We start from the raw sequence: 70,704 nt of genomic DNA, 5'->3' as shown, positions 1-70,704 counted from the left end.
TCTTTCAGGACTGAAACAGTGGTGGAGAAGCTGTTGACCAACTGGATGTCCATCTGTCTGTACGCATTTGTAAGGGTGAGGCATCCACCTAACCATTCAGGGCAAAGGAGGTCAAGATGGAATCTCATGTCCTGCCTGAACATAACAAGACAGCTCTTTGCTCAGGCTACTGATATAACCTAAGGAACACTCTAATGCAGTGGTTCCCAAATTTATCTGGGTCACGGCTCCCCACAGCCTCTTTTTCCCAGCTCAGATGAGCACTGCTATCTTGGACGTTGCAAAATCTCATGAGATCCAAGATGGCAGCACCCAAATCTCACAATCATTTTGCCATCATTTTAGATCTCACAAGATGTCATGAGATCTGAGATGACAACACCTGGAGGAACAGCTAGGAGGGGGCACCGGGGGCATCCTATGGCACCCTTGTGAGTGTGCTGCAACATCCTAAGGTGCTGCAACACACACTGTGGGAATCCCTGCTCTAATGTCTGACCTTGGAGGGTGGGGACAGAACCCTTATTAGAGAAGTATGTGAGGCACAGCATGATTTTCAGCAATCCAGGGTACTCTGTTGAGATAAAGAGATTGAACAGAAGCCCATGGACCCAGTCTGCTAATAAGTGAATCAGTGGATATGGGATCCGCAGATACAGGGAGCCCCGTGTACTGAATTAGGAGATGATTTCTCTCCTTACACCTGCAGGTCAATTGCCAGTTAAATCAGCTGCTGCTCAGTGGTGGCTCAAGGAGCTAAGCCCTGAATAACTTCAGCACTGAACTTGCCTTGGTTAGATTCCTTTTACCCCAACCCACTTCTGTGCAAACAGCTGGGGTGGCCCAAAATGGCAGGTAGAAGCCCCATAGCTATCTCTTCCGTGTGATGCCCAATGAGACTGTCTCTATTTCTCCACTAGGACTCTGTTGGGGAGCCACTCTATATGCTCTTTCGAGGTATCAAGCACCAGGTGGACAAGGGGCCAGTTGACTGGGTGACAGGCAAAGCCAAGTACACCCTGAATGATAACCGTCTTCTCCGGGAGGACCTGGAATATCGCACACTGGTGAGAGCTGCTGAAATTTTGGTAGGAAGAGGTACTGCTAGATCTGGTCTCAGGCTTCTGATATTCCTCCAGACACCTATAAAATCCAGGCCACATCTTCCAGCTCTCCATTTTGCCCCCAATAATGTTTCTGTCCCAGAGCAAAATGGTCTATTTCGAGTTAGAGCCAGATAGCCTGAGACTCATAAAGGTGTTCAAGGCTCCATGGATTCATCAACCATTCTTTATAGCTGGCCATGTCTACTTCAAACAGTGGAAAGCAGCAGTGAGAGTCTTTGGGCCTTGGGTGGAACAATGGGACCTTATCTCAGAAAAGGTGTATTCCCGATCCCATGTTTATCAAGATGAAGGGAATATGGAGGGGGGGCATTGTCGCAAACTTGGGGGGTTGGGGTGTTCAGAGTTCTTGGTTCTCGAACCCTGAAGCCCTCAAGGCCCCGCTGTCCAGTAGTACTGCCACCACCCTGTATATGCCAGTGCCTCAGTCCAGGGACACTGAGACCCTGTAGGCTTAACTATCCCTTGCAGGCACTGAGCTCTTTCCCCAATTAAGGCTTCAGTACTCAAGTTACTAGACCTCAATGAGCACTTGGTAGCTTGCTGAATGGCTAGGCAGGATTCTGAACCTTTGTCCCCAACAGGCAATGAAACAACTTGGTAGAGGAGATTTTAGTTTATTAAGTACATAAGGTTACATAAGGCAGCAAATGCTAGAGGCATAAACATCTGGGAAACATATCAGCAATAAAATAATGAAGCTAGCTGGCTGTCTCTGTTAATACCTATCTCTCACCTGGGTCAGTTGCTCTTGTAGATCTTTTAGCTCCAGGCAACCTGTGAGGCCAGATGCCCATGGTGGACAATGGAGCTCAATGCGTGCAAGATGTTGCACCCCAAAACTCTGCTCAAGAAGAACCGGACACACCCCTTGGGGCACTCATTATTATACTTCTTATGCTAATAGTACTGAGGTGACTTCATACTTATTTAGACTGTCCAATCAGAAACTTTTGAAGACAGAACCTTCTCAGAGTGGGTCTGGTTGCTAGTCCTCCTAGTTCTTACCCCTCCCAAGTGGAGATCCACAGCTACACTTCATCAGCTTGGTAAGGCACCTTTCTGTCTGCAGAGGTGCTAACATTCCAATGGGTTGTAATTCTTGTTGTCTGTCCTTTCTGGCCAGCAAAGGAGAGACAACAATCTTTTTGTTTGTTTACTCACATTCTTACAGCTAGGAACTGCTAGCCACTTCTCCGTTACTGACTTAGTTTGGTTCAGGCTTCACATGCTAACCAAGGCCTAACATGTACATATCCATGACAGGCATCAATGGGAGGGAGAAGTGCTTAAAAACCCAATCACATCCATTGATTCTTTATTGCACCCCAAGTCATTCTCCCCCCCCCCCCCAAGCTGGACTCACTTCTGCATTTAGAGCCTAGTTTGAAAAAACAACCTTTCACGGTAACCAGGGGACAATTCCAGGGGAGAATTGATGGGCAGAGGATGGGTTAACTACAACTCCTGTAAATTTATAGGCGTCCTAAGCATTCAGTGAGGGGTGCTCAAAAAAGTGAACATGGGGCCTCCTCCCTGGCAGAAATGACACAAATAGCATCTATTTCCATGGAGGCCTGGGACTGGTATGTCAAGTCCCTGGCTGGAGAGGTGCTCTGCCAGGATTTTGGGAGTGTCTGCCACTACCTTTCCCTTCCCTAGTGTCCAAAGTAAGTGGCTTCTGGATCAGGCTTCTGGATCAGGGGGCAAGAGCAGAGGAGAGGGGGGCATCTGTCAAGAAACATTTTAGTCTTTGTAGAGTAGTTAGATCTGTTGGTCACAAAATACTCCAGGTTATGTTGGGATTGAATTGGATGGAAAGTGTTTAAGAGCTTCTCCCCCTGGGAGCACCAGGATGCTTGTGCATCCCTACAGCAAGAGTGTTACCAGCTCCTGCCTTAGTGTTGTAAGAGAACCATGGTGTTGGGGATCCTGTTTAGCTCCACTCTTAGGTTCTTTGCACCAGCTATAGTCTTTGTGCCACAGTAGAATTAAGCCTCCCCTTTATGTCACTTAGTTTGGGGCTTCAAGGAGCTGTTTGGGCAGGCAGAGGGCAGCTGAATCAGCTTGGTTTGGCTTTTTTGTTCTGGTAGACATTAACTGCCTTGGCTCAAGCTGGGAACACCATGGGAGGGACAGATGGTGCCCAGGGTGTATTGGTGAAAGTGCTGGACTGTGACACCATCACTCAAGTGAAGGAGAAGATCCTGGACCAGATCTACAAAGGGACACCTTACTGCCACCGACCCGACCCAGACTCTCTTGACTTGGGTGAGTGGAACCAGGCTAGTGCACTGTAGAGGGCAGCTATTGCAGTGGGGCAGTAGGATACTTGTAAATGCCCATCTACCTCTGTCTCTCATTTTTGGGGGGTTCGCTGTCATCCCCTCACCTGTGCCTATATTCAAGCCATTTTCTCCCAGCCTTGTGCGTGGTTGCTAGGCAACGGCAAACCAGGCTCCCCATCCACTTCCAGTTCAACCTGGGGAAGACAGCAGGATACTGCTGTGAGGAGACAGCAACAGCAGGAGGGGTCAGACAGGCTGTTGGGAACACGTTAATGATGCACAAGGAAAGTGTTCCACTGACCTTTTCCTGTGGTGTTCTTAAATCTGTTTTTTTCCCCCCCTTCCTGAACTTGGTGGTGCTAGAGTGGAGATCAGGGCTAGCAGGGCACCTGATCCTCTCTGACGAGGATGTGACATCTGTCATCCAAGGCACCTGGAAAAGGCTTAACACACTGCAGCACTACAAGGTGAGGACAAGATGTTTTGGGGGAGTTGTGTGCATTTTGCGTTCCCTTGCAGCATGTGGCTTGGCTCACTGAATTAGTTGCCACAAGTTCTTTGCTCCAGAAGCATCTTTTCTGCAGCACGATGCATCTGGCTGTCAAGATGCAGCACGCCTGGAGGCCTCTTGCATAGGTTCAGCTTATGGGGTCCAGTGAACGGAAGAGCCAGCTTTGTGGCAGGTGGCTGGACTTGGCAATTCTATCAAAAAGGTGCCCAGCTCTTATGGCATTTAGGTAAGAAGTAACTCTACATGCATCTGGGGTGCAGCATATGAACATTATTTTCAAAATCAAGGGGCGAAAAATGAATGGAAAACAAATGTCAGCATGAGTTTTCTCATCTTCAGAGAAAGACTACTTTCGCCTTTGTGAGTGCCTACAGTCTGTTCCTCTTCCTCCTACCTGTTAACAGTATGCAGGTCTAGCTTTTGAGAGTGTGTGTTCAGTATCCCTCATTTTGTACATGGGCAAGTATTTTTATACTGTGCAAGCAGATGGATTGGGGTGCCTTTAGGCTGGCTCTTAGCATAGCAAAAGGGCTATTTGGGATTTTGATTCATTTGGTGTTTGAAGTGGTTTGGATTTGGGCAGCGCAAAACACATGCATGCAGGGTCTTCTAGTCACATGCAACAGAATGCAGCATTCTGAGAAGATTCAGATTTGCTGTCTAACCCACGATTTTCATGCTCAGGTGCCTGATGGAGCGACCGTCGCTCTGGTTCCTCGTATGACCAAGCACCTTCCCAGGGAGAATCAGGATTACATTGCTGGAGAAAGTGAGTCCACTGCAGCTGTTGTCTTAAGCTGGGGGTGAACTGAATATCAGAGAAACACATATAAGCTGGGGGGGAAAATCAAGCAGCAAACTTTGCTCATTGCAGAACATAAAACTTTGCATGAGAGAGATGGTGAAGATGGTCAGAAGGAGGTCTGGAATTCAGCTGCAGGCCCTGTGTGGTGCTGCAAATAGCATGCTGCCCTAGAACTGGAGATACATGTTCAAATCCTGCTCAGTGTGTCTCGTGTGTGTCTACTTGTGTGTCCATGGATGAACTGCCGTCTCTCAACCTCACCCATCTCACAGGATTGTTGTGAGGTTAAAGGAAGGAGAACCATACATACCACCCTGCACTTCTTGTTGGACAGGCAGGATAAAAATGTTAGGGAAGAAAATGTTGATTCAGAAATCTGTCTAAGACTCTAAATCAGTGGTTTCCTATCTTTTTAGCACTGGGACCCACTTTTAAAAATGACATTCTTATTGGGACCCATGTAGCTTTATGAGATTTTTCAAAAAGGCGATCTAGAAAGAAGTAATATTTCTATCTGCAAGAGGGATCTGAAGGCCTTAGGAGTGGACCTCAATAGATGGGAAACCTTGGCCTCTGTCCCACTTGGAGGCAGGCTGTGCAGCATGGCCTTTCCCAATTTGAAGAGACACTTGGCCAACAGTCTGAGGCTAAGAGGCAAAGAAGGAAGGCCCACAGCCAGGGAGACAGACCAGGGACAGACTGCACTTGCTCCCAGTGTGGAAGGGATTGTCACTCCCAAATCGGCCTTTTCAGCCACACTAGACGCTGTTCCAGAACCACCTTTCAGAGTGCGATACCATAGTCTTTCGAGACTGAAGGTTGCCAACAAAAACGAGGAATAATATTTTTGTTTATTTTCTGAAAACTTGATCCATTTCTCATAATGAAGCAACCCAAATGAACTTTAATTAACTTTTTCCTTTCTTTCCAGCATTTTTCCCCCTGAATTTTTTTTTTTAAAAAAGAACCACATAAAACCTTCTGATTTTTTTGGAATATTTTATTAGGGGGAATCAGCTAAAACACATGTATCTCCCTATATTTACACATGCTTACAAAGAAGCTCAGCTCCTTGCAAACCCCAGAAGCTGGGCTGTTTGCAGGGTAATTAGCAGCTATCTGAATTTTGAATAGCCTTAGGACTTAGTTTTTCTGAACTTGTCGCTACTTGTATTTACATTGGAGGCTCTGCCCAGCCCTTCACGACCCACCAAAAATTGGGTCGTGACCCACAAGTGGGTCGTGACCCATAGTTTGGGAACCACTGATCTAAACATTTTTATTATGTAATTAATAAAGACATGATCATAACAAATATCAACAAAGATCAACATACATGCGTATCAAAGACCAATTCTTCCAATGGACAAAATGTCTGCTTTTAGACCAGGATAATTACAAGAAGTGTTCCCATATGTGACAAGCATCTGCTGGAACAAATGGTTTTCTGTACTGTAGAGACACCAATGCTGGAGGATGCAGATGAGGGTGGGATGAAGCTCTGGCACCTGGTGAAGCCGACCGACGAGCCTGAGCTTCCGAAACATCGACGAGGGAGCCTGCGGGAGCGGGAGAGAGCCAAGGCCATTCCTGAGATCTATCTAACCCGCCTCCTCTCCATGAAGGTAAGAAGAGCCCAGCGGCACCAAGTGTTAAAACAGAATACTTGTTTCCCAAATACAGTGAACCCCTTGATATCCACGGATCCGGCATCTGCAGATTTGACTCACCATGGATACCAGGGGGAAGCCACTGCCAGTTTTCTCGTTAGACTGGAAATAGCTTCGTGAGCCCTCTTGGAGGCCTCAGAAAGCGGCCTGCACGTATCTGCGGATTCACATATCTGCAGGGAGTCCTTGGACAGATTCCCCACGGATAAAAAGGGCAGACTGTAACAAATGTTACAGAGTTATCTTAACAGTGTTTTTTTTTTTAATGCACTTGGTCCATGATTGTGTTTCAGGATGCCATGCTGCATCCTCATTCGAGTTATGGGAAAGGGGAAGCTCACAGGAGTCATACTGGGTGACCTTGGGCCAGTCACTTTCTCTCAGCCCCACCTACCTCACAGGGTTGTTGTGAGGACAAAAGGAGGGGAGCGGCTGTGTACACCGCCCTGAGCTCTTTGGAGAAAGGGTGGCATAAAAAATGTGAAAAATAAATACTGGGGATGGGGGTGGGAGAGAGAGTGGAAATGGGTTCCCTTTGTAAGGCATTTGCCTGATTGTAACTGTGGATCCTGATGTTGATTATAACAGAGAGTGAATGAGAGGGCATGTGCGATGCTAAAATCAACAGAAAGGAGGGGCTGGAAAAAAGCTCACAAATGTAATTTAATTGGATATGATTTGGAAACCTTCCTGGATAATAGTTAGAGGTGTGGTTTTTCAGTTTTATTTTTTCACTGATTTTTTTTTTTACAAAAGAGAAGTGCAGAAAGGGGTGTTGCATCTTTTTCTTCCAAGGGCATATTTTATACATTATAATTATAAACTATTACTGCTTCAAAAGTGTACTAGGTAGGTGATGTGAGTCTTCCGAGACTGAAGGATACCAGTGATGATGATGAGTGTCAGCAGATGCAGCCACAGTCATTATCCATGCATCCCCCCCGTCCAGTCCAACCAGTTTACAGGACCAATATGTAGAGGTGTTAGAAAATGGTTTTATTTTTTTTGCAATTTTTTTTTTAATACAAAAATGAGAAGTGCCAAATGTGGTGTTATGTGAAAAACACATAACACCACTTTCTGCACTTCTCATTTTCATTATCACCGAAAAAAATCACACCTCTAATAATAGCAGAATGTTTGATATCCACCGGTTTTTCTCCCCCACCGCTCGGCCAGAATTCTGATAACATCTTAGCTGTTCCTGGCTTTGTTTTCCCTAATAATTTTGGGGGTTTTTTTCCCCCGAATGGGAGGGGAAAATTTACAGTGCAGCTGCTGAAGCCACAATTTGAAGTAGGAGACTGGCATTAGGTTCGGGGGGGGGGGGGGGGAGAGATTTCTTTGTCATCATTGCATTTTTCTAATGAAAATCCCCCCTGACCCAACTGCTTTTATTCCTGCTTCAGAAAAGATACAGGCATTTGTATCTTTTATCTCAGTTGGGCTAAAAGCAGCTGGGGGGCAGATTTTCATTAGTAAAAATTAAGTTGAAATGAAAATGAAATTAAGTCAAAGAATTAATAATAACAACAACAACAACTAGGTATTTATATACCACCTTTCTGATCATCGGATTACTCCTCTGACTTTATTCAAGGCGGTTTACATAGGCAGGTGTTTCTAAATCCGTCAAGGGGATTTTTACAATCATAGAGGTTCTCTCTTTCAAGAACCAACCACATTTCAGAATGGATCTTCCTGGTTTGGTCTCACTTCTGGCCTCTAGTTCTCCCACGCAAGCTGACAAGCATCTCCATCTCTCACATGGAGGGCAGCCAAGATGCTTCTTGCTCACACCAAGAGAAGGTGGAATCACTCAGCTTGGCTTGTCAACTGCTTCAAGGTCTCGCCATTCTTAGCCTTTCAGGGAGCTGCTGGTGTCCTCGAACTGGTGACCTTCTGATGTTATTTTCAGGCTAACGGAGGCTCTACCCTCTAGACCAGAGGTGTCCAAACATTTTGGCACGAGGGCCACATCATCTCTCGGACACTGTGTTGGGGGCCAGGAAAAAAAAAAGAATTAATTTACATTGAAAACCTGAATAAATTTACATAAATGAACTTATTAGAGATGGAACCTCTACGAATGAATGAAGGTCTTGTAGTAGCTCAGGGCCTATGAAAGGCCTTGCACAAAGCAAGACCAGCCTTTCCTTTGTTGTGTGAAACAGCAAGTAGTGGAGAGAGCCCTTGTCCCACAGCTCAGGTGAGAGGTTGAACAGTTGTCCTCGTACTGAGAACAGCTGCTTCGGGCCATCACGGTCTCCAGCAAGTCTCTGGAGGGCCAGAGGTTCATTGGGGACTGGGGGCTCCCCGAGGGTCGGATTGAGAGCCCCCGAGGGCCACAAGTGGCCCCCGGGCCGGGGTTTGGACACCCCTGCTCTAGACCAGACCTCCTGCCTCTTCTTCTTCACCAGTTTCCCACTTCAGACTGTAGCCCCCCAGAGCTGCATTCTGTGTTTAAAAAAAAGAAAAAAAATGCCCAAACCATCATAGAACTTTATATGATTCTGCTCTTGGGCTACAGCTGGCTGTGTGCTGGAAGGTTGTTGTCAATTAGTCTTTTCTAATTCTCTTTGCCCCAAACTGAATGATGCTGACTCCTGCTTGGATTTGCCTGCAGGGGACTCTGCAGAAGTTTGTGGATGATCTGTTCCAAGTGATTCTCAGCACCAGCCGCCCCGTCCCCTTGGCTGTGAAGTACTTCTTTGACTTGTTGGATGAGCAAGCACTACATTATGGGATCTCGGACCCAGAGACCATCCATATCTGGAAGACAAACAGGTAAACGACCAAAACTGCTGCCTAATGCTTTCAGAAAGCAGCATATGGCCTGGATGCCTTTAAGGTGGATTGGATGGATTTCTGGAGGAAACCTCAATCACAGGTTACAAGTCTTGATGGGTATGTGCAACCTTCTGGTTCTAGAAGTAGGCTACTTCAGGATGTCAGGTGCAAGGGAGTAGCATCAGGATGCAGGTCTTGTGTGCTCTCTGATGCATCTGGACTAGATGGGCCTTTGACCTGATCTAGTGGGGCTCTTCTTAATGTTCTTAAATCCCATGATGTGAATCCTGGGTCATTAGCTGCTACAAGCACTGTGTGGGCAATGGCGAACATGACAGCAAAAGCCAATACATTGGCAGAATTTTGCCCACACTCATTGCTGCTGCCTTGTGTGTGTGTGTGTGTGTGTGTTTTAAAGTCCACATTGTCTCAGTAACTCTGTTGGGTAAGGCACTGTTGTACTTAATCTATTTTTGCATCTGTTATGTCTTGGGCCTCAAAAATGCAACACAAGACATTTCTGAAATAAATGTCCCCATTTTACAGGTTGAGTAATTGAGGCTCAGAGGAAAATAACTTGCCCAAACCATTTGAGTGCAGGTTTAGTGGATAGCTAAGCAGGGGTTCAAACCTGGCTGGACTACGCTGATTTGATTCCTGACATAAAAGCACCTCACATGTAGGACTTTTGGAACGTGCCATTCATTGAGCTTTTCCTCTTTCTTTTGCAGCTTGCCCTTGAGGTTCTGGATAAATATCATCAAGAACCCCCAGTTTGTATTTGACGTCCAGACATCAGATAATGTGGACGCTGTGCTCCTGGTCATTGCTCAGACTTTCATGGACTCCTGCACTATTGCTGACCACAAGTTGGGTCGGGTGAGCCTGGAAAGCATTGGGGGGGGGATGCCACTAGTTTGTGTTCTGTGTGGGAAAATCTGAAACCTGTTGTTTTCAGTCACTCATTTTCTGGTGCAATAGACATGCTGCAGTTGTTCCAATAGTTGCAGAGGATTCAGACATCTTTCACAAGGCCACACCTGTTGTGGATAATAGTGCATCCACAAAGCACAGTATTTTCTTTCCAGGAAAAGGCTATTGTCTTGTGAAATGCAGAGTGCAATCCTAATTTGTGCTGGAAACAGGCAGGCCAGCCAGCTGCAGGCCAGCCTGGGGCAAGGGTAAACGTTTCCCCTTACCCCGTATCACGCTGCAGCAGCCCCAGTGGGTCTACTTGGATCTGCCCCACCTGATGAGGTGGCACAAATCCAAACAGCCCAGGACTGCCCTGAGCCGCCTGGGAACGGGGTCTGGATTGGCTTACTGCTGGGTCCTGGCCCCGCCTCCTGCTCCCCACCTGCTCACCCACAGTACCGCCAGCCACCCGCCCTCCCTCTGCCCCAAAGCCTCCCTCTCGCCTCCTCCCTGCCCTCTCCACGCCTCCAAACCCCTGCATTGGCTGAGCTGGACCAACGCAACTCACCTTCAGCGCAGAGCCTGCAGCAGCACGGGGAGGCCGGAGCATATCCGCATGCTGGCCTATCACCCCTGTGAGTGGCACAAAAGTGCTTTATGGCCTCCTGCTCCCCACCTGCCCACCCATGGTCTCACCTGCCAACCGCCCTCCCCCTCCCATGAAACATCTCCTTCCCGCCTCCTCCCTGCCCTCTCCACACACCCCAACCCCTACGTCAGCTGAGTTGGACCTCAGGACAACTCCCCTTCGCCCCGGAGCCCACGGCAGCTTGGGGAGGCCAGCGAATGTCTGTGTGCTGGCCTATCTCCCCTTTGAGTGATGCAAACGTGCTTTATGGCACTTTTGCGACACACATGGGCCGGCGCAAGAGACTTGAGTCAGCCCAAGTGCAGGTTTGTATTGGGTCCGCAGTTGCGCACATATAGTGAGTACCTATTGGATAGTACCTGTGATGTGAAGGAACACAAGTCCCACCCCTGACCTGCCAGTGCTATTTTGTGAACCTTTTTTTTATAGTAATGAGAGACAAAGAGCTCTTGGCTGTCTGTCCCTTGCTCTTTGGAGTCAGAGGGGTTGCCCACACCGTTTTCACCTTGCAGTGCACATACAGTTAGGGATTGTCAGTCACTGTGTGCATTCTACAGTGTTTGTCCCTCTCCTGTATGCTGTGCCTGTGCTGTTGCCAGTACTTTGCTACTGAGAGCCAAACTAGCTATGAACTGGGAGTTCTATGATTGGGACTCCAAATACCTTTTTCTTGTTCAAAAAGCATCTGTGGGGTGGGAAAACAGGATTTGGAGAACTATGGACTGGGGTTAAGGACCCAATCCTGTTTAGCTTTCCAGCACTGGTGCAGCCATAATGCAGCCCTGAGGTAAGGGAATTAATGTTCCCGTATCTTGAGGAGGCCTCTGTGACTGCCTCCCCACCACAGGATGCAGCGCACGCCCCATTGGGACAGCTGCACTGGCAGTGGAAAACTGGATGGGATTTGGCCCTAACCCTCTGCTGTCATTCACCAACCCTAAATTGCTCTCTTGAAAATGCTACACTGTGGAGGGGGGGTCTTTGTTGATCCTGTGGGGAGACGGAACCTGGGACTTTCTGTATGCAAAGCAAGTGCTCTCCCAATGAGCTGCAGTCCTTCCCCAGTAATTATTAGTACAACTAAAAAATTTCTCGGTCCTGTAACTAATACCTTGTTCCCTCTGTGGCCCTTCCAGGACTCTCCAATTAACAAGCTGCTCTATGCCCGTGACATTCCACGCTATAAGCAAATGGTGGAAAGGTAAGAAAGAGGATCAGGGGCTGGGCTGGGGATGCAGAAAGACTGAGTGGAGACATTACAGCCAGCTACTTCCACCCTGCAGGTACTATGCCGATATCCGCCAAACCATCTCTGCCAGCGACCAGGAGATGAATTCTGCCCTGGCTGAACTATCACGGGTAAGCAGCTCATTGGCTCCATTCCTGGCCTTCCTTTTCAATCTTTTGATTGCTGATCAGGTCATGCAGTGCATAGTCTGCAGGCAGCCAAGAGACACATCAGCACCAGTTGTCGTCTGCCATTCTTGCCTTTGTTACTGAACTACAACATGCCATCTTGAGATCATTCCCACCCCTTCCCCTTCCTGGAGTACAAGCCCTGCAGCTTGCCTGTGCCAACTTGGCTAAGGCAAGAAGAAGGAGGCTCCCTTCAGATAGCAAAATCAGCAGGTGGATTCCATCGATGGATACAGTTCAGGTCCACTCTTGGATGACTTCACCATGTGGTCTGCCTGGCTTGCAACACAACGTGCTGTGCAGGGAGGCTTAGTGGACATGTGGAGAAGCTTTGGCTGCCTTGGGCACTAATACGAGTTCTCTTTCTCGGTTACAGAATTACTCAGGTGAACTCAATTCCTTGGTGGCTCTGCATGAACTCTACAAGTACATCAACAAGTACTATGACCAGGTAAGTTCAAGGGTATGCAGAGCATAAGAGCCTAGCTGGATCTGAAAAGCACTGTCTAGTCCACAGTGGCCAACCAGGTGCTTTTGGCTGAGTTTATTCTGGAAGATTTTAATAGGGTTATTCTGGGGCCAGGTAATTGACCTGGGAACACCAGATGCTACAACACTGCAGAAACTGAGCAGACATGGCTTTGAACACCCCCCTGGATGGGAGACCAATGTAAGAATGGGGGGGGGGAAGTAATCTGAAAGCATTTTAAAGTGGAGGACTGTGTTCCATAATTAAGGTGTCACTATCAAGTAGGCCCTGCTCCTGATTTATACCTTGAGAAAGGAAGGCCCCCTTAGCAGTGGCCCACCCAGTGAACTTAATGTCGGTCCACCCAGAGAACTTAATGTCCAGGGAAGTTCTATGCCCAAAGATTTTGGCCTGCTGCAGTACGAAATTCAGCCATTTTGAGGCCGAGATGGGGGGGGGGAGCAGATCGCTCCCACTTCAAAAACTCAACCTTGATGACAAAAGCAATCACTGGCTCACAGCTCTGTGTGTCCCTGCAGATCATCACCGCCTTGGAGGAGGATGCAACTGCACAGAAGATGCAGCTGGGTTACCGCCTGCAGCAGATTGCTGCCGCTGTGGAGAACAAAGTTACAGACTTGTGATGTGCGGGGGGGGGGGGGGGGTCAGTCAGCCAGAGAGGTGGTGAACAGCACCTGCTGCGGTCAGACCCAAACACTCCACACAGAGGTGGAAGTGGCAGCAGAGCAGGAAATGCCAAGCGCAAAGGGCCGAGCACGCCAGAGGATTTTTTTAACAGACTTTTAAAAAAAAATGATGATGATGATGATGAAGAACTCTAGGGGAGAATCTCCCTAAACAGAAACTGGGCTTCTCAGATGAACCAAGCCACAGGGCCAGCAGGCCAGGTGGCATGAATGTGCCAAGGGGCTGGAGATGAGTGTAGCTGTGGGACACGCTGGATCTTTGCCTCCCCTCCCCACATCCTGAAGCCACTGAGAACAGCAGCTCCGGCAAGGACCTGAATCCCTGTGAGCTTCCCCTGGACTCTCTTGGACCCCAAGAAAGAGCATCTTACTACCTGAGCAAGTGGAGAGTCCCTTGCCCTTCCTCTTACCCGTGGGTGCCCCTTGAGCACCCAGTGGCACTTTCTTCACTCCACGGGCATCGGAGCAGGCCAGAACAAGCACAAAGGAAGGAAGAACCAGCATGCACCTTGAAAATGCCGGCACTCACTGTGGGTGGGGTGGTGGCGGTGGTGGTGGTGAAGACCCTGGTACCAGCGGCTGGAGCCACCCTGTCCGCATTCCATGCCGACCATCCTCCTCACTGATGCCCAGTTCAGGTGCTCCTCATGACCCTTGGACATACATTCCTACAGCTGCTTCTTCCAGCACAGATCCGTCCTGCTTCCCAGAAAGCACAAAAGAAGTCCCTCTTTTCTCCCAGCTGCCTCCCAATCCCCATTGCCACTGCTCTGTGCTGGACCTGCAGATCACACTGTGGAAATGAGGAAAGTATTTAAGAGTTTTTTTCCCCTTGTGCCAGCACTTCTCTTGGGATAACCACCCTTGTTCATGGAGCTGCTTCCTCCCACACCACCACTCCATGCTGTCCCCCATGGGGGCTTTCCTAGCTCTGCCAGAGACAAACCAGATTTTTTACAAAACCAACTGGTTGCTCCTCTCTGACATTTTCCAGGTTCCCCAGTGGCAGCTCTTGAGTTCCTCTGTTTGCAGCTGGGGTTGCCATCCTTTTACTAGCTGCTGCTCCTGTGCCTTTTTCAGCATCATAATCTGCAGGCATTCGCAGGTGGCAATTGCTGTTAGAGGCACAGAACAAGCTATGGGTGTGTGTGTTTTTTTCCTGGTCAGTTGGCACCTCTACGTTTGAGCTCTGTGAAAATAGAACTCAAGATTATCAGTGGAAGCACTGCTGAAGCACCCCATCCCATTTGTGTGTGGGGGGGGGGTTGCTCCTGGCTGAGCGATGTCATTCTCAGTACTCGTTTCTGTTCTTTTCCCTTTGTTTCTTGTCCTGTAGGCTTTTGTGTCACAGACGATGCCTACCAAAAGCAGCTCTGATCTCCAATCAGCTGCATTGTGGCACTTACTCCCAAGTACATGTAATGGTGATACACGTAATGTAATCAATCCCGATAGAATTCTCATCTTCTGGGCAGTGTTTCCATGTCCTTAACAGCTGCCCAACAGTCAAAGAATCAACAGGTGAGGCTTTCTCACCACCGCATACCCAGGCAACAAAACAGATGTGATGATAGGCTTTTATTTAATCACTCTCTGTTGGGGTAAGTGTAGGAGAACCTTTGAGATCAACCGAATTCTACAGTGGGCCTTAGGAAGAGCTTTGTGGAACTCAGAGCCTGCATTTTCCTAACGGACCAAACTAGAGGTGACCCAGCAGATCTGGGGTGTGTGTGTAAATGTGAACACACGGATACACGTTTTCTTTAAAAGCAGCAGCAACTGTTACCCTGCACATGCCCAATCTCGTCTGATCTTGGAAGCTAAGCAGGGTCAGGCCTGGTTAGTACTTGGATGGGAGACTGCCTGGGAATACCGGGTGCTGTAGGCTTATACCATAGTCTTTCGAGACTGAAGGTTGCCAACCAGTCCAGCATGGCGGGGGGTGGGGGGTTTAAAGCAAACAACCACAGTCTCCTCCACTGCTGTGGTTGTGAATAGTCCTTCCTATTCCATGAGTGCTCCTCAATTAAAAACAAAATGGCAGGAAATCCTATTTGCAGATGTCCCCATATTATGCCTCATTTAGCCCCAGGGTATTGACTCTGGTGCATGCTGAGGGATGGCGGCGTAGCATTACAGTGAAGAGCCTGTACCATCAGCTCACCGGCCTTGAACTCAGTGGGTGCCTTAAGCCAGTCAGTCTCTCTCGGCCTCAGCTTCCCACTTACTTATAACATGGGGGTGATGATACGAACACTGGTTTGCCTGACGTGGTTGTAAGGATTGCTAAGATTATGTGTGTGACACACTTAGGAAAAGGGCTATATGAATATAAATACTGACTATTCTTAAGAGTGCCCTAACCAAAAGTCTAATCCAACCGTCAGCATAGATTAGCTATGCCTACAACTGTATTAGATCACTGTCTTTTGTGTTGTGTCTCTTGCCCTCCGAAAGCAACATAACACAAGTGTCTGCCTTTTTAGAGCTCTTCCTGCCGTCCTTTCAAACCACTGCTTAATACCTCAAATGACGAGTGCCAGAGTTCAAGCCTGCCTGGAAGCCATATTTTTTAATCCTGAATTTCTTCTCCCTATTGCAGGCATGAGAGCTAAAAGAAGGACACTCTATACATGCTCAGTAAGCCTCCTGATTATTAATTCTCCCGATGTGGGACTGAGAACAGATTCTAAGATTAAGCCCTGGTTTAAAGAAGCAAGAAGTCACATCTGTGTCCCTATTTAGCTAGATGAAAACTGCAGCTAACTTCTAGTTTATTCTGGACGTATGAAGCTGCCTTATAGAGTCAGACCCTTGGTCCATCTAGGCTGGTATTGTCTGCACTGACTGGCAGCAGCAGCTCTCCAGGGTTTCACAAAGGGGTCTTTCCCAGTCCTCTTTGGAGAGGGCTGGGATTGAACACAAAACCTCCCACATGCAAAGCAGGTCCTCTACCACAGTGCTTCAGCACCTCCTCCCCCCTTCTTGCCATGGCTTTGAGTTTGGCTTTGCAGTTCCCAAGAGCTGAAGTTGGCAGTGCAAGTGCAAGGATTTTAGAGACCTTTGGACACGGTACTGAAAGTGGCTGCCCTCATCTGGAAGCGGCAGGGGGTGTGAGCCAAAAATTCCCCCCTCCCTCTCTGCCTCTCACCTTGTGCAAAGTGAGATAATAATTGTGCTGCTGGGGCAGCCAGGTCTCTTCTGCCAGTCTTCAGGATTGTGGCAAATGGTTAGCATGACCATCTGTTGGAAGGATCCCTGGCAAGCAGCTGTCTTGGTGCTGGAGTCAAGAAGCTTGTCTCCCACCCTCACTCCTGTCCCAGTGACAATGGACAGAAAGCAGGAGTTTGAAAATTCCCCATTGCAACAGCAACTGGCAACAGAAAGTGGAACATACCCAGCTAGGCTTGCCCAGAGAACACCCTCTTTTAAAAAGTGAGGCTGCTGCGGCTTCTTAGCCAAGGGGCAACATCTGAGACCGGTTTATTCTAAAAAGCTGTGCAGTGGTACCTAAGATGGGAGGCAGGGTTATCAATTTTTTTCATGGTGCTTGAAATTGTGCCTTTCACAGCTGGTCTGATTTGCACGTATTGGATGGGAATTAGGCTTATCTGCATGCCGTGAAAAGTGTGCCTCCAGATTTCTGCAGATCAGACAGCTGTTCAAGGCACAAGGGCACACTGGGCTTGCTTTCCTGGTCAGCTGGCACTTTTAAGAGGCTGTAGCTGTAAAAAGAGTAGCTTTTCAGGTAATGTTTTGCCATAGATTCCCCCTGTACCCTACAGGGCAGAAACTTCTAAAATGGGGAAGGGTACATGCTGCAGAAACTGCTGGTGGTGGGCTTTTGAGAAGGGCTGGCCATTCAGCCCTTTGGATAATTTTATATACCTTTGTTTCATCTCTGCTTTCTTGCATCCTGGTCCTTATCCTGGCTTTTTTACATTTTGATCCAGCTCTCCAAATGTGCTTTCTCAACTGATTGGAGAATTAATGATTAATCTGGAAAGCTTGATGGACAAACCAGGCTGGGGGGGTTTGTTGTTGTTCCATAGTATAATAATGTTATTGTAGATACTGTTCTGAGCAAAGTAGGAATTTTATCATGAAATGAGTTTTGTCTGTAAATAATCAGTTTAGATCCCAGATGACTTTTATTACAGAGCAAAAGTTCTTACACGGTAATTCAATAAACTTTAATATACAACACACAACTCCAGCTTCCCGTTTCTCATCTTAGCAGCGTCCTAACCTAATAGTGCATTAATACCTGCCAGGGAGGTGTGGGAGTTTGTTCACATGCAGGAGATCTGGTCTAGAGTAGAGCCTCCGTCTGCCTGAAGATAACATCCACAAGGTCGCCGGTTCGAGACCACCGGCCCCGTGCGACCTTGAAGCAGCTGACAAGCTGAAGCCGAGCTATTCCATCTGCTCTGAGCGTGGGAGGATGGAGGCCAGAATGTGCGACCAGATCAAGAAAGAAACACCTGAATGTTGTGGTTCTTGAAAGAAAGAACCTTCTTTCAAATTGTAAAAATCCCTATTCAATAAGGGATTTAAATAAAGTCTGCCTATGTAAACCGCCTTGAACAAAGTCTTGAATAAAGACCAAGAAAGGCGGTATATACATAAATACCTGTTGTTGTTGTTGTTGTTATTATTATGTCCCCTTGCCCTGGTAACTGGCCTGGGCAAAGCCCAAGCATCATTTTTCAGGGCCCCTTACCAACTTGTAACACCAGCCCCACAAGATGTAATACACACTACACTCTCATCCCATGGGTCAGAAGATTTCTGCTGCTTGGTTCCTCGAGAGGCGACAGATTTTGAGGCAGGGGTGTATGAGGTGCGTGAAGGGCATGTAGCTGGGCTTGGGAGGGCTGCCACCTGGGTTTGAATGCTCTGTGGCTGATGCAGGAGGTTCCTTCTCTGGGATCCCAAAAGAAACAGTATGTTCCTTATGAAAGGGTTCTCTCCACAAGAAAGGGGTCTAGTGTATCTCCAAAGAGTCCCCACCCCCAGGAAGGGAACTCCTGCAAGCTTTGCTTGTGAGCCCACCTTGATAGCCCAGTATCTCAGCCAGGTGCTGTGTCATCCTGCTACTGCCATGGCACAGAGCTGCAGGACTTCCATGGAGAAGTCAGGCCTGAAGGCATGACTGGCTCATGTTTAAGCAAGTCTGACCACCCCTGATTTTATATATATAGCTTAAACACACACACACACACACACACACACGTCTGACCACCCCAATTTTGCACACACACACACACACACACACACACACACACAATATATACACACACACACACACACACAAGTCTGACCACCCCTGATTTTGTATATATAGCTTAAACACATACACACTATATATATATACACACACACAAGTCTGACCACACCTGATTTTATATATATAGCTTAAACACACACATACTCATATATATCTATATATATCTATATATATCTATATATCTATAGCTTAAACAGACTTGCTTAAACGTAAGAGCCACACAAGATAAACTTCAGAAATCTGAAAGCCACAAAAGATGTTCTAGAGCCACAATATTTAAGCAACTTTACTCACCCTGAATATTAAACTTGCCTTTTCATCCCGTAGACTCAGTTCACATCTGGTAAATAACTATAAAACTTGAAAATTCGTGTTTTGCATTAACCCATTTCTGCCCAGCCCACAGGTGTACACATTTGATTCCTGTTGCATACATGCAGCGTTAAACAGATATGGCTTAACCATGATGCCAAAAAGGAGCTCAGCCAGCATATTTCTGAGAGCCGAACATTATATATCAAAGAGCTACATGTGATTTGTGAGCTGCAGTTTGGCCACCCCTAATATACCATGCCAGTAAAAAAAATAAAAAAAAATTTACACTACAAAAAAGAAAAAAAGTAATGAATTAGTAATACTTTTAATGACATCTAATTTTTCTTAAAAAGGGGGGGGGACACCTAATACCTACATATTGGTTTCTTACAGTAATGAGTAACATTACAGATTGTTTTTGAGCCTCAGCTTTTTATTAACTTTAATTTCGAAAGGTTCCTTTTTGAAGCAACAGATACACAAGTAGTTAAGAAAAGTCTTAAACATGAGGATGAGATTCATCACAATCCCATTTCACATAAATGCCAGAAATTGCAATACCATCCATGTCTTTGTTTCTTCAGGATCAGTTCTGGAGGCTTTGAAATGTCTCTTCACACTCGAAAAAACTTATATTAAAATATCTTCACCAGAAAAGTCATCATAGATTTTAATTTGACAAAAACTGCCAAAGTTTTTCGTCTTCTATAAAAATAGGAGAAAATGACTGAATGATAGTGAATGTAGATGTTATTTGATCCATTGCTTTAGAACAAATGTCCAGTTCTTAATGAAAACGATCAAGGCTTTCAAACGCTGCCAGATGAAATCAAAAGGGCAATGTAAGACCAGCATCTTTTTTTAGTTCTCCTGGTTTCTTCAAAATTTGATTTTTTTTCCTATGGAAATATCCATTTCTATATCTTTTATTGTTGCACAGTTAATGACCTTCACCATTTCTGCATGCTGATCTTCAAGGTATAATTTTGAAGTTTGGGGTTCACTGTACACCCAAAGTTTTAGCACCAGGATCAACTTTTAAGAATGAAAATGTCAAGAATTGATATGCATCAACCAGGAAGTGATGTCATGGCTGGAAGTGACATCATCAAGTAGGAGAAAAATCAACACCCCCCCATATGACAAAATCAAACCAATTAAAAGTTTACAATAAATATAGCATTTAAAATAAAGAAGAGGCCTTCTTACCCTCTCAAGCAGGTGCTGATCTCTTTTAAAAAAAATTCCCCAAGCACCCCAAAAGCTGCAATCCTATCCACCCTTACCTGGGAGTAAGTCCCATTGATTATCATTGTTAAAAGCATATACTGTACATAGTAGCTTGTTAAAAGTACAGATCTCTAACATTTTCCTAAATGCAATCACATACCATGGTAGTATCAAGTCTTAATATAGTATAAATTAAATACACCTTGAAATGAATGGGGACCCACCTGAAATTGGCTCATAACCCAGTTTGAGAAACACTGCACTGGACAAAAAAAGGAAAGAAAGATCTAGAAAGAAATAATATTTATTAATGATTATTAATTATTTAATAATCAGGGTCCTCTGCTCCTGAGGCTATTAGAGACCTTACATATAGTATGTGCGTGTGGACATTTGCTAGAACCTCCCTAGAAATGGAGTTCAAGGACTATTCCTCGAAAGCTTTAGAGCAGCATTTCTCAAACTGTGGGTCAGGACCCACCATGACCTGATTTTGCTGTGGGTCACAAAAAGCAGGCCACAGCCATCTCGGAAGCTGGAAAGTGCAAAGCTGGGTATGGATGTTGAAAAACTGCTGATGGCTTCAAAAATGGCCACTGCATATGCAGCAAACAGCCCCAAAATGGCCGGGGATAGGCAAGAACAGGGAGTGGATGTCATGACACAAGTAATTTTTAAAACATAATTTAACATGTTGCTCAAGTCTTTAAGCCACAGATTAAAACACATTTCTGTCAGCTGGCTGCTGGCTTAACTGGCCTATCTTTAAAAAGGGAAAGAGGGGGGACCCGGGAAACTATAGGCCGGTCAGCCTAACATCTATACCAGGTAAGATGGTGGAATGCCTCATCAAAGATAGGATCTCAAAACACATAGACGAACAGGCCTTGCTGAGGGAGAATCAGCATGGCTTCTGTAAGGGTTAAGTCTTGCCTCACGAACCTTATAGAATTCTTTGAAAAGGTCAACAGGCATGTGGATGCGGGAGAACCCGTGGACATTATATATCTGGACTTTCAGAAGGCATTCAACATGGTCCCTCACCAAAGGCTACTGAAAAAACTCCTCAGTCAGGAAACTAGAGGGCAGTTCCTCTCCTGGATTGAGACCTGGTTGAAGACCAGGAAACAGAGAGTGGATGTCAATGGGCAATTTTCACACTGGAGAGAGGTGAAAAGCGGTGTGCCCCAAGGATCTGTCCTGGGACCGGTGCTCTTCAACCTCTTCATAAATGACCTGGAGACAGGGGTGTGCTTCCTGGGGCATTTGGTGGGCCGCTGTGAGATACAGGAAGCAGGACTAGATGGGCCTATGGCCTGATCCAGCGGGGCTGTTCGTATGTTCTTATGCTTTTAACAATGATAGTAAATGGGGCTTACTCCTGGGTAAGTGTGGCTAGGATGTTAAACATTTTCCTGCTTGATGATGTTACTTCCGGTCATGACATCACTTCTAGTGAATCTTGACAGATTCTCATTCTAAAAAGCTGTTCTCGGTGCTGAAAGTTTGAGAATCACTGTTCTAGTATATTTGAATGCTGGAAGCCAGGCATTACTTATACTGAGAGTCACTTTTTTTGTTTATATTGCTTTGTATTGAGTTTTTACTTAATCCCTCTCTTATTTTGTGCAAAGTCAGTGTTTCCTCAACTGTGGCTCCTGATTGTTAATGGGCTGACAGGTTGATAGCAAGCAAGGAAAATATATTGAGCACCCTGTAAACTGAAACAGAACTGAATAGGTGCATTTACTCATGAGTAGCTGAACGTGCCTTGGCCCATTGCCAAAAGCAGGCCGAGAGGAATCCAATGCCACCAGAACAGTCCTGATCCAATGAATGCAGGCCCTGAAAAAAACATTCCAGAAAGAAGTACCCTCTATCCAAGCTGACAAATATATTTAGTCCTATGGAAAATGAGCTACATGTTTGCATTTACTCATGAGTAAGCAAACCTGCCTTGACTCCTAATAAAGGCACATAAAGGGGAATGCAAATTCACCAGAATGGTCCAGATTCAATTAACATGGAGCTCACAGCCCTCCCCCCCAAACATAGTACAGGAAAAAGTACTGTACAAGAGACTTGAGTTGGTTGGGTTGTTGATTTTTCTTTTTAGTCTTGTAAAGCTAGGTGGGTCCTGATGGTGTGTAATTTTAAAAGTGGGTTCGAGTGCTAAAAAGTTTTGGGAACCACTGCTTTATTGGAAAGATTTGTTGACTTTTAGAGACTCCTCTCCCCCCTCCCAAACAGTGGAGCCTCATTTCCTCTCCTCATAATGGGTTTTAATGCTGTTTAGAGGGCAGCTCAGAATCCCAATCCAGCCCAAACAAAAAACATAATAACTAAAATTGAACTGGGCACTGAGTAGGGCTGAAAATCTTACTCTTTTTTTTTTTTTAGGGGTGGGGGCTCATGGGTTTGAGGCTATTGCAGGCAGGCTACAGAGAGAATTCACTTGGTGGAACAAGGTTGGCTTCCCCATCTTATCTCTTTTTATTTAATTATTTGTTTTACTTCATTTAGAATTATTCATTTTAATTTATTTTAATTATTTATAGCCTGCCTATCTAGGGTGAAATGTTACAATTTCAGTGCTTGCTGCATTCTCAGGAAAGTACTTCCTGCTTGATGATGTCACTTCTGGCCATGACATCACTTCCAGGTTAATGACATCACTTCTGGTGGACCCCAGTCAGATTGTCATTCTAAAAAGTGGGTCCCGGTCTACAACGTTTGAGAACCACTGCTTTAGAGTCATTCCAGGGTACCCAGAAGGCCGAACTGGAGAGCAAGATGTGCATTTAGGGACTTCCAGGTCAAGCAAAAGACTGAAATTGGGTTCAGAGAAAGTTGGAAAATGTGAAATTTTAATTTGGGGGTATGAAGATTATCTCATACCACAGGTTAGTATTCCAGCTAATGATTTTCTTCTACAAACTAGACAAGGGTGCTTGCAAAGTTTTTTTTTTTTTTTTTTTAATGTTCCAAAACTTTTCACGGTCACCTGTGAAAATTATTTTTCCTGGCCCACAGGTGTACACATTTGGTCCCTGTTGTGTATATGCAACATTGGGTAGAAATGGCTTAACCTCATCCAAAACTTCACACCAGAAAAAAATAGAAAAGAAAAATTGCATACATCAGAGAGTAAAATCTGAGCTGAACCTCTTGTGCTCCCACTTTCTTTGGGCTCAAACACTACTTCAAACGTAGAGATTAACTTTTCAAAATTTGTCTTTACTTGCGTGCGCAGCTTCATAATGAGCAGCCTATCTTGTCTGGGAAAGTCTTTTTAATGCTATACCTACATTAAAATCAGCAGCAATTTACATCAATCAGGTGAGACTGAAAAGAATGAATAAATACTTTCCAAAGTTACATCCAAAAACATCATACATGAAGAAACTTTTTCAAAAGACTGAACTCCACAAAGGTTCAGATAATGATTTACACAAGGCACAAATAAGGACTTAAGATTAATTTCTTTGATTTTTGCCTGAACACCACCATGAATACTGGCCTTAGTTGCAGTGTTGTCATATCCTTGACCACGAAAGAAGTTTATGTCCACCACTATCCAACTGTTTCAAGATATCTTCTGCGAGTTTACCAGTAGTCCTGTTTTCAGAAGGAAAAAAGCCCAAGAATGATTCCTTTACATCAGTGGTTCTCACACATTTAGCACCAAGACCCACTTTTTAGAATGAGAATCTGTCAGGACCCACCCGAAGTGTTGTCATGACCAGAAGTGACATCATCAAGCAGGAAATTTTTTAAGAATCCTAGGCTGCAATCCTGCCCACACTGATCTTGGAGTCAGTTCCATTTACTATCACTGTTAAAAGATTATACATAGTCGCTTCTTAAAAGTACAGGTGTGTAACATTTCCCGAAATGCAGTCACATACCATAGTAGCATCAAGTCTAAAATATTAAAAATTAAATATTGAAATGAATGGGGACCCACCTGAAATTGGCTCATGACCCATCTGGTGGGTCCCGACCCACAGTTTGAGAAACACTGCTTTACATCAACTTTTCCCATCTTCAATATGAACATATCTGATATGTAGTGGTTCTCAAACATTTTAGCATCTGGGCCCACCTAAAAAAGTTTCACTTTATCAGCCACTCAAGCCTCTGTCGCTATAATGGTGACTGGGCAGCTTAATGAACCCTTGATGCACATAGCCTAATCTACCCTGACTGTTTCATGAACCACCAAAAATTGGGTTGTGACCCACTGGTGGGCCACAGACCCACAGTTTGAGAACCACAGTATACAGTGATAGCAGATGCAGCCCTCAGGTATTCCAGAGCTCCTGCTAAGACTTCAAATCTGGAAAAGGAAAAGGAAAAAGAATGGCATTTTGTAAATTTTCATTAAATTTCAACACCATAATTGTCTTTGCCATCCCTTTAACACAATTTTGTAGCGTACCTTACTCAAAGGAGACCATAGTGAGAGTTTCAGCATTCGCAGCTGTCAACCTCCTCCTTTTGTCAGTGACAACCAGGCTGTAGTTCAAGAACGATCTCTCGGAGGCAGCATTTGAACAAGGTATCCAAATTGCCCTAAGGGCAGCGCAAGCATAATCTCTGTGAGAAAGCTTCAGCCCATTAAGAATACCTTGAACATCCACCTCAACACAGTCTTCCCCTTTCAGCTGTTCCTTAATGGCATTCAAGAATATTGTGTGGCCCTCAAGGAACTGTTGTGCCTGAACCTTGCTTAGGAACGGTACGTTCCTCTGAAGGGCGACGAGCTGAGCAGCAGACCTATTTTTCGGTGCATTCCGAGGATCAAACAGAGCCCCTATAGCTTCAACAATGTCCTTTGCTGGGTCCTGGGACTGACATTGTTCTAATTTCTCCAACGCTGACTGCGCTGCAGCTCTTAAGTTTGCTTGAACAGAGACCTGTGTTTTGGGGAGAAGCATCTGGCACTCCCTCATAATCACCTCATTCAAGACTCCCTCGCTAAGATGCCTCAGTTTTATCTCAATGTCACTCAGTTTCCCAGCAAGGACATGGATTGTGGGATAGGACGACCCTTCCAGGAACGTTATCAAATCCATCACAGGGGCACATATTTCAGAAACATAAGCAGCCTGCACCTTCACGGTTTGAATAGTTTCAGCAGAGGCTGCGTGAAAGAATCTGACACCAGCATTGCCATCATCAAGGGACCTGAAGAAATCCACGACATCTGCAATGCGGTTAGCAAGGTACCGTACAGACTTGAACCAGGAGTTCCACCTGGTGCAGACAGGGGATGGAAACAAAGAAATCATGTCTGGATCCGACCACGGATACTTTTCGCTCAGAAATTGCGCATATTTATTTTTTATCTTCCTGGTGTTGAGGAAGGCGTTTTTCACCTTAACAATTGCGGTGTTCAACTCCTCCAGCTCTCCCTCAAAGACGCTGCCAATGCTGTTGGCCTTATGCGCCCAACACTGCACATGGTGAGCACCTTCGATCAAGCCCTTCACCACCCCCACGCACTCCGTCATGTACGTCGCCGAGTTAGTGATGATACCAACAACCCGCTGCCTATCAATGCTGTAGTTTTCCAAGGTGTCCAGGACAGCATTTGCGTAATTCGCTGCATTCGCCGCATCCAGAACTACCGACGCAGCTAGATGTGTCTTGGCATCCGGCGCAAATGTGGAACGGCGCATTAGAATGTTGAAAACGCAGCTCCCGTTTTTATCTGTGCTCTCATCACAGAAAATGAAGATGTCGCTGTCCTTAAGTTCCGACTGTATCTCTTGCCTCTTCTTCTCCCCAACTGCAGGAATGTAGTGCTGCCTGAGCCGGTTTGCGGAGGGCAGATCCCCGCTTCCCTGCACATATTTATTCAACCAAGCACGTATAGCAGGGTGATCCAGTTTCTCAACTGGAATGTTGGCCTTTATGAAGGCCTCAACAGTGTCCAGAATGAACTCATCTTTAGAGTCTTTGACTTTCTTGCTGTTCTGTAAGGTCTCCTCCAGCATAGCCAAGCTTGACTCGGTCTTGACACCCAATTTGCGTGTCATGTGTTTCTCAGACTGACAATGCTTTTGCAGGGAATCCTTACGTCTGTAGTCCAGGCGGTAGTTGCAGTACTTGCAGAAGAGGATGCCACCAGAGACAACAAAGCCTTCGCTCTTGAATTCTACAGCTCTGTCCTCACAAGTCACTTGATGCTTTGGCATCTTGGAAGGATGGTCTGCTCCGTTCGTTGAAGATGGACTTGACGTTGATCCCTGCAATGTAAAAACAGGAGGCTTGCAGGCTGCTTGAATACCAAATCCATTACAAGTGCATTGAAAAGGGTGTTCGAGGAGGAAAAGGAGGGGGCAAGCAAAATAGCAGAGAAAATACTGCTTCAATACAGAGCTCATACAAGCGCATTGCAAAGGTTGGAGGAAGCAGGGGGGTGGCATGGAGAAAGCACAGAAAAAAATACAAACGACAACTGTTTCAATGCGGAATCCACACAAGTGCACTGCAAAGGGTGTCAAAGAAAACAAGGGAGTCATGCAATAAAGCAAGAAAAAAAATTGCTCCACAGAACATAAAACATTCAGCTTCCCATAAAAATGCACATTAAAAAAAAAAAATAAGCACAGTTCCTTCTTACTGGAAACATTTTCAAATGGAGAGCTCACCAAAAAACACTGGCCAGATGACCAAATTGCTCTTTGTAATGCAGCTGAGGCCTCTGTCACACCTTGCTGGCTGCCTGATCAGGTGCACTGGCCATGTTATGTCGACTCTGCAGCCATCCCTGCCATTCTCATAGTGGCGCAGTGCCGCAGAGGTGGTAAGAAGGCCTTCCGGTTCACACCACAGCAGGATACTGCCCAAGGCCCAGGCACAGCAGCGCAGAACTTTGGAGGCCTTAGAGAGGCTCTGCAATGAGTTTGGGAGAAAAACAAAGAACTTTGAGATGACGAGGCAGTTCTTTGATGGGTAAAAGAGGCATTATTTCAAGCTGTTCTTAAATATTGTTTTATTTTGGTTTTTGAGCAAAATTTGCATTATATCGCATTAATTCGCATTTTCCGTGTTCAAACACCTCTACACACAATGGTAATGGCATTATATATTTAAAAAATGATCCAGCCATTTCTTCAATCACCTCCTCTTTTGCTTTTTTATCTTCCTTTGTTGAGCTCCTCTGGGTCAATGTAATTTCCTACTGGTACGGGTACCCCACTTCAAATTTCTTTATTAATGATTAGCAGCAACACTAGAAGACAAATTCAAAATCAGTTTTGACTGACTAGGTGTAGGAGTGGGACGCCTCTGTGAAAACCTTGCCCCCATCACTACGGCCAGAACTGGTTGGCATCAATGGCGTTCAACAGTTCATAGGTCATAAAGGAAGGAAATGAGCACCAATGAAAGTGTTACGATAAAGATCTTCTCTGTACTTTTTGCCTCTTGATAAACAAATGGGTATAGAAGCCCCCATATCCACAGCTTCACTTATCCACAGTTCTCAAATCCGCCCCCCCCCCGCCCCATCACACTTATGACTCACCTCTCTCTGTTTACAAACGCTTTGCAAAAGGTAGCTTTTTCTTCCTTTTGCTTTGGAAAAGAAAGCAAACAGCAAGAACCTAGACTCAAAGATGGCTAGAAGAGGCAACAATGAGAACACTAACAGGAGGCAGAGTCTTATGTTTTCTCTGTCTGTTTCCTCTGCTGTCCAAAGCAACAGGAAGAAAAAGCTGCCTTTTGCAAAGAAAGAGAGGTGAGTCAGGAGCCCAAAGCGAAGAAATCTAAGTAGGGTTTGCTACTATCTACGATTTGGGTATCTGCAGTAGTAGCAGTAACGTATCTGTTGATGATTCAGAGGGACATAAGAACATAAGAACAGCCCCACTGGATCAGGCCATAGACCCATCTAGTCCAGCTTCCTGTATCTCACAGCAGCCCCACCAAATGCCCCAGGGAGCACACCAGATAACAAGAGACCTCATCATGGTGCCCTCCCTTGCACTGGCATTCTGACATAGCTCATTTCTAAAATCAGGAGGTTGCACCTACACATCACGGCTTGTAACCCATAATGGATTTTTCCTCCAGAAACTTGTCCAATCCCCTTTTAAAGGCATCCAGGCCAGACGCCATCACCACATCCTGTGGCAAAGAGTTCCACAGACCAACCACACGCTGAGCAAAGAAATATTTTCTTTTGTCTGTCCTAACCCTCCCAACACTCAATTTGAGTGGATGTCCCCTGGTTCTGGTGTTATGTGAGAGCGTAAAGAGCATATCTCTATCCACTTTATCCTTCCCATGACACCTATATTTAAAAAAATGGTAAAAAGTGGGACACAGACACTCCCCCCCCCCCCACATATACTTTCTCCCTCCCTTCCTGAATTAGAGACTGTACAGTTCTTAGGTAACGATTAATGGTAGGTTATTTTTCAGGTTCTGGCCTTGGGTAAAACCAGACAAAACTATAGTTAGACACTCCCCTAAGTTTAACCCCCAACTTATCTAAGGGTCAAAGAAAATTCCATGATTTTTGGCTCAAAACCTGGCCTTGGCTTATCTGTGAGGTCGACTTATAGATGAGTATCTACAGTGGCTTGTCTTCCACAAGGCTCTTTATCTGCTCACCCAGTCTGCCTGGAGCAAGTGACCAGTTGCTAAGACACCTCTACTTGCTGAGCACATCGCAGACAGAAAAGGTGAAGCCACGATTGGGCTGTAAGGATCTATTTTATTTGCACCTTTTACTGCAATGAAGGAAGGACATCCAGGCAAAGGATTTTCATGCAGGATTTCGGCACCCAACAGGCAAGCAATGCGCCTCTCCCTTCTTGCTGGCCCCTTACAAAGCACCAATCAGGCACTACAATTTTCATGCCAGCCACTAGGGCACAAAACAGGTACATAACAAGCACTCTCTTATGGCTGGCAGCCAGGAGGGTGGACCATCCACTCCCTTGCTACACTACTGTCATTATGCCTGACTCCTCCAGTGTTGGGTAGACCTAGCGGGGGGGGGGGGGATCACAAGACAGAGACCAGGTCAACCCATGGCTTTGAGCAGCCAAGCGCAGGGTGATGGGAGCAGACCACCCCAGGTGCCAGTGGCACTAGATATGCCACGGGTGGGAGGGGAGTGACCCCCTGGTCATTCAGGTCCAGGCTGAGTAGAACATCTGCACCCTGTGCTGGCTGGGAATCGGGGGTCCCCTGCACCCCATCCCTTGTGGGGGAGGGGGCTGGGCTTGCCTGGCCTCTCTCCGGCTGCAATCCCAGCCGCACTTTCCTGGGAGTAAGCCCCGCTGACCACAATGGGGCTTACTTCTGAGTAGCCATGCCTAGGAGCGGGCTCTCAGTCCACCCACTGCCCACCAGGGTGCCCCGAAACCGGGAAGGAGCGCGCGCACTCACCGGAGCTCTGCGGGGCAGCTTCCTTGCAAGGCTTCTCTGGCTGCTTCCTCGTTGCTCCGGGGGCTTCGCAGCCGCCAAGGGGGGGGCACTCCGAGCCGCCTTCCTCCTCCCCGTCGCGGGAAATGGCCGCCCGCACATGCAACGAGGAGGAGTCTCCGCCCGTCTCCGCCCCCAGAGGGGAGAGATGGACCCCCCGCCACAAATGGGTGCCCCCCCCGCCTGCAGGCGCCTTCCCTGGTCCCTCCTCCTGCGGACAGGTGAGTCCTGGGCGGGCCGCCTCACCTGTGCTCTTCCCTGAGCGCCAGCCGCGTCCTGCTGGCCAGGTGAGGCCAGGACGAAAGAGCAGGAAGACCTACAGATCTTAGTGCCCGACCCCAAGGAAAGGCCAGTCTGGGGAACCTGGGGGGCCCTTCCCCCCAAGCAACATCTGGATCATCTGGGTAAATCCAGTGGGGCTGTTCTTAATCAATGGGGCTTACTCCCAGGAAAGTGTGGAGTAAATGTGGGTAGACTGCAGCCTAAGGCTACAAGCCTATTCACACTTTCCTGGGCGTAAGCCCCATTGACTATAATGGAACTTACTTCTGAGTAGACATGCAGAGGCTTGGGCTGCAAAGCAGTCGAAGTGCCTAAACTGTCCCCCTGTGTCCTCCCACCGCGAAGCCACTGGGCTGCTGGGGCGGCGATGGATGCTCAGGGCTGTTCCCAAGCCTGGAGGGAGGAGGGACTCCAGGTCCCCCCAGCAGCCAGCCCCTCCCTGCACTGAGCTGAGACTACAACTCCCAGCTTTCCCACACACCACCCGGTCGTGTCTGCAGAGCTGGCTGGCTAGGGGTTCCCAAGTGGAGGGGCGGCGGAGGCTCGGGACGGCAGGCGCCCGCTTTAGGGCAGGCTGGTGAGTGCACTGGGCTGGGGGGCTGCTGAAGGCGCAGGGTTTGCGTGGGGAGAATCCGCCTGCCCGCATAGAGAGCCGCAGTGGGGTGCAGATAGTGATGAGGTTAGAGGCGTTGCAGCCCAAGCCTGTGCATGTCTACTCAGAAGTAAATCTCATTGAATTCAATGGGGCTTGCTCCCAGGTAAGCATGCATAGGATTGTAGGCTAAGCCGGAGCCTGGTGTGTGACTACTCAGAGGTGTAACTAGGGTGGAGTCTGAGGGGCATCTGCCCCAGACACTACACTGAGGGGGGTGCAATGCACTACACTGGGGGGGGGGTGCAGTCACTTCCAGGTTCTCCCCAGAGTAGGAGGCACTGGCAGCTTTGAGCTTCCATAGGAGAGGGACAGGAGGTATGAACCCATTAGTACCTCCTCCAGGGAGTACCCAGAAGTCCCCAATGTCATGTGACATCATGGTGTCATTGCCCCAAGCACAGTTTCTAGTTACGCTTCTGTGACTACTAGGGCTTGGACCTGCCAGACACTTAAGAACATAAGAACAGCCCCACTGGATCAGGCCACAGGCCCATCTAGTCCAGCTTCCTGTATCTCACAGCGGCCCACCAAATGCCCCAGGGAGCACACCAGACAACAAGAGACCTGCATCCTGGTGCCCTCCCTTGCATCTGGCTTTCTGACGTAGCCCATTCTGACATAGACACTTCGGGGAAGAGCGTAGCACTAGGGCGCACACCCAGGTTGACCAGATGTCATAACCCCAAAAGAGGACCAGGCACCCCAAAACATAGGATGATATTATTATTATTATTAACAGTATTGATATACTGCTTTTCAACAAAAAGTTCACAAAGCGGTTTACAGAGAAAAATCAAATAACTAATGGCTCCACTAAATAACTCCACTCCAATAACTAAAGGATATCCAAGAAAAATGTAGGACATGACAAAATAAAACCTAAAAACACTCCTATATTGATTTCATGTGGTTAATTTAAGCACTATATTACTTATTATTAACTCGAAAACTATATTACATATAATGTATTATTTGTATTTTATTAATTACAGGAAGGCTATGCCCACTTATAGGGAAAAAGAGGGCATTTAAGTTGTTTTCCAGGACATGAGACTAAAAAAGAGGACATGTCCTGGAAAAAGTGCAACCCTATGCACTTTGCTATATGAACCATGCATCAAGTCAAAAAATCCAATCCAGCTTCTAAGAGACCAGAGGTGGTTGTCTGGCTTCCCCCTCCCCTGACATCCCCCCATCAGTTATTTGGCTGTTTCTACAATTGGATTACTTTATTTTTACCAAGTGAGATGTGCTGGCCCTTTAATGAATGAGGATGTTATTAAATAAAGAGGTACAATATTACCAGTGGACCCCCCCCCCAATTGCGAGCTCCATAACCCCGCAGAAGGATTTAAGAGGCTTCTAGTAAGGCAACAGCCCTCTTCTGTTGTTTTGCCCCGTTGAACTCTCGAGTCCACCCAAAAGTTCCCAAATGTTGGTACTGTTTTCTGGAAAGAAGGTGCCAGAAAACCCTCTTCCTAGGCAGGTGGACTAGCCAACACCTCAAGTCTCTGTGCAGTACTTGGAAGCGATGGAGTGAGCCACAAAGCCTCTTGGGAAACCAAGCCCCAGTTGCTGTCATTACTGCTGTATAATCAAAGCCCAAGGTGAGAATCGCATGCTCCAGTGGTTTTCACTGGTACATAGAAGTGTGATTTTTTTTTTTTTAGTGATAATGAAATAAAAACACATAACACTGCTTTCTGCAGGTCTCATTTTTGTGTTTATAAAAACAAAACAAAACTTGTGAAAAAATAAAACCGTTTTCTAGCACCTCTCCATACTGGTCACCGTAGGCTCGTTGGGCTGGATGTTGGGGAGGGTGCATGGGTAATGACTATGGCCGCATCTGTTGACAGTACACTACCTATATCACCTACTTGGTACACTTTTAAAGCAATTATAATTTATGAAAATGCATCCTTGAAATCAAAGCACACCGCACCACGTTCTGCACCTCATTTTTGTAAAAAAAAAAAAAAAATGAACTGTGAAAAATAAAAACTTTTAAGAACACCTCTACTGTTCGATCAACCAGCTATAATTGATTTCAGACTAAAGTCCGGAGTGGCCCAGTCATGAGACCAACTGATGCTCTTGCTTCAGGCAGTGGGCTGAAGGTTAAAATTAAAATGGAGTTAAAATGTAAAATTTGAAAACAAGTACTGTATAGTGTTGTGATGTTCTTGTTCCCCTCTTCTCCAAGTGGGGAGAAGTTTTGGGGCCCAGTGTTAGCTTGGGTTTCTTTAGAGGAAAAATCACTAGAGGCTGATGATTTTCTTTGGAATATTTGCTGTACTGTGTTTACAAATAAAGCTGTGTTTAGGACAAATTGAAGATTTGTGCATTGGATGCAGTTAGATAGCACATGTTCCTATTAGCAACATTGCCTAGTGGTGTCTTCTAAGCATCTCTGCATCTGTTCATTGCTGTTTGCTTCTCTTAACTTCTACTACAGTCTCTCTCAGATCAAATCCCACCTTGGTCTCTGTTGCTTTCAGAACCTAGGGTCCAGGCCTGGGTCCCAGCCTCTCACTGAATTCCACCCTCCTAGACTTTTAGTTTAACATAGAGCTGACCAGTTTTATTTCTGACTAGTTGAGCCATTGATCTAGTACTGTACTGAAATTAGAATGCATGCCCTACTTCTTTAATGCATGTGTGGTGTGTGTGTGTGTTTAGAATACTCGCTTAATTTCAGGAACAGACTTCCTATCTCACAACTGTGGTTTTCAACAATTTTGCAATTGTGTAGGGAGGCAAAACCTGAGATTTCTCTTCTGTAATTTGTACATAAAACTTAAAAGCTTCTTCAGGATCTGCTCTGAGGGATGACCTGGAAAGTGATCCACAGGATCTGTTCTGAACGGTTCTGGGCCTTGACAACAGAGACAGCAAGGGCAAGGAAGACCTGGCCACAGGCCTGGCCAAGTGATGAGGCCAACATTCACATTGAGTGGCAGGTTAGGAGGAATGGCAAAGTGACGAGGGGTCCCCCTGTGGCCGCTTCAATTTACTCTCTGATCCTCCTCCTGCTTACTCTGAAATTAGAATGAGCAGAAAAGAAGAAGGGAGGGGGGAATCCAGACCTCATACTACTTCTGTCATCAGTGCCTAACTCCCCCCCCCCCGCTTACCCACATGCTGCTTTCCTAAGCAGCTGGGTGGACATGGAAGTGGCAGGGGTGACAGTTGCACCACGAGGTTCTTTTCCCTTCTTCCTCTGATGGCCCTGGAAGAAGAGGTGGGCTGCTGCTGGCCTGGTTCTCTTCTAGCTCATTCTCAGCAAGCTGGAAGGGAATTGGAGAGCTGATCTCAGCATCCTGATGAGCAGCCTGCTGGATAGGGGCAGCAGAGGCAGGGTGCAGGGCACCATCTCTTCAATTCACCACTTTTCCCCAACTTGCCACTTGAATTGAACAATCATGGCTAGGCCAACCCTGGGTCCGCTTCCTTCTCTCACCCGAGGTCTTTCGACTTTGCTTTGGATGCCTAGATGCTCAGATTAGAGGGCTCTTCCTTGTGGGGTACAAGAGTTGCCCTGGAAGCAGCTTGGCAAGAAGTGGAGGGACCCTATTTGGAACTGCAGAGCCTGGATTTCTTGGGGTCTGGCCCTCTGCAGCTTGGCCTCCAGTTGTAGCCACATGAGCCCCTTTGTCCTGCAGATACCCAGCTCTGGGAATCAGAGTGGAAAGCTGATCATTGCTACCCACATCCAAATTTTCTTTGGGTTGTCTTTGGCACAATAAACCTGCAAACTCTGGAAGTCAGCCATCATCATCGTGAGCATGTGAAGCGAAAGGGACAATCTCTGAGTTTAGTATATAAAATCTACTATAACTATACAGTGGGCCGTTCTTATCTGTAGGCTTCGCATCTGCAGATTTGAATATCTGCAGATGCCAAGCTTGTGACTAGAGGGCCTCAGAGGACGTTCTGTATGCATATGGAAGACACTTCCAGTTTGCATCAGCCACTTCTGATCACATCTGGGGATGTTCTGAGGAGACTGGGAGGCCGCATGTAACCTCTTGGGGGCATTGGGTAACTCTTAGGGTGTCTGTGATTTGGGTTGCCCCTTCTAGCTCAGAAGTGGACATTTCTGGCTGCTTTTTACTGGGAGGCATTTAAAGTCTGGAAGGGTACCGGAGTATGACATATGGGGAGTTCAGTGGTTTCTATATCATTCCCAATTAGTCCAATAGGTTAGGGATGTGCCATGACGTTCTGTGCTGGTGATGCACAGAATGTCACAGAATGTCATGGGACACTTCCAGGTCTCTGGACCTCCAAACGTGACCAGAACCGTGGTCTGGTTGCATCCAGAGCCTTTTTGAGGCCCTCAGAGGCTGCACACATCTATATCTAGCCAGAATGGATGTTGGAACATAGAATAGGGGAAGTGTTGTGGCTTACTGTATCAGTCCAGTACAAGTGGGTGTATCTGCCCCTTTTCCCAGAAAACTGTTTATAACCCAGAACAGGTATTGCAACCTGAGGTTTGGGGTGGGGCTTGTGACTTGCTTTTTCAATCCCAATTATTGCAATAGGCCCCATGATTTTGATTGCCCTTCAGCAGTTGACAATCCTGACCCTTTCCCCCAAAAACTGTTACCGCACAGCTTGGGTTTTGGAATGTGGAATTTGAATTCATTCTGGGGTCTCATTTTGTCACTTCCACCTGATGTGTTGTCGCATGTGAGTCTTGCTTTGTTTGGTGCCTGGATTCCCTGTTATTCAAAGCTGTGGTTTGTTAACAGGATTTGGCTGAGAAGGGGAGAACACTTTCAATTCTTCATGGACTTCATTCCAAAATATTGTTCCCATGTGTCTGTAATGTAGGCTGCTGTGTTTTGCATGGTACATCATTAAGAAGTGTCTGTTTCAGTTTGCTCTGCCCTGATCTGGACGAATTTTGGCTGGGAAAGGGTTAATAAAAGCATCCTTTTGGAAAGTCTAAAACACTGCTTGCAAGTGTTTCTAACACATCCTGCTGTTCTTTTTCTTTTTTTGCTTTCATTTTATTTATTAATGCAAGTTCTTTTCCAGCTTTTACACCTACCCCCCACCGCCCCCAGTCCTCCTGCTTGTGTGAAACAATTCCACTGAGGTGAGGTGATGAAATTCCCAAGTGATGATGTGTAGTTGGGTAGGTACTCCAGCGTGTCACAGGCAATGGATGTGATTGTTGGTGCCAACCTTTTGCTGCCTCCATATCACACATTTCCAAGAAATTCCAGTATTCTGAGCTGGCAAAATTTCCTCCCCTCCTGCCATGCACAAATGGTCCTGCCTATGTGGTTGTTGGCTTTTAAATGGTATAGCTTAGATCTGTCTAATGTTTGTAATTGATAATATTTCTTATTCCCTTTGGTTATTCTTAGTAAACTGTTCAAACTCCAGAAAAACCCTACTAAATGTTTCAGTAAGCAAATAGATTCTAAACAGCAATGCCTTGGGATGAACCCAAAGGGAAGTGACTCCTGGGTACCTTGTGAGGGTGGCTAACCTTCTTTCCTTCCTGTTTCTGTATCAGCAGCTATTGTCTCCAGTCCAAAGTTTTGCACGCTCAGAGTTCTCACAGTTGAAGCCTGTCCATGTGGACGGAAGGTGTCTCTTCAGTTGGCAAGATGGGCTTCTACATCAGTTCCCTCTCTAAAGCACCCTATAGCAACAGGGCCCCGCTAGAGCACTCGCACCCCCCTGCCAAGCGATACCAGGCAGCTCCCAGCTACAACTACAGGTGGACGGAGCTGCACTATGAGGCCAGCCGCGGCAATGTGGAGAAACTGGAGCACCTCCTGGTTACCTCAGGTGCATATGTCGGTGTGGATGTGTGCGTCAGATGGGCCGTATGTAGCTTTGGGACTGTGCGTTCAAAATACACGCAGCATTTTCCCAGGTTTCAAGTTTCCCCCTGCTGTGAGGTGCCCTAATGCAGACTGAGATGGGGATAAGGGGAAAGGGTTAAAGCTCCCTGAAGTCATCATCCCAGTATGGATCATGACCCCCTCTGTGCCTGCTACGAGTTTAGGGGGACGCGCATGCTTGTTCAAAGGTATTGTTCAACCTTCCAGGATCCTGTGAGTCATATCAGTGCTGTGATGAACTTACACTGATTTTCTGTTAGTTCAGCTCTTGCAGCTTGCCCCAGAAATGCCCTGGGAACTGTAGTTTGGTCCCTGAATGTGCTGAGAACTCTACTGGAGATCTTCACCCTCCCTTTGCACAGAGCTGTAGTCCCCAGGCTTCCACAGGGAAGGACTATGAGAAATCTAAGTCTGTAGGGTAGGAATATTCTCAGACTTGGAGTAAATCTAACTCATAATGAACAGTTATTTCTCTGTGCTACTTTTTGTCCCCTGGTTTTAGGCAAGGAGCTGGTAGACAGGAAGGATTATTATGGCAAGACTCCTCTCTACTGGGCGGCCTACAAGGGGCAGAGGCGCTCAGTGGAGCTACTACTGCAACATGGCGCCAACGTCAACATGTGCTGTAAACACGGAGGAACGCCGCTTCATGCTGCCATTGGTCTCTTCCCAGACTGCACCTTGCTATTGATTCAGGTAATGCCCCAGTTAGTGCTCCTCCATCTTGTTTTTGGTGATGTTAACCTCTTGCCTCACAAACATTTGTTGTTTTCCTTGGAGATATCAAGCATTGTTGGTTGGCGACCCAAAGAAAGGCTACCAGGGTTGGGGGATTTGAGGCCTGTTGTTCATGGCACTGATGAGTTGTTCTTCTCTTCAGTATGGTGCAGATGTGAACCTGCAGGATAACTGGGGGGTGACGCCCATGTACCTGGCTGCCTGCAGTGGACAGACGGAGTGTATCAGGTTGCTGGTGCAAGCAGGTGCCTGCATCTCCTACAGAAACAAGGTAACCTTTTGCTGAAGGAGTGTCTGGCCTTTCCTGGGTACGTTCTCTTGTTGGCCTGTTTACTCTGCCTAGAGCCATAGTTGTGAATTTCTTAGACCTTTACAATTAATTTCTGGTCACTGGGACACCACTGCATTGAACAGTACGGGTTTAATGAGAAATTAGGGGTGCAATCCTAACCCCTTATGTCAGTGCTTTCTAGCACTGACATAAGGGCAATGCAGCTCTGAGGTAAGGGAACAAACATGCCCTTATTTTGAGGAGGCCTCCATGAGTGACACCCAACTGCAGGATGCAGCACGTGTCCCATTGGCTCCGCTATGCCAGTGCGGGAAAGCACTGACATAAGGGGTTAGGATTGCACCCTAGAGGTAACTATACATGAGCACAGGGATGCCATTTTGAAATGCAAATTTTAGAGAGTTCCTATTCGTGGATTTCGTCTGATTTTGGATGCCTGATCTACTGTCCTTTCTGAAAACACCTTCAAATGCTTCTGCTGCAATTTTGCCCAGGACAGATGTGCATTTTTCTGAGAGAAATTGTCTTTCCTTCTACTAATGAGCATTCCTTTTGGTTTATTAAATTTTATGTTGATTTCAACGCTCTTCAGTATCTCAGAAAAGCACCTGTACAGGACAGGTGATTATCAACTAATCTTTAAAATCAGGGGTCTCTGAAGTTTTTGGCTGAAGGGCCACATCAAATAGCAGGTACAGTGTTGAGGGCCGGAAAAAAAAATTAAATAATAAAATTTAAATAAATAAATTAGAGATGGAATTTAGATGCATTAAATTTCTCCAAGCACCAACACAGCCCAAGAAATAAGGCACACACTTAAATGGCCCCCATTCCCCCACCCCAGAAGCACAACTCCAGTTGTATTCAGTCAACTGGGCCAGAAGCTCTCAGGGGATCAGAGGCTGGCTGCGGGCTGGATAGAGGCTGGCCACGGGCCACGCCTGGCCCCCGGGCCGGGGTTTGGAGACCCCTGTTTTAAATTATTTCGCTCTAGTTTTTGTTTTGATAAACAGCCTTTATTCCTGATGCCCAATTTAACTTTGATCGGCATTGAAGGCTTGGCTCTGGGTCCCAGCACAGCTGACACCCAGACTATGGATTACCCTTCCTGGGTAGATCAGCCTGGGCCCATTTTTGCTTACCATTCAAAGAGCTGTTAAAACTCACTTATTTTATCAGGACTTGAACCTATTGTCTCATTTAATTCTGCCGTCATCTGTTTCTGCTGCTGCTATTTGTTGGCGTGATTTTTTCATGAGCTTTCTGTTTTAAATTTTTAAAACACTGAAATTTGTCCATCATTTTGAATATTCTGCATAGGAGAAGGGAGCAAAAATAACATGAAGTAAAGTGAAGTAAATCCCATCCAGTAGTGTAGCTATGGGGTGGGACGGTGTGGTGAGTACTGCAGGCAGCGCAACGTGACGTGTGAGCAGTCCCTCCCGCTCGCCGTCAGAGCCATTCCAGGCAATGAAATGCATTGCTCAGGAGACACCAAAGGGTGCATTGCATTTTGCTGCCCAGTATAATAACATGCTACCCCCCAGCTACTCCACTGCTCCCATCATCTCTTTTTGAGTGTATGCCATCCAAGCCAAGCGCTGATCCTTCCTTTCATTTTTCCTGTTGCAGAGAACTGGAGCCCCTCCCAAGCGCCTGGTCTCACAGCCGGCCCTGATCTCCTGGATGGAATCTTGCCGGCAACAGCCCCGTTCCCTCAAGCACCTCAGCCGCCTAGCCATCCGAACCGCTGTCGGCCACAGGAGGCTCCAAGCCATCCGAGACTTTGATCTTCCTCCTCTACTCAAGCAGTACCTTCTGTTTGAAGACCTGACTCTACCAGACAGGCTGTGGCCTTGAGACAGGTGTCGCTGGCAACTCCCAGCTGGCTAGGATTGGGATTGTTCCCGGGAATTAGAAGGCTGCACAGCATGATCCCTGGCCAGCAGCCAACCTTCATCTTTCAACTTGGGTGCCAGCACCAGCAGCTGGGAGAGTTTTGCTTCTCACACAAAAGATGCAGGCTGAGCATGTCATGTTTTTCCTTGCTCAGCAACTTTTTGTCAATTCTCCCTGTCCCTTGGGCATTTGAACACGAGAACTGCCTGGTTGGATCAGACCAAACCTCCATCTTGTTCAGATCTCTGTTGTCTATCTCCAGTCCCTGGTATTTTGAGGTATATTACTTCTGGAGGTTCCATTTAGCTATTTGGAGAGAGGTCAGCCAGAGAAATTTGCACAAAGTTTATCCTTGAGTCTCCAGAGGTTAGAAGAAGAAAGGGTGTTGTCCCCTGTAAAGCGCTACCTTTACCTTTAGAACTGTCATATCTATTAAGGTTCTTTGTGATGAGACCAGAGTGCTAGATAATTTTTCAGAATGGTGGACCCCCAAAAAATTGCCCTGTTGTCTGAATTCTTGCTACTTTTTCTTCACATTAAGGACAAAGATAGTTCTCATTTAAAATACGTGGACAAACTTGTGTGCTTGCTAAACATGTACATATACACACATGCACACTTGTTAGAGAGTCAAAGTTCTGTTGGAAATATTTCCAATTTAACCCAGAGTTTCCCTCCGGTAAGGTGTAAAGGCTGTAAGGCTGCAATCCTGTACGCACTTGCTTAGGAGTAAACCCCCATTGATCATAGTGAGACTTATTTTGGAGTAAACATGGGATTGCACCGTCAGAGGTCTGTTGGAGAGACAGGAAGCCAAATTGGGTTTTGAGAAGGATGGGATTGGCAGGCATTGCAAGAAGGGGAGGAGGTGTAGATGACGATTCATTTGTGTTAGCAAAGGACTGGCCGATATCCTAGAAAAGTTGGTTGGGGATTCTTGATGATAAAGGAGGGCAGAGTGAGGGGTGGGAATTCTTTGGAACCTGTCGCAATCAAGGGAGTTGGGGTGCTCAGAGTTCTTGGCTCTCAAACCCTGAAGACCTCAAGGCCCCCCTGTCCAGTAGTACTGCCACCACCCTGTATGTGCCGGTGCCTCAGTCCAGGGACACTGAGACCCTCTAGGCTTAACTCTATCGCTTGCAGGCACTGAGCTCTTTCTCCAATTAAAGCTTCAGTCCTCAAGTTACTAGGCCTCAATGAGCACTTGGTAGCTGACCGAACGGCTAGGCAGGATTCTGAATCTTTGTCCCCAACAGATATTGAAACAACTTGGTAAAGGAGATTTTACTTTATTAATACATAAAGCAGCAAATGCTAGAGGCATAAACATCTAGGAAACATATCAGCAATAAAATAATGAAGCTAGCTGGCTATCTCTATTGTAATACCTCTCTCTCACCTGGGTCAGCTTTTCTTGTAGATCTTTTAGCTCCAGGCTACCTGTGAGGCCAGATGCCCATGGTGGACAATGGAGCTCACAGCGTGCAGGATGTTGCACCCCAAAACTCTGCCCAAGAAGAACCGAAAACACCTCTTGGGGCACTCATTATTATACTTCTTATGCTAATAGTACTGACGTGGCTTCATACTTATTTAGACTGTCCAATCAGAGACTTTTGAGGACAGAACCTTTTCGGAATGGGTCTGGTTGCTAGCCCTCCTAGTTCTTACCCCTCCCAACTGGAGATCCATAGCTGCATTCCATTCTGCTTGATCAGGCGCCCCTCAGTCTACTGAGGTGTTAAACATTCCAATGGGTTGTAATTCTTGTCCATCCTTTCTGGCCAGCTAAGGAGAGACAACAATCTTTTTGTTTGTTTACTCACATTCTTGCAGCTAGGAACTGCGAGCCACTTCTCCGTTACTGACTTAGTTTGGTTCAGGCTTCACATGCTGACCTAGGCCTAAACTGTACATATTCGTGACAGAACTGTAAAGACTTGTCAATGGAAATTAAGGAAATCAAGTTGGATGGGGGAAAAAATAAAACAAAATGCAGCACTCCAGAGCATGAGAGGCTGATGAATGCCATACAGAATGTGTTGCTAGCCCTGCTCAGCTCCTCACAGCTTGTGCAAAAACCCATGCTCCTTTCTTATCCTGGCCTTGGATGCATGACCAGATGGTTATCTCCCCTCCTGTTTGTCTACATGCCCCAGGATGTGCTTATAGCCATCACTGTGTGATTAAACCACCTTCTGTCTTCATTGGGTTTCTTTTCATGATATTCTCTTCATTGGCAGATATTCTTTGTTCTAGAGGAGACAGAAAAGGAGGTCTTAGCCACATCCGGCAAGTCACAGTCACCTTCTGTGCAAAGTGAGAATGGGGCCAGTTTTGTCAGGGGTCGGTCTGTTTGCCAGAGAGCAGACAATGACCTGGGTCCTCAAAATGTTCAAACTCCGTAATAAAATTGACACCATCTAGCAGTAAGGGCTTCACAGTTACGGGGCATGTGAACTCAGGCTTGACACTGTACATTTACCTTATCTATGCATCTTAAGAGAGAGAGAGAAAGAGAGCCACAGAAGTTGACTTGTTTGGGCTAGGTGTTATGGATATGTACATGTTAGGCCTTGGTTAGAAGGTTCTGTTCTCAAAAGTTTCTGATTGGACAATCTAAATAAGTATGAAGTCACCTCAGTACTATTAGCATGAGAAGTATAATAATAAGTGCCCAAGGGGTGTGTCGGGTCCTTCTTGAGCAGAGTTTTTGGCGTGCAACATCTTGCACTCGGTGAGCTCCATTGTCCACCATGGGCATCTGGCCTCACAGGTAGCCTGGAGCTAAAAGATCGACAAGAGAAGCTGACCCAAGTGAGAGTTAGGGATTAATAGAGATAACCAGCTAGCTTCATTATTTTATTGCTGATATGTTTCCTAGATGTTTATGCCTCTAGCATTTGCTGCCTTATGTAACCTTATGTACTTAATAAACTAAAATCTCTTTTACCAAGTTGTTTCATTGTCTGTTGGGGACAAAGGTTCAGAATCCTGCCTAGCCATTCAGCAAGCTACCAAGTGCTCATTGAGATCTAGTAACTTGAGGACTGAAGCTGTAATTGGAAAAGTCGCTCAGTGCCTGCAAGGGATAGTTAAGCCTAGAGGGTCTCAGTGTCCCTGGACTGAGGCACCGGCACATACAGGGTGGTGGCGGTACTACTGAACAGGGCCCTTGAGGGCTTTAGGTTTTGAGAGCCAAGAACTCTGAGCACCCCAAACCCCCCTAAGTTTGCGACACTGGTTTCTCCTGCAGGCTGCCATTTTGCCATCAGTGGCCTAGCGGAATGCTATAGTGGTTAAATGCAAAGAATATGTGATATACGTAGTTGTTCTTCTCTGTTGTAAACTTTACTGAAAATACTGTTAAAAACCATTTGTAACAAAAACTGTAAGGGCTGCTGCTGCTGTTTGTTTTTTATTTTCTGTTCCTTATTTTTGGTCATTGTATCAATAGGATGTTAAATGTTGCTATCCTACTAGTTTATTGTCTTGAATTGATATATGAGCATCTTTGGGTGGAAAAAGTGACTTGTAGATGTAATCATTTACCTAAAGATGCAAGAGGCATTATCATACTCTTGTGCAGTTCTCGATCATGGTGGTTAAGTCTAGAAAAAAGGCATCCGAGGGAGGGGTGTGATTGATACAGATAAAATTATGCAGGGGATGGATAGAGTAGAGAGAGGGTGGTTCTTTTCCCTCTCATCCAGCACTAGAATCAGGGGACAGCCACCAAAATTGAGTGTCTGGAGAGTTAGAACAGACAAAAGGAAATATTTCTTTACCTAGTGTGTGAGTAATCTGTGGAACCCCTTGCCACAGGATCTGGCCTAGTTGCCTTTAAAATGGAATTGGACAGATTAAGAAAATACAAGATGCAAGCCATGATGGGTATGTGCAACCGCCTGGTTTTAGAAGTAGCTACCTCTGACATGCCACTCCCTTGTACCTGGCATTTTGAGGTAGCCTGCTTCTAAAACAGGAGGTTGCACATACCCATCAATGCTTGTAACCTGTGATGGACTTCTCTTCTAGAAACCTGTCCAATCCCCTTTCAAAGGCATCTAGGCCATGAACCACCGCCACATCCTATTGCAAAGAGTTCCACAGACTAATTCCCTGCCCCTGGACAGAGTAAAGGAGTGTGGTTTTGTGTAGACACACCTTAGAAGTGTTATGCTCTTAATTTTCCAATCCAAATTGTGAACAGTAAGGCCAACTCTTGTTTCAACCTTGTGTGTCATCTTCAAACGTTCTACTTGGCAGGCCAATGCACCAAGCAGGTGCAATTCATCTGCTTTGCTGTCTTCGCACAATTGGGTTAGCCAAAGGCTCTTTGAAGGATTAGCAGTATTCTGGAGTTCCATCTAAGCTTGCCCGACTTCATATATATGGGCAAATCTACAGCACAATTTGGGCGCAGTGGGACAAAGTGTGGCTGCTTCCACACTAAAACCTGCCAGGTCATTGAGGACACCTAGCAATACTATTTTGTCTTCAAAATTAATGGTTTGTTTGACTCAGTTTAAGGCTGGAGCGTTCATCCCTGGCTACAGTAGCCAGCCCTTTGCCAGAGAACTTTATGTATGTTTTTGGAGGTGGAAAAGACCAGCTGTACAATGCAAAAGTTTGCATTTCCATCTCAGCAATCTGTAAATGTTGATCTATAAATACACTCTCTGGAGATTCCAGGTTTTGCTGTGGTAACTGGGCAGAGATGCAGCCAGGAAAGTATTAGAGAGTAAAGCAGGAAGCTGTTCCAACAGGTGCAGGGTGAATGGGGAGGGTAAAGCGAGAACTTTCCAGCTGTCCTGGGTTCCTGAACTGTTCCGAAGTTGGGACTGTGTTTCCAAAAACTACAGTTGCAATCCAATTCCGACCCTCTTTCCTTGCCACAGCTATGCTGGGGGATTCAGGACCCCCCCCCCTTCCCCAGCTACAGGGACTAAAAAGGGAAGCAGTGGGAGCTCATTGGACAACACTATCAAGGGCTCGGAAGACGCCTGGCAGGTCTGGAAGCTGTGCTGTCCCAGAACACTTATAGGCTGAATCCAGAAGGAGCTTGGCTAGTTAAATCTCAGCACACAGTAAAGGTAAGTCTGATGCATTTTCTACATTTGACAGGAACTGTGTACTATGATATATATTTTTCTTCTTTAACACGAACTTTATTAAACGAAGGTTCTTTTTCCAAAAGCAAGATAAAAGATTAAACAGTGAATTCTCAATGGAACTAATAGTCCATTAATGCTGAAAGTCCATCAAATCCGGATGCATTGATGGCAAAAGACACGCCATGTTCCAGCATGGGTGCACAACATACATGACTAGTTTTTAAAGAAGCAGGCAACATCCATTATTTCTGCAGTCCATTAAATCAAGGCCTGTTAAACCAAGGATTCACTGTAGTTTGAGAAAACAGGCAACTTTAAAAATACATACACACCTTAACATGGTACTGTTACAAATATAAAAAATAACGACTGCACAGAAAGTAGCTTTTGCATTGAAATGTTATCAAACCAGTGATGCCTGCAGGTTGGGAAATGAGTGAATTACACTAGCTAGCAAATTAGAAGAAGACACACTTATGAAATGCTAGGAGAACAGGTGCCTTCAAGTTGGAGACCTCTCCAACTAGCTTCTGTAATGCTCTTGGACTCTTCAACATCTTTTGGGTTAGCCAAGCAAATGGGAATGGTTTTCTCTGATTGTGAGAATACAAATAGTTCTAGTCACCTATTCTGAGAAATTGCAGCCCCATTGTTCAGCTCGTAACAGACAAAAGTTGATCTGTTTGTTGTGCTTTATGATCTGTACTGGGAGAATGTAATCTGAATTAGATATGGTTTCTGCCCTTGCCTTGCAAATTCTTTCCCAGGCTCTGTTCTTCTTACCGGCATGAATGTCTGGATGTATGTATACGGTATTTGCATCAGTTAAGCTAATGCAGTGTAGCAATGGAGAGACTGTGCTATGAACCAGGAAGATCCTAGTTTGATTTGCATCTCTCTCGTGAAATGCACACAAGGTGGCCCTCTGCAAGCCATTTCTTCTTGGCCTCAAAATGCAGGTGATGAAACTTACAGGGTTGATGCACTCTGAACACTTGCAAATGCTCTCCAGAAGCAAAGTATTATTTAAGTTTGTTCCAATATACAGGTTGAATTACATCTACATACCACCCCAGAGCTGTGATTTGAATATTCTATATGTGCATGCCGAGCATGCGCCAACCCCACCCAGCAAGAGTGCTGAAATGCATGAACCTGTGAAAGTGCAAGAACAGCCTCATCTTTCTGCTGATCCGGAGAAGATAAACTGAGCTCTCCCCAGTTGAAGGCCAGGCCATCCATCCATGGGGGATGCCTGAGCCCTTCTTTACAATCCTCTCTAATCCATCTGAAAATCCAAGGGAGGGCAGCCAGAAAGGAACCTGAGATCAGCTTGGCATCTTTCCAGCTCTGTGCAGCACTGAGTGGTTGCTGACTTGTCTGCTGCCGTAGGAAAATAGCTGGAGCAAACTCATAGCAAGCTGCCTTCAACTGACTGACTGTTGGCCTATCTAGCTCAGTATTGCCCACGCAGACTAGCAGTAGCTCTCCAGGGTTTCGGTCCCCACTGGACTTGGAAGTGGCAAGAATTGAACCCAAGGCTGCAGAGCTACAGCCCCTTTCCTTAAAATGCAGCAAGTTTTCCAGCTATAGAGAACTTCTCTTTCAGCCAGGCTACTCAAGAAAATAAACAGAAGAAGTGGGTGGAGGATTTTATTTATTTCTCTCCCACTTTTCTATTCCCAAAAAATAGAAACTTCAAGGCGATTGACAATCCTAAACAACATCCAAAAATGGTTGGTTGGCAACTTTCAGTTTCGAAAGACTATGGCATCGCGCTCTGAATGGTGGTTCTGGAACAGTGTCTAGAGTGGCTGAAAAGGCCAATTCGGGAGTGACAATCCCTTCCACACTGGGAGCAAGTGCAGTCTGTCCCTGGTCTGTCTCCCTGGCTATGGGCCTTCCTTCTTTGCCTCTTAGCCTCAGTCTGTTGGCCAAGTGTCTCTTCAAACTGGGAATGGCCATGCTGCACAGCCTGCCTCCAAGCGGGCCGCTCAGAGACCAAGGTTTCCCACTTGTTGAGGTCCACTCCTAAGGCCTTCAGATCCCTCTTGCAGATGTCCTTGTATTGCAGCTGTGGTCTACCTGTAGGGCGCTTTCCTTGTACGAGTTCTCCATAGAGGAGATCCTTTGGGATCCGGCACTGCTGAAACAGACGCCTGCGTTGGCTCGGTCATGCCGTGAGAATGGATGATGGCCAGATCCCAAAGGATCTCCTCTATGGAGAACATCCAAAAATAAAGTGATATAAAAGAACCTGGAGCCTACCCACAATGGCCATCGCCACCCAGCGTATGCCTAATATACATTTAGCTTTCTGCAAATTGTAATTGTGAGCTGCTTTGGGAGCCTGAGTGACGTCTAGGCTGTAACTCTATTACTGCCACACGTTTGACATGGAGCTGCTTTTGAAAAGCATTCAGGAACATCAGCTGGGGCAAAATAGCACAGCGAGAGTTCTGAGCCCTGCCAGGTTGCTAGTGCAGCTGATTTCATTGGTGTCTGTTCCGCACAGGCTTCCGATCCTTTCCTAGGCACGATTCAAAGCACTAGTTAATCACCATTGACTGAAGACTTGGCATTTTCAGAACGCAACTGATTTGCCTGCTGCAGGAAAGACATCATTTTACAGCCCAATACTGGCAGAACAAGCCTTCCACCAGTGGTGATTGCTTAGCAGCAGTAGCAGCAGTAGCCACCGAATCCTAACCCCTTTCCCAGCAGTAGCGTTCCTGGGGGCTGGCGTCCCGGGGCCAGGTGACACAGTGATGCCCCCAGCATCATCACCTGTGCTGTCACCCCCTCCACCATGCATGAGCAGCCTCTGGCCCAAGGAAGGGCTCCGTTTGGAACCTTACTGGGACACTGGTGGGCAGGCCAATTTTGCCACTCCACCACAGCGGGGGCGATGTACCCCCCTGACCCGGTTTAACTATGCCACTACTTCCCAGACCCGGTCTTGCAGCTCAGGTCCATTTAAACCCGCACCAGCAATTTTGCTGGCACTGGTTCAAGTAGACCCCTCTGTACTGCAGAGACTTTCTCCTGGGTAAGGGAACAAATGTTCCCTCTGACATTCATTTATGGATTTCATTGTAGTTTCATGGTTAAATATTGTTTTGTTTTGTTTTTAGTATCTTAATTGTGTAAGCTGCAGTTCTGCAAGTGGGAAGGTGGGATAACATTTCTCCAAATAGAACCAAACAAGACCCCTCTGTTGGCTTTTAAGGTCATCTAGTCCAACCCCCTGCATGAAGCAGGAAAACTCTCTCTAGTTTAGAGCATTTCCAAAAGGTGCTTGTTGATTTCTTCGCTTCCTTAGGGATTGGAGTTGCCAGGTTGGTTGCATCCCCAAACCTGAGGTTTTTGAGGCAGAGCCTGGTGATATTATAAGAAGGGGTGATAGCAGGGGCCAGTCAGGTCAGGCATCAGCCAAGCCCATCACACAGCCAGGGCAACACCCTGAATTCTCTAGTACTGGTCAGCTGCTACACATCCCCTCCCCCATTCATCATGGGGGAGTGTGAGAAGAGCTGCCATTGCTGTTCATCACTGATAAGCCAGTTGGATCAATGAAATGCTTTGTCCCAGGGCTTTCAGGAACCTGGCACCAACAGTGGTCAAACACTGTGCCAATGCTTGGAGGGAAAAGGGGAGGGTAACCTGATACTGGGGCAGAGCACAAACAGTGGGAAGGGAATGAAACTCAGCAGTAAAAAGCAGGGCCCCCAAAAGGCCGGAGATGTACTTTTGTCACCTGAGATTAAAGAAAAAAATGCTGAATAAACAGAGTCATTTTACAAACTGGTACAGACATTCACAAATAGTGTGAAAGAGGACCAGCGACGTTTTTGGTGCCAAATGGCTTCTCCAAACAAGGTTACCAGCCCTCCAGAATTGGTCTGGAGTCCCCAGGAATCAGCATCACCTCCAGATGACTACTGAAAACCATCCTGGGGATTTTAACAGGGACTCCCACCGTGACGTTGATCTCCAGTCACAGTTTCAATTCAAGTTGGCAACCCTACTGCCAAATCTCCTGAGCTTCTTGGAAACTAGGCTGTGTTGATCAAGCTACAAATAGCAGGTTTGCTTTGATTGCAACAGCAGTGGGTATGACATCAAATGGCACGATCTTGTGCATGTTTACCGAGAAGCAAGCCCTGCTATATCCAATGGAGCACACTCCTTAGTCACTGTATTCAGTGACTTTACAGCCAGAGTCCTTTCTGAACATGCTTCAGCCACTGTAGCTTAGAGTTAGGGTCAGTTTTCTGTTCTGTAGGCTTCCCAAAGAGGAGTGGCATCCAATATATCTGCCTTTAGATTTAAAGCCTCCTCAGCTTCAATGCTTCCAAGCGGCTGGTCGTCTGGAGACCCAAAGAGTTGCACTCCAGCCATGGATGAATGTGAATGGCAAGAAGACGCTCCAGCATCTTGTGCAGGTGAGCATGCTGGGTTGCATTTTTATTCTCCCTTTCTCAAAATAATTCAGGGTAGTGTGTGTGGTTTTTAATACTACGCCTTCCTGGCCAGGTCAATTCCTGATCCTCCACTGAGTCAGAGTTCGGGCTTCCTCCTGGGTCAACATGACCAGGACCGGCCCAAGTCCTCCTGGGACCTGAGGCAGTGTGCTCCCCAACCTGGCGATAGGAAGAAGGGGTGGAGACACTCTAGCCCACTATTCTATGCTTTCTCTTCTGCTCCATCCCCCTCTTAGTCCAGGAAGAGGAGCAGTGGAGACGAGTGGACAAACTGAAGTGGTGCCTCCTTCCAATCTGCCACCTCAGTCAGCCTCTTGGACAGGCTGTCCCTGGTCATGATACCAACCTGAACCCGTCCCTCAAGGTGCATCCGTGCACTGGGATGGCTCTCAGAAACTGGCCTCTTGGTACCTCTTAATGGCTTTGTTGATGTCTCCCTCCCCTTTATGCAGAAGGCTACTATCCAGTGAGAAAAGGTGAGACATTCAGCGGCAGATACCATGTGGTGCAGAATCTGGGGTGTGGCTACTTCTCAACCGTCTGGCTTTGTCAAGACATGGGGTGAGTAAATGAAAACGAACTATAGGGCCAACCTTTTTATACACTGATTTTTTTATCCATGGATTAGACTTAACACTGATGGCCACTGTAGATAAGGACCCTGCTGATTCCTGAAGAAGGGGGGAGAAAAACGTCCCTTTACAATCCCCATTCTAAAAACTGCTTTTTTTTTAAGGGAATCAGACTATTAGAACTACTATTTTGCAGCTCACTCTGAGAAAAGTGACCTCCCCCTTGCCCTGGTTTTCTGGAATGCAGAAGTGATTAATCACCAGCCATGAGCCAGGGCGAAGGGAGGGGGTCATTCTCTTAGAGCAGGATTGTCCAAAGTTTTTGGCAGGAGGGTCACATCAGCTCTCTGACACTGTATTGGGGGCCAGGGAAAAAAGAATTAATTAACATTTCAAATTTGAATAAATTTACATAAATGAATATTTTCGAGATGGAACTTATATGAATGAATGAAGGTCTTGCAGTAACTCAAGGCCTATAAAAGGCCTTGCACAAAGCAAGGCTGGCCTTTCCTTTGCTGCCACTGCTGCATCACAGACATGAAACAGCAAGCAGTGGAGGGAGCCCTTGTCCCACAGCTCATGTGAGAGGTCAAACAGTCGCCCTCACACTGAGATCAGTTGCTTCGGGCCAGAGTGGGCTCCAACAAATCTTCAGGGGGCCAGAGGCTCATTGGAGACTGGGGGTTCCCTGAAGGCCGCATTGAGAGGCCTTGAGGGCCGCAAGTGGCCCCAGGGCTGGGGTTTGGGCGCCCCTGTCTTAGAGCAAGCTGCAAAATAGCAGTTCTAATTGAGTGCCTGGCTGGCTCATGTTTTGTTTTGTTTAACTGCTTTTATTTAATGTGGTTTTTGGTATCTGCAGGGAGTCTCAGAACCAAACCCCAGCAAATACTGAGTCCCACCTGTATTCCTAACAGCAGAAACTGTTCCTGTGATGTAATAGGAGTGCATTCTGCTAACTAGTGGCTGAAGAAAGCAGTTAATTGATTTCCTTTTTGTGACGAATGCCTACTAAGGAGTCACTCATTTCTAACCAGAGCTCAGAGTTGGCACACTTAGGTTATATCAACTCCCTGTGTTATCTTCACAATAACCTTGTGAGATAGGTTATGTTGAGAGAGAATGCCTGTGACTGTCACCCAGTGAGTTTCCATGACTGAGTGTGGGGATTTGAACCCAGCTCTGAAGCAGCCATAAGGGGAAAGTGAATAGCTCTGGGCCCAGGAAGATTTGATCCTGCCTCTATGATCAGTCTTGTTTTCCCCCCAGGAAGAAGAGGTTTGTGGCTGTAAAGGTGCCCAAGGGAGGGGAGAATTTTGCTGAGGCAGCCCTGGATGAAGTCCTGCTTCTCCGTTGTGTATGTAACTTTTGATTGTTTGCATTTGAATTCTACCCTGCCTCTATGTTTGTCAACTCAGGGCTCAATCCTATCCAACTCTCCAGCACCAGTGCAGCCACAATGCAGCCCCAAATAAGGGAACAAATGTTCCCATACCTTGAGGAGGCCTCTATGTCTGCCTCCCCACCACAGGATGAAGTGCATGCCCCACTGGCACAGCTGCACTGGCACTGGAAAATTGGATAGGATTGGGCCCTCAGGGAGGTGAATGTGGTTTTATCCGTGCAACGACCCTGTGTGAGGCTGAGAGATCGTGACTGGCCTAAGGTCATTATGTGAGCTTCATGGGACAGTGAGGATTTGAACCCAGGTATCGCCATCCCTACTCTGACACTCTAACCACTACATTGCAGTAATTGTCTGCTTTAAACTTTGAATCCAGAGGCTCTTCAAAGGGCAAGCTGGCTCACCTACAAGTCTGGCATTAATGCACCAGTCCCCTTCCCAGGAAACACAGTCGAAGGGCAACATCTGCATATAGCGGAATGAAATTAAAATTACTTTAAATGAAATGAATATAGGCAGCAACTGTTACTCTGCAGATGCCTGATCTCATCTGATCTTGGAAGCTAAGCAGGGTCAGGCCTGGTTAGTACTTGGATGGGAGACTGCCTGGGAATACTGGGTGCTGTAGGCTTATACCATAGTCTTTCGAGACTGAAGGTTGCCAACCAAATGAGTATATGGGTTAGTGTCCTACCTTTCTATCAAGAGACAGGTAGGCATAGATTCCTGCCATGGAACACTATACCATCATTGCACATTTCCTAATGTTCCACAAGACCTTGGAAGGCAATGATCCATCTATTGCAGAATAGAGACAGAATTTATGAAACTGCAGTCATGGTGGAATTAGCTATGATGTAATTCTGTGCATGCTTGCCTGGGAGTAGGTTCCTTTGAACTCAATGAGACTTACTTCTGAGTAGACACACCAGCTTGGGCTATAACTATACTAGAAATAAGAAAAGACATATTCTAATACCTTTTTTTCGAAGTTGGATATTACATATTTATTGGCAGATAAATTATTTTTATTATTGGCAAAATATATAATTTGGTAACCTTGAGTCTCGAAAGACTATGGTATCGCGCTCTGAATGGTGGTTCTGGAACAGCGTCTAGTGTGGCTGAAAAGGCCAATCCGGGAGTAACAATCCCTTCCACACCGGGAGCAAGTGCAGTCTGTCCCTGGTCTGTCTCCCTGGCCATGGGCCTTCCTTCTTTGCCTCTTTGCCTCAGTCTGTTGGCCAAGTGTCTCTTCAAACTGGGAAAGGCCATGCTGCACAGCCTGCCTCCAAGCGGACCACTCAGAGACCAAGGTTTCCCACCTGTTGAGGTCCATTTCTAAGGCCTTCAGATCCCTCTTGCAGATGTCCTTGTATCGCAGCTGTGGTCTACCTGTAGGGCACTTTCCTTGCACGAGTTCTCCATAGAGGAGATCCTTTGGGATCCGGCCATCATCCATTCTCACGACATGACTGAGCCAACGCAGGCATCTCTGTTTCAGCAGTGCATACATGCTAGGGATTCCAGCTCGTTCCAGGACTGTGTTGTTTGGAACTTTGTCCTGCCAGGTGATGCCGAGGATGCGTCGGAGGCAGCGCATGTGGAAAGCCTTCAGTTTCCTCTCCTGTTGTGAGTGAAGAGTCCATGACTCGCTGCAGTACAGAAGTGTACTCAGGACGCAAGCTCTGTAGACCTGGATCTTGGTATGTTCCGTCAGCTTCTTGTTGGACCAGACTCTCTCTGTGAGTCTGGAAAATGTGGTATCTGCCTTACCAATGCATTTGTTTAGCTCGGTATCGAGAGAAAGAGTGTTGGAGATCGTTGAGCCAAGGTACACAAAGTCATGGACAACCTCCAGTTCATGCGCAGAGATTGTAATGCAGGGAGGTGAGTCCACATCCTGAACCATGACCTGTGTTTTCTTCAGGCTGATCATCAGTCCAAAATCTTGGCAGGCCTTGCTAAAACGAATCATGAGCTGCTGGAGATCTTTGGCAGAGTGGGTAGTGACAGCTGCATCATCGGCAAAGAGGAAGTCATGCAGTCATTTCAGCTGGACTTTGGACTTTGCTCTCAGTCTGGAGAGGTTGAAGAGCTTTCCGTCTGATCTGGTCCAGAGATAGATGCCTTCTGTTGCAGTTCCAAAGGCATACTTCAGCAGGACAGCGAAAAAAATCCCAAACAAGGTCGACGCGAGAACACAGCCCTGCTTCACTCCGCTTCGGATGTCAAAGGGGTCTGATGTGGAGCCATCGAAGACAACAGTGCCCTTCATGTCCTTATGGAAAGATCTGGTGATGCTGAGGAGCCTGGGTGGACATCCAATCTTGGGGAGATTCTCCCCAAGAATATATAATTATTGGCAAAATAAAGTCTCATTCTCTGACAAATATAACTCATGTAACAGATGGTAAGAAGAACAATTGTTTTATATCCTGGCCACCTTTTTGTTAAAAATTAATGTTAAGAATGGTATAAAATGCATGATGTAAACAATGTTAGGCATCCTCAGATATGATTGTTTTCCTTTTTTCTTATTTTTTTCCACTTTTTTTTCTTCTTTCCTTTTTTGGGGGCCATTATCAAGTAAATGATAGGCAAATAGTCAGTTGGGATTGCCCAGGTGCAATAATGGAAACCTTCGTCTGCTCAATATCAGCCAGTCAAACACACACAATCTGAAAAATGGTAGTAGTTCAACCCTTTGACCATTCCATGATAGGAAAGGTACCTGGCAATCTAATTTGCCCTGAGCATGGATAGAGTTTGCATTTCTGTTGATACTCTCTTGACCTCAACTCAATTTTTCAACCCTACACTCAACAGGATAGGGCTGTAGGCGATCCTGAGATCGATGGGCACAGGATCTGATTTGGAATTCAGATATTCCTTGGCCCTGTGGCTCAGACATCTTTCCTGATCACAGAGTTGGGGTTTGTTCAAGGCTTCATAAAAGTAACTAACGCAAGTCCTCTTTCTGCAGGTTGACAGCAAAAGGAGGAAAGACCGAGGTGGGGAGCACATCATTCGCTTATTGGATGATTTCAAAATGATTGGAGAGAATGGCTTCCATATCCTTTGACTAGGTAGAAATGGCCCACAGGGGCACATAAGCTGAGCATGGTGTCATGGTAAGGGAGGATTTTGTGAGAGATCTGCCCGGTATTCTTCCCCCAACGTGCATGTCGAAACAGATCACAGCATGATCACTGTTCCCCAACAGCTCCGTATCATTGACATCTCTAAGCAGGTCCTGGGTACTGCACAATATTAAATCCAGAGTCACCTGTCCTCTGGTGGGCTCCATGACTAGCTGCTCTAAGGCACAGTCGTTTAGCATGTCTAGGAATCCGGTCTCCTTTTCGAGACCAGAACACAACGTGACCCAGTCAATATGAGGATAATTGAAATCCCCCATGATTACAACCCTGTCCCTCCTTGTCACCTCCCTGATCTGTTTCCCCATTTCAAGGTTCCCTTCCGGTTTCTGGTCTGGAGGACGATAGTACGCCCCCAGTATTGCATCACTCCTCAGGCCTGGTAATTCAAACCATAGAGATTCTATGGACCCACCTTCAATCTCTACTTTGCTGGATTCTATCCCTTCCTTAACGTAAACGGCCACCCCACCTCCAACACGCCCCTCCCTCCTGTAGAGTTTATAGCCCGGGATTGCGGTATCCCACTGATTCTCCGCATTCCACCAGGTTTCCGTTATGCCCACTATGTCAATGTTTTCCCTTGTCACCAGACATTCCAGTTCTCCCATCTGAGGAACAGATGAGGAACAGTGCTGGGAACAGACAGGCCTTCTCCCAGCCTGAGACCTTGAAGAACTGCTGCGAGAGTGACACAAGGGCAGATGTTCTCAGTTGATGGTTCCCTGACTCAGTCTCACATGTGTGCTTAGTGTTTGAGCTGCTGGGGCCTTCACTACAGTCATTGCTGAGCAGCCAAGGAGCTCAGGGCCTCCCGTTGCCTTTTGTGAAGAAAGCTATGCAGCAGGTAAGAAAGGGAAGGGGCCATATGGCATCAGGGCTGACTGGTACCACTAATGGCCCAATTCTATACTTACTGGCCAAAGTCAGTGGGTGGATCTGGCAGCAGTGGTGCACACTGGAACCTATCCCCATTTCCTGCCACCTCCCCACCGCTTTTCTCTCCTCAGACTTGCAGTACCAAAAGCACTAGCATAGCTCCAAGGAGACCTTGTGGGTTGGGAGGCTTACATAGGTGTAAGGGGACTTAAATCCTCTTTTACCTCTGAAACCTCCTGATCGACTCTCCCCCGCTGGATACAGCGCAAAAGATTTTGGCACGCTGTATCCAAAAACAGGGAAGTGGGGAAAGGATAGCATTTAGGCAGCCTCCTTTGGTGATTTGCAGGAGATAGATGACTCCGGATAAAACACAGCCCTTCAAGATCCAGGCTTCACTGGAATTCATGTATTCTCCATTTGAATTCAGCACATGCATCTCCTGACTGAGATGTGCAAGTTCTCACTTTGCATGAGACTGTGCAGGCACAGAGGAGGGGATGTGTTTGAGTTGTCCATGCAGTATCTTCAGTGTCACATGCAAAGCAAGTAAGTAGCACTCTGAGAGATGCAGAGGCATGCCAAAGACGCCAAGGAAAGAGCATGTCTAGAAAAGTTAGCGGAACATTGATCTTAAGAAGGAAGGCAAGATGGGGAAGGCGGAATTGATTTTTCTCTGAGGCAAGGCCAGGATTTTGGAGTTGATAAGTTTGCCAGCTTTTGTAAATTTTTGTTTACAAAAATTCTGACATGGGGAGGTGTCTCTGAACATGTGCTGAGTTCATTTCTCCTAGGATAAAGGCCAAAATAAAACCAAGTTCTAAGAGCAAGTTTCTCTTTAACATCCGCAGAGTGCCTTTGTGAAAAGAATGCTTCCTCTTGAGCCAGAGATTGTCCAAATGTGCTCCAAGTTCTGGTAGTCTGTATTTTACCATCAGCCTGCCTGCCTAGGGGTTGTCTGTAAGACACTTGCTGCCTAAGAGAGGGCCTTAGGGACAAGATGTCTGTGGGGGAGAAGCTCAGGATGAGAGACTGCCAGGCTAAAACTCGGGCTGTGTTCAGATCTAGTCCTGAAGTGTATGTTCAGAGTCCTTGAGGCCAGAGGCTTGAACTGGAATAGAGCGAGCTCAAGATATCGCTCTGTCGACCAGGGGAGGCTTCTTGTATATATTCTAGGTCTGGCCAATCCAGGGGCTTCATACTGCCTGCCAATCACAGGAGCCCATCTGTGCATGAAAACAACTTTCCGAGGCTTGAACACACACAGTCTGGGAAATGCTTATTAGGTGAAATCTCAGCCTCAGACCCTGCAATTTCTCATACAAGCCTTTGAGTCATTATGCATGCATTATGCAACCATTATGCATGCATTTAGCAAGAGTTCACTCAAGTGCATTGGAATCTAGTCCAATGCACTTGAGTGAACTCTTGCTAAATGCATGCATAATGGTGCCATCCCCTATGTAAGAAGCACAGTACATCAGGTTGCTTCCACAGTGCACAGTCTTCTGCATGCATGCACAACACAAACAGCCACCACTTGAACATGTCATCTAAGAGCACCAGTGCGCACCATGACAGCAAATGCGTTTGCAACAACAGCTTAGCTGGCACTTTGCCTGGCTGCATATTTGTAAATTCTGTCACATATAGGATAAAATGGTGGCCATACTCATCAAATTCCGATTTGATTGTCAACCCTGGTGGTTGCTGGAGATTGAGACCGATCAAAGGGCTCCACAATGACCTTGTGCCTTGTTTCTAAGTCACTGACTGCCCACTGTACTCTCGGCCCCTGTAGGTACTCAAAGGCTTGCATTTCCTGCACAAGGAGTGTCGCATCATCCACACGGATATCAAGCCAGAGAACATCCTGCTGTATGTCACAGAAGAGAGCCTGCAGACACTCCTGCACAACATGGTTTCTTTGGAACACAACACAGGAGCCAAACCAAAGAGGCTAGGTATGCAGAGCAGGAGAAAAAGCTGCAGTGTATGTTGGTGAGAAAAGGACATGTCTGTTTGGGAGCCTTGTGTCTTCCCTCGTTGGTTGCTTTAGCTAGTGCAAGCCAGGGTGCTACAATGATCGGAGGTTTGGGGGTGGATGTAGGTAGGGGCAGTGTGACCTAGAATGCCATCTAATGCCATCTTGGGTGCCCTACCAAAAAAACTCCAACACTGTGCTCCTTGCACACTGCCATGAAACTTGGATGTCCAGCACTTCTGGGTTTCATGGTAGCACTAGGAGCATGGTTAAGGGGGGAATAATCTGCTTTTCTCTTGAGCTAACAGGAAGCTGATAATTGCAGCTTGCATTGATAGCAAGTTGAAGGGAGGCAGTAGCGGCAGACTCAGGATGAAAGGCACCCTGAATCTGCCACCCCCTTGGACTCCTTACAATTTGCCACTGATGCAGTCCTCATCAGGTGACCTCATGGATGGGCCAACAGTGGATGCAGGGAACCGATAAGGCTCAAACCGCTCCATCTTCGGCAACCGATTTTTGCTTCAGCTCGGGTGTCTCCAGGTCTAGGCGGACACTCTAACTGCAGTGACTTTCACTTCATTGACTCTTGATTAAAGGCTTTTAAGTAGCAGGGATATGGGAAGCTCTCTAGGCCCCGAAGAAGCTGCTAGTATCAATCAGTGAATATTTGGCCATATAGATAGACCAATCAGCTGATTCAGAATAAGGCAGCTTCACATGTAGTTTCTTGGCCACTGGGGCTGGCGATTCATATATGGGCTGCTTCTCATGTGTTGTGTCACTTGGAGGGGTTCAGATGCAGTATGATGCAGAATAGCTGATTGATGACCTCAGTCATTCCCTGCAAGCTCTCCCTAAGGCCAGCCAATGGACACGCACTCACATTCATATGCAACCAAGGCCCAATATTCATGTAGACAAGGGGTGTTCTCTTCCCCCCCTTTTTACCTCTGTACATGTTCAGGCCACAATTACACTATGACTGCTCAGAAGCAAGTTCCATTGAGTTTAGAGCGATTTACTCCCAGGTAAGTGCACATAGGATTGCAGCTTTAACTGATTTTGTTGATGTAAGAGTGGCATATTGCGCCACTGCCCTGGATCACAATTAGTGTGATAAAGGTAGTGCAGCTCTGTGGGCACAGCCTAGGGGTCTTCTTTCACCTGGGAAGCTTCAGAGCTTTTTTACTGGTTTGTGTGCAGAGGATGACATGGCTGCTCTCCTGGACTGCTGCAGCTTAATGAAAATGGGAGTGAAGATTGCAGACCTTGGAAGCGCCTGCTGGAGTGTGAGTCTTTTCACCCTGATGAGCACCTTTCCTGTTTCCTCCTGTCTGTCTTTAACCTTGACGTCTTTCAGGACAGAGACCTATGTTGACATGGAAATTAGAAAGCATCACTGAGTGGGCAGCCAGTCCTTTCTGCAAGAGTGACACAAATCAAGTCCAAAGCATGAGAATCACTCTGGCATGCCCTACAGTAGTGCTACTCAAAGTGGTGGTCCACAGACATCCACAAGTGGTGGTCCACAGATGATCACAAGCCATCGGCTACTGGTCCGTGGTGAATTTCCAAGAAAGAAAGAATAGTAATATGGTAAAGAGATGGTACTTGTCCCATCTCTCTGGTAAAGTTCCTGGCACATTGGGGAGGGGGGGAATTGCCAGTCCACCACATCAGATAGTTTGAGAAGCACTACCCTACCATACAGGTGCTGGCTCTGTAACTTGGTGTGGTTTTGCATCTGGTCTACTGAACTGAGCATTGCTGCGAAGGTAGGCAGGAGGACCTAGAAAAAGCTTTGCTGAAATCAGATCAGAGACCTTATCCAGTATCCTGCTTTCTAGTGACCAACCAGATGCCTCTGGGAAGCCCATACACAAGGCATGAAGGTTAACTCCTGGTAACTGGTATACTGTGGCATCCTGCCTGTTAATGTGGAGGTCCCATGTAGCCTTTAGGGCTAATAGCCTTTAGGGCCCATCAGCACATCTTGTGGCAGCAGTTTCCGTGAGCTAATTACCTATGTGCTGGGTGAAGAAGACAGTTGTTTTGACTGTCTTGTATCTACTGTCAATTTCATTGAACGGCCCTGAGTTCTAGCATTATGCAAGGGAGAAACATGTCTCAGTATCCACTTCCTCTACACATAATGCACCATTTTATAAACCTCTGTCATGTCAAACCTCTTGCTTCCTGCTGTCTCATTTTTCCTGAACTAGAAGAGTCCCAAATATTTTGGCCTTTCCTCATAAGGAAGGTCCTCCAATTCCCTGATAATTTTGCTTGGCCTTTAAAGATGCCACAGCTGGGCTTGTGGGCCCTTCAGTTCCTGTCCAAGCATGTTCCCAAACACCCAGATGCCTGCAACACTGCTGGTATACCTGCCACAGTTGGCAAATGTTGGTATTGTACTTGTGCAGAAATCCACCCTTAGTTTATCCATTGCTGCTTTCTTCTGTTCCAGTACAAGCCCTTCTCCAAGAAGATCCAGACCCAACCCTATAGAGCCCTGGAGGTCCTCCTTGGTTTAGATTACAGTACCCCAGCTGATATGTGGAGTGCAGCGTGTCTGGTAGGAACATCCCTTCATTATCAACTGCAGTGTGAATATTTATGACATTTGTCTTTGGAATCCCAACTGACTCTTCCCAGACTCTTCCCAGTAGAACCTGGGAGATAAGGGAAGCACAGATATAAGTATGACTGTGAGTTAATTGATGCTCTCATAGGCTTGATCTCACCATCCTTGCCAGATACAGAGATTTGAGACTACACACAACATGCCTGCCAACTTCTGAAAATAAATCAAAATTTATTTTGACCTCAAACCTGACGAGATTCAGGTTGCTCCTCCTGTATTTGATGACTCCAGCCTTTTGTCCCCATTTGTGGTGATCCGGGGGAGGAGCCTTTGGGCTTCCCCCTCAGATCTGATCTTATCTGATGGCCAAAACTGGTAGTTTATGCTGTCACCACAAAGGGAAAGGCAGCCAGAAACAGACCGTCTTCAAAAGCCTTCCTCCCAGTTGCATGGAGAATCCACAAAAGCCTGTATGACAGCATATGGCCATGGTCCAGGATAACCATCTAATCTAGCAAGCTCAGCCATGGGTTGCACCCATGTGCTCATAACAGACCAACTAATTCTGCCCCAAATTTCTTTGTGTTGGGAGTCATGACAGTTAAACATCTTTGAAGGTAGTTTAGATTCATAGTTTAGGCATGCCCTGAGCAATTCTTCTTTCACTACACGACCAGATTTTAAATGTTCAGTCTTCTGGTACACCGAAGGGTCTGTCTCAGAGTGACTTTGCCAATGGTACAACTGACGGAGATGGCTTATGATACGTGCTGCTGCTTGCAGCTCATGTTATGGTGAAATGGGACTGCTAAGTGCTGAGCAGGCAAAGTTTCTTCTCCCAGGCAAGAAACTGGAAGGGGAGGCTTAGAAGAACCCAGTGCTCCAACCAGTTCTCAGGAAAATGACACTGACATGCCTCTAGGCTTTAAGACTGATATAGGACAACATCACAGGACCTAAGATTGTTCTCATGAACATAATGGCTGAAACAGCCCTTCTGCAGACAGTACTGGTTAAGGTGCACTTTGCCTACAAAAACACAAGAGGTTTGTGTTTAATTCTGTGCTTTTAATGCAGCAGCATCTTCAGGGGTCAGATATTGTTGGGGAAACACAGTCCACAGCAAGGGCTGTATAAGCCCTTGCTTCACCAAGTGCATCAGAGCACACACCTCACATTTCCGTATTGGATGGAATATCTGTACAGTTCACTGACTCAAGCCCATTTCATGTCGCAGGCTTTTGAGCTGGCAACTGGAGAGCGCCTCTTTGATCCCCAGGCTGGACAGTACTTTTCCAGAGATGAGGGTAGGTCCACAAATCTGCACTGTTTTCTGGGACTCCATGGAAGGCTTGTAACATGATCTAACCTGGCTTTCGACACTCATTTCAGATCATGTGGCTCGGATCATTGAGCTCCTGGGCAGGATTCCACCCAAATTGGCTTTGTTCTGGAGGAAGGCATCCACTTTCTTCAGCAGGCAAGGTGAGAGTGCAGAGGTGGGGGTTTGAGGCAGTTGTAGCCCTCCTGCTTGCAGATGCAGGAGGCTTACATGATGTGCCATTTCTATCCAAGTCAGCCTTACCTGGTGTGATTGAGGAAGCAGAAGTATGCAAAACCTTGAAACTGGGAGGAATTGACTAGGTTTCTAATCTAGACAATGCAGCCACTGTTGTTTTATGCTTGTTTGTTAGGTGCCCTCTGGCGGATGTCCTGGATCTCCTCCTATGACCTCTGTCATATCCTCACGGATAAATACAGCTGGCCAAATCATCAAGCAGCTGCCTTGACTAGTTTTCTCCTGCCAATGCTGGAATATGCACCAGAAAGAAGGGCATCTGCTGAAAAATGCCTTTATCATCCCTGGCTCTGTACCTAATAACCAGCCTAGTTGGATTATACTTGCTTTCAGCCAAGGCCAGCTGCAATGAGAAGGGAACACATACGATGGAATCTTAGTCCCTGGAGGGAGGAGGAAGGATGCCAGACTTCTGCTCCCATGAACCAGAGTTGACACTGTAATTCTGGCTATGTCTCTCCTCTCACCCACTCCTACCACCCACTTCCTTAAGATCTCTTTCCACTACTTCCATGTAGTATGAAGACAGATATAATATAAAAAGAAAGCGCGTTCCCCAGCCACAGGATCAGTTTGGCTTTCTCCTGGAGATCGCAAGTGTATACCAGCAAACCAAAAGCTGGATCTGTGGTTAGTTTCATCCCTCCTCACAAGCTTCAGGTGGGCTGTCCACCTTTGGGGGGAAAAAAAATGTAAAGTTCTGCATGAATGTTAATCTCTGTACTCAATGCCTTTAAAAGCACATAACTGGTCCAGGGATTGTGGGGGTGGTCTCTTGGTGACACAACAGGAGACCAGCCAATCAACACCATCCAAAATTGGCTTCTGCTTTAAAACTTACAGAACAATTTTTTTTTTCCCCAGAGCTTGCCCATAGAGGGGAAAGATATGGTGGAAGGAATACAGTGAGGATGCTTCCCCAGCCTCACCGGTTTTACAAATGTTGCATCCTGCTTCACCTTCTAGCATTCTTAAGAATATTCCCACACTGGCTGATTGGGGGGGGGGGGATATGAGTTTTACCAGAAATGTGGAGGCTTTCTTGTATATGATATACCTCAGCTTATGCCTTCACCCACCTAGTACTCCAACTCCAGGTTTCATCACATGAAAGTTATTATCTCATAATTTATGAGACAAATATAAGGGACATTGATGTAGGATTCATTTTTGCTTTGCATCCCTTATAGTTGTCTGGACAAATTTTCCATCCTAGCAATTTCCCCGCACACCATTCACAGCTTTTTCTTTTCAGGATCTTTGTATATGCTTGTGAGAATGTCCACCTATTTACCACCACCCTGCTTCCCCCCCCAATAGTCACCTTATTTGTTTGTTTCTGAGCCTTTGGCTAATTCACAACCACACAGAAATGTCTTATGGCCCCCTTCCACATCTTTGATGTTTACATTTTCATCAGCAATGGGTTGCTGCCTGTAGGGGTACATGTGTAACTTGATTGTCTTTTTAAAAAATCTGCAGTTCCAAAGAACAGTCCGCAAATCCAGAGATGTACATCCGTGTGTGCAAAATTAACAGGAAGAATTATGTATAAAAAACTCCCAGGCCAAAGACCTTGCTGCTGCTGATCCTTCTCCAATTTTTGCCTCAAATGTCTCCCCACCCCCTTCCCTGACTGATCTAGCCTTCCACAGTTTTGCATGCTGCTAATTCAGGCCATTGAACTCTAGGTGACACTACCTGTCTTAGGATCCTGCAAATCAGTGCGTCAGCTCCCAAGCTTCCTTCAATACCAGCATGTGGCTATATGATAGAAGATTCAACACGCCTCCCACCCAGCACATCCTCTAACTTCCGAATCCCAGGTGCAAGGGGCTGATTGCCACATGTCTTGTGCTGTGAAAGAGTCTCTCTGCACCTGCTCTTCATTACTATTCACTGCACATAGTAACTTCATACAGTTGTAGCACTGAGCACTGGTTTCAAAACCGACTTCCAGGGCTAGGTCCTTGAATTGCAAACAAGCATCTTATTTGAACTGTCTAGTAGGGAGTTTTAAGGAGCAACCTTATGCAGAGTCAGACCTCTGGCCCACGTCGCCCATCCCCGTGAGCCTGCGTGCAGGTGTACGGGTATAACTTGAATGGTGGATCTGCCCTCAGCCTTTGGGCCAGCCACTCTACCTCTGAGAACTGAGCTCAGGGGCAAGCAGCCCTTGATGTTTCCAGCAGGACCAGCTCTACAGACTGATAATTGGCTGGTTCATCTGACAAGTACAAAGCTAGCACCCGTCCCCTGAATCCCCAGTTGGGAGCAGTGGGTGCAGCTTATGCAGGGCCTGCCTGATTCTGTATGTGTGTGCGCGCGCATGTGTGTGAAACTTTGTGAAGCAAAAACATTGAAACTCTGCACTTGCCTGACTGCATTGCTTCATGTGTGCTGCCTTCTTTGCCTTTGTGGCTCGATTGCCGTGGCACGTGGAAGTCTCTGTGTGCTGCTGGTGGTGTTGCTGCTTTGTGTGCTTGTCTCACATAAACCCGTGGTCAGAACAAGATGAGCAGCTTGGGCTGTTTGGTCATAGCTTGGCAACTGTGAAGTCACTGGCCAAAAACGGGTGATGCCCAAACTTTAAACTCTTTGCTTCTCAGCCAGGGCCTTCTGCTGGAGAGGCACAACAGCAGCAGCTCCACAAGAAACCTTCCCAGTTCCCTGTGCTTGGTCTGATTCCTTCGTCTGCTCTGCTGTGCGTGACTGTCTTTGCCAGCTTGGATGCTTTCCTGCCCACTGAGTGAGACAACTATTGTGTGCATCAAAGGCTGCGATCCTAACCTCACTTTCCTAGGAGTAAATCCCATTGAACACAATAGAACTTACTTCTGATTAGAGCTGGTTAGGATTGTGCCCTAAGTATATGTGTGTAAATACATGTGTGGGTACTGGATTTGATTGACACTTGGTCTGCATGGATGAGCCCTACCAGTGAACTCAGCAGGGAGTGCCACACTCAAGGATCCAGTGCCTTTTCCTTCCCTGATACTCTTTCCCACATACTTTTAAATGGGGGTAGGAAGAAAGCAGGTCAGGATCTAGTGGTAGGTCTCTGGGTGGTTTGTCCAGGGCCTGCCCATCCATAAGCCCAACAAAGGTAGCTTCGTAGCTGTAAGTCTCAATATCCTCTGTAAAATGGGACTTTTTGCTCTAGTGTTGACATCTTGCTGCTCCTTAACATCGCTAATTATCAACAAAACAAAATTGACCTGACCTGGCTGACCTTGTTCTAAACACTGGACTCTCCACCTCAGTGATCCTCACCTGTAAAGTATGAATATTAATTGCTACCTTTGGTTAGCTTACCTTTGGTAAGCCCTGGAAGAGGTTTGTATTAGAATACCTCTTCTGTCCATAAGAACATAAGAAGAGCTCTGTTGGATTAGGCCAAGGTTCCAGCTAGTCCAGCTTCCTGTATCTCCACCGGATGCTTCAGGGAGCACACAAGACAACAAGAGACCTGCATCCTGGTGTCCACCCTTGCATCTGGCATTCTGAGGTAGCCTCCTTCTAAAACCAGGAGGTTGCACATAAACATCATGGCTTGTAACCTGTGATGGACTCTTCTTCCAGAAATTTGTCCAATTCCCCTTTGAAGGCATCTCGGCCAGATGCCATCACCACATCCTGTGGCAAGGAGTTCCACAGACGAATTGCACACTGGGTAAAGAACTATTTTCTTTCATCTGGCCTGAGTTACCATTTTCTGTAGTAACTCAGAGGTAGATGTGAGCTCCTATATGTCTGTGACCCCAGTATATGATTTACAGGGTGCAGTAGGTAATGGCTCCACCTGCTATGTTATCATTTTGCATTTCACTCCATCCTCGAGCTATGATTTTGCATCTGGCTCTGGTTGGCAGATCTCAGCGTTCCTAGTACCCCAAAGTAGAACCAGTAAGCCTGAAGCCTGCCCATCCTTGCCTTCAAACTATGCTATAGTTGAAGGCAACTATGGGTTTGCTCTTTCATGTTTCATATCTCCTTGGTGAGCTGACCTCATCAACCTGGACTGCTGACTACTGGAGCAGAATCAATGTCCCTGCCCCCCCAAAAATAGTAAGAGTGAAGCATCCATGTACAAACTCTTTTGATGCTAACCCCAACATCAAATGCATAGGATTTCTGTCTTATGCCACTGCTTTTCAACCTACCACATCTCTAGTGTTGGAACATTGTTCCTGCATGATGGTGTCCTTGCAAAAGTGACGTCAAACAGCAAAATACAAACCACACAGCCTTTTCTCAGTGTGAGTGTGATGTTTATTTTGGATCTTGTTGTAAACGGTCTTGGGCTTTCCTGTTGAGATAGGGAAGGCAGAGTATACATGTTTTCAAATAAAATTAAGAATATACCCAAGGATTGAAGTATCAGTCGTGTGTGGCAAATCAAAGGGCACATGCAATGTGGAAAGACCCCAGCTAATCAAATGCCAAGACTGATTAAGCCGTTTCTGCTCAACATATATTTCTGCTCAATGCTCATTTCTTGCTTATATGCAACAGGGATCAAATGTGGACTCCCGTGGGCTGGCCAGAAACGGGTTAATGCAAATACAGGCATAGATGGTCGCAGGAACACATCTTTCTGCTGAGTCACACCATCTAGCATCACCATACAGAGAGGCAACAGCTCCTCCTCATCTTTCTTGGTCCTAACAGCAGGTGCCAGGGATTGAAGCCTTAGCACGCTCTGCTTGCAAAGCTGCTGTTTTGCAGCTAAACTGCAGCCTTCCGTGGAAGGACCCAACATATAAAGGAAAAGCAATCCTTCTCCTGTCTCCTTCTATATCTGCCTATATGAATTTGATTCTAGTATCCCTTTACATTCATTCTCTTTCTGATAACTGTTTCTACTCCGGTTTCTTTCTCGGATTCCCTTCACCCCCTTGGTTTTAATATCGTCCTTGCATGTCAGAGAGGTGAGTTACACCGCAGTGTGTGAACTGAAAATACTCCATTTAGCATTTCAGATTCTCCTCCATGTCCCCCTGCAGGCAGCCACAAGGGATTTGGGTCTGCGCTGCTCCCCTGGAATGACCTGTAGAGGGATAGCTCATATGGCTCTAACATGAATTATTTTCCATCGCCAAATAAAATGGTGACTTTTTAGAGGCTGCCCTTTGATGTTAGTAGCTCATTGTTGGCTTTGATACTTCCTTGCTGCTGTATGGGTTTTATACTTTCCCCCACCCCGCTAGACAGATTTATCTGTTGTTAGTATTGGCAACCTTCAGTCTCGAAAGACTATGGTATCGCGCTCTGAAAGGTGGTTCTGGCACAGCGTCTAGTGTGGCTGAAAAGGCCAATCCGGGAGTGACAATCCCTTCCACACCGGGAGCAAGTGCAGTCTGTCCCTGGTCTGTCTCCCTGGCTAGGGGCCTTCCTTCTTTGCCTCTTAGCCTCAGACTGTTGGCAAAGTGTCTCTTCAAACTGGGAAAGGCCATGCTGCACAGCCTGCCTCCAAGCGGACCGCTCAGAGGCCAGGGTTTCCCACTTGTTGAGGTCCATCCCTAAGGCCTTCAGATCCCTCTTGCAGATGTCCTTGTATCGCAGCTGTGGTCTACCTGTAGGGCGCTTTCCTTGCATGAGTTCTCCATAGAGGAGATCCTTTGGGATCCGGCCATCATCCATTCTCACGACATGACCAAGCCAACGCAGGCGTCTCTGTTTCAGCAGTGAATACATGCTAGGGATTCCAGCACGTTCCAGGACTGTGTTGTTTGGAACTTTGTCCTGCCAGGTGATGCCGAGGATGCGTCGGAGGCAGCGCATGTGGAAAGCGCTCAGTTTCCTCTCCTGTTGTGAGCGAAGAGTCCATGACTCGCTGCAGTACAGAAGTGTACTCAGGACGCAAGCTCTGTAGACCTGGATCTTGGTATGTTCCGTCAGCTTCTTGTTGGACCAGACTCTCTTTGTGAGTTTGGAAAACGTGGTAGCTGCTTTACCGATGCGCTTGTTTAGCTCGGTATCGAGAGAAAGAGTGTCGGAGATCGTTGAGCCAAGGTACACAAAGTCATGGACAACCTCCAGTTCATGCTCAGAGATTGTAATGCAGGGAGGTGAGTCCACATCCTGAACCATGACCTGTGTTTTCTTCAGGCTGATTGTCAGTCCAAAATCTCGGCAGGCCTTGCTAAAATGATCCATGAGCTGCTGGAGATCTTTGGCAGAGTGGGTAGTGACAGCTGCATCGTCGGCAAAGAGGAAGTCACGCAGACATTTCAGCTGGACTTTGGATTTTGCTCTCAGTCTGGAGAGGTTGAAGAGCTTTCCGTCTGATCTGGTCCGGAGATAGATGCCTTCTGTTGCAGTTCCAAAAGCCTGCTTCAGCAGGACAGCGAAGAAAATCCCAAACAAGGTTGGTGCAAGAACACAGCCCTGCTTCACTCCGCTTCGGATGTCAAAAGGGTCTGATGTGGAGCCATCGAAGACAACAGTGCCCTTCATGTCCTTGTGGAAAGATCTGATGATGCTGAGGAGCCTGGGTGGACATCCAATCTTGGGGAGAATCTTGAAGAGGCCGTCTCTGCTGACCAGGTCGAAAGCCTTTGTGAGATCTATGAAGGCTATAAAGAGTGGCTGTCGTTGTTCCCTGCATTTCTCCTGCAGTTGTCTAAGGGAGAATACCATATCAGTGGTGGACCTGTTGGCTCGGAATCCACACTGCGATTCTGGATAGACGCTCTCTGCAAGTACCTGGAGCCTCTTTAGTACAACTCGGGCAAACAGCTTTCCTACAACGCTAAGGAGAGAGATGCCACGGTAGTTGTTGCAGTCACCCCTGTCACCTTTGTTCTTGTACAGCGTGATGATGTTTGCATCCCTCATGTCTTGAGGTACTCCACCTTCTCTCCAGCAGAGACAGAGGATTTCATGCAGCTCAGTGACGATGATCTCTTTGCAGCATTTTAGGACTTCAGCAGGGATGCTGTCTTTTCCAGGTGCCTTGCCAAAGGCAAGGGAGTCCAGGGCCACGTGAAGTTCTTCTAGGGTTGGTTCACTGTCAAGCTCTTCCAGCACAGGCAGGCACTCAATGTTTTTCAGTGCTTCTTCAGTGACTACATTTTCTCTGGAATATAGCTCAGAGTAGTGCTGCACCCAGCGTTCCATCTGCTGCGCCCGATCCTGGATGACCTCGCCTGTGGCAGACTTCAGAGGGGCAATTTTCTTCTGTGTTGGACCTAGGGCCTGCTTGATACCATCATACATCCCCTTGATGTTGCCCGTGTCAGCTGCTATCTGTATCTCGGAACAGAGCTGGAGCCAGTAGTCGTTAGCACATCTCCTGGCAGTCTGTTGGACTTTGCTGCGAGCAGTTCGGAGGACCTGCAGGTTGCGCTCACTGGGACAGGCCTTGTATGCTGCTTGAGCTCTCCTCTTTTCCTCAATGACTGGTGTCAACTCCTCAGAGTGGGCTTCAAACCAGTCTGCCGCCTTGTTGGTCTTCTTGCCGAATATGGACAAGGCGGTGTTGTAAACGGTATTCTTGAAATGTTCCCATCTGTTGGATGCGTTTGCGTCGGCCGGGCCTGGAAGAGATTCCTCAAGCGCTTGTGCAAATTCCTCCACTTTTCTCTGTTGTTAAATATATATATATAAACATTTGTCAAGGCTGCCTTTTTGTTGCTTTCATGTCTTTGTCGTTTTTGATGCATGACGGTTATTTGGTTCATTTTTCTTGCCAGCTGCTTTGATGTGTTTGCAAGAAAAGCAAAATATCAACCTTTAAAAATAAATACATGAATAATAAAAAGGCACCTCTCAGGTCCTTCATGTCAGAACGGAGGTGCACTACATTTATTTGCTTTATTTTGAATATTTTCCCCTACCTGTCATTGAATAATCTGAAGTCTGCTTACGCTAGACTTCTGCTTACACTAGATTTCAGTAAAGCCACCCCCCCTCTCCCACACAAGCATATATACACCTACAACTCAGCAGCCTTTGTTCCTCTGGCAAATGGCAGTGTGCTTCTCTAGACGTTGAGTGCTGAGTCCTAGGGCTACAACAAGAGCAGAGCAACAGGTGCAGCTACCCAGGGTGCAATTCCCAGGTGTGTGGTAGGTGTGGAGGAAAAATGATTTGGGCTTTCAACTAAATGTGAAGCAAATTGGCAGGGACTGTGTACAGCCTGCCTGTGTGTTATTTGAAATAATGAGATGGTCACTAAAACAACCTCTTGCCTGTCATCAATTTGCAAGACCTCAACTACATCAGGTCCGAAAGTGTGGCCCTCAAGGTGCATCACATCCCAGGTGCACCCACAGTAGCTCTTCTTTCACTGACTCATAAGAAGATGGGAATAGCTCTGCTGGGTCTGGCCAAAGGCCTATCAAGTCCATCATCTTTTTTTCCAGAGTGGCTAACCAGATGTCTCCAGAGAGCCCACAAGAGAACATAAAGCACAACAGAGGTGTGTGTGTGTGTGTGTAGGGGGGAAGTCTCCAGGGTCCCTGACAAGAGTCTTCCTCCCACCCCCCCACAAACAGTTCCTATGTATAAAGTAGTATTTTTAAACCCCCAGTAGTGATGGACCAAGTGCTTCCACATGACACAGACAGCACTTTTGCATTTCTTTCATTGGTCATTTATATCTTACTGCGCATGTACCAAGGACATTACTGATTGGTTGAGCTGCTGGGGTGGTACAGAATGTGGGGGCTTAACACTTTGCTGTCCAACTTCTGTGAGAAAAAGAAAGTGGTCAGGAAGAGGGGGACAGACAAGGAGAAAATGTACAGAGGAAGAGAGTGTTGAGTTAGGACATTGGAGAGTGGGGGGAGCAGAGGCTGGGACATGATCTGGTAAGGGGATAGCATTTGGCATGCCATCTCAGGAGGTCATGGGCGGGCCTTGTTAAGGGCCAAGAAGCCATGGGGGGAGGGTGCTGACTTTCATGTAAGGCTTTGGACTAGGTGGCCAGTTCTGTTCATTAGGCTGTGTGAGGTGGCCCACACAGGTGGCAAGTTTTGAAGTAGCAACCTGTCAATTATTTAAAATTGCAATTTGCAAGCCTAGGTACATTAGCATGGCAACAAGCCACACTGAGCTCTGCTTGACTTCCTTGCATTTTTGCCCTCTCCCCACTGCCCCGGATTTGGCCTGTAATGCTAGTCATTTCGGTTTTCTGACTTGGGTGCCAAAATGCCTTGGGCCACCACCTGCTGATTGTGTGCACATGTCCTTTAGGACAGTGTTCTTCAACCTTGGGGTCAGGACCCCAGTGGGGTCATGAAGCCTCAGTTTTGGGGTCGCGGCAACTTATGGGAATGAAAAAGGTTGAAGACCACTGGACCGCCACCAGGTGAAGGGGGAGGGCATCTGGTGTGCCCCTTCAGGTACCAGGAGATGGTGTCCCAGTCCTGCTCAGGTTCTCAGCAATGATGCTAAAATAGCTTTTGCTAAAATGTTCATGGTAACCTTTTCTGCTTTCTCTAACAAGAATATTTGGCTACAGTGAACAGTACTGGGAGGGCATTACGGAGGCAGGGAGTGGGGGCGGCGGCGATGGGTGTGTGTGGATAGAATCCTGGCAGGGGGGGATCAATGATTGGCTCCCCAG

General features: G+C 46.7%; 3 protein-coding genes and 1 pseudogene across 3 annotated transcripts; 3 read left to right on the top strand and 1 right to left on the bottom strand.

The window, feature by feature from the left end:
* The first annotated feature begins 15,112 nt into the window (after positions 1-15,112).
* LOC136643536 (5S ribosomal RNA) lies at positions 15,113-15,232 on the top strand (annotated as a pseudogene).
* Positions 15,233-23,028: 7,796 nt separating this feature from the next.
* LOC136641450 (uncharacterized) lies at positions 23,029-27,004 on the bottom strand. Its single transcript, XM_066617246.1, has 4 exons — positions 26,839-27,004; positions 24,621-26,433; positions 24,147-24,518; positions 23,029-23,797 (listed from the first exon to the last, which is right to left on the bottom strand). The coding sequence occupies exon 2, from the start codon at positions 26,380-26,382 to the stop codon at positions 24,622-24,624; it is 1,761 nt and encodes a 586-aa protein (XP_066473343.1). The 5' UTR covers positions 26,383-26,433; positions 26,839-27,004; the 3' UTR covers positions 23,029-23,797; positions 24,147-24,518; position 24,621.
* A 9,175-nt stretch (positions 27,005-36,179) lies between these two features.
* LOC136641802 (ankyrin repeat domain-containing protein 23-like) lies at positions 36,180-40,355 on the top strand. The gene is made up of 4 exons (XM_066617839.1): positions 36,180-36,377; positions 36,936-37,129; positions 37,314-37,442; positions 39,096-40,355. The coding sequence occupies exons 1-4, from the start codon at positions 36,194-36,196 to the stop codon at positions 39,321-39,323; spliced, it is 735 nt and encodes a 244-aa protein (XP_066473936.1). The 5' UTR covers positions 36,180-36,193; the 3' UTR covers positions 39,324-40,355.
* An 8,523-nt stretch (positions 40,356-48,878) lies between these two features.
* Positions 48,879-63,883, top strand: LOC136638981 (SRSF protein kinase 3-like). Its single transcript, XM_066613006.1, has 12 exons — positions 48,879-48,924; positions 49,200-49,370; positions 49,416-49,524; positions 50,805-50,892; positions 53,927-54,014; positions 54,842-54,948; positions 56,782-56,944; positions 58,171-58,256; positions 59,435-59,542; positions 60,789-60,858; positions 60,944-61,036; positions 63,744-63,883. Exons 1-12 carry the CDS (start codon positions 48,879-48,881, stop codon positions 63,881-63,883), a joined length of 1,269 nt encoding a protein of 422 aa, XP_066469103.1.
* Positions 63,884-70,704: the final 6,821 nt, after the last annotated feature.

Source organism: Tiliqua scincoides, chromosome 2 (genome assembly GCF_035046505.1).
Source record: "Tiliqua scincoides isolate rTilSci1 chromosome 2, rTilSci1.hap2, whole genome shotgun sequence".
Lineage (NCBI taxonomy): Eukaryota > Metazoa > Chordata > Lepidosauria > Squamata > Scincidae > Tiliqua > Tiliqua scincoides.
This window is presented reverse-complemented; position numbering and strand designations above follow the sequence as displayed.

Excerpts from the sequence above, each read along its gene's own strand:
- LOC136641450 (XM_066617246.1), bottom strand. The coding sequence starts at position 26,382 with ATGCCAAAGCATCAAGTGACTTGTGAGGACAGAGCTGTAGAATTCAAG.
- LOC136641802 (XM_066617839.1), top strand. The coding sequence starts at position 36,194 with ATGGGCTTCTACATCAGTTCCCTCTCTAAAGCACCCTATAGCAACAGG. Across the intron at positions 37,130-37,313 it reads GCACCTTGCTATTGATTCAG|TATGGTGCAGATGTGAACCT; the intron begins GTAATGCCCCAG and ends TCTTCTCTTCAG. Across the intron at positions 37,443-39,095 it reads GCATCTCCTACAGAAACAAG|AGAACTGGAGCCCCTCCCAA; the intron begins GTAACCTTTTGC and ends TTCCTGTTGCAG.
- LOC136638981 (XM_066613006.1), top strand. The coding sequence starts at position 48,879 with ATGGATGAATGTGAATGGCAAGAAGACGCTCCAGCATCTTGTGCAG. Across the intron at positions 49,525-50,804 it reads TGGCTTTGTCAAGACATGGG|GAAGAAGAGGTTTGTGGCTG; the intron begins GTGAGTAAATGA and ends TTTTCCCCCCAG. Across the intron at positions 54,949-56,781 it reads TGAAGAAAGCTATGCAGCAG|GTACTCAAAGGCTTGCATTT; the intron begins GTAAGAAAGGGA and ends CGGCCCCTGTAG.